Source organism: Anarrhichthys ocellatus, unplaced genomic scaffold (assembly GCF_004355925.1).
Source record: "Anarrhichthys ocellatus isolate YVR2014 unplaced genomic scaffold, GSC_Weel_1.0 scaffold19, whole genome shotgun sequence".
NCBI lineage: Eukaryota > Metazoa > Chordata > Actinopteri > Perciformes > Anarhichadidae > Anarrhichthys > Anarrhichthys ocellatus.
In genome coordinates this window covers 3,597,973-3,669,177 of record NW_022280049.1, presented here as the reverse complement: position 1 = coordinate 3,669,177, position 71,205 = coordinate 3,597,973, and the positions used below count along the sequence as shown (strand labels likewise).

At 42.5% G+C, this 71,205-nt stretch overlaps 6 protein-coding genes across 9 annotated transcripts in view; 2 read left to right on the top strand and 4 right to left on the bottom strand.

Moving 5' to 3' along the window:
- Positions 1-1,055, bottom strand: part of pin4 (protein (peptidylprolyl cis/trans isomerase) NIMA-interacting, 4 (parvulin)) — a 2,361-nt gene extending 1,306 nt beyond the window's left edge. The window contains exons 1-3 of one of the 2 annotated variants that reach the window (XM_031858043.1): positions 923-1,055; positions 642-709; position 1 (exon numbers count right to left, since the gene is read on the bottom strand). The exon at position 1 is cut by the window's left edge and continues 119 nt beyond it. In XM_031858043.1, coding sequence (XP_031713903.1) covers position 1; positions 642-709; positions 923-959 — 106 coding nt within the window. In that variant the 5' untranslated portion in view covers positions 960-1,055. Of the gene's footprint in view, positions 2-641 lie in introns of both variants that reach the window. The other variant, XM_031858042.1, reaches the window with a different exon arrangement.
- Positions 1,056-1,685: 630 nt separating this feature from the next.
- Positions 1,686-3,386, top strand: nek12 (NIMA-related kinase 12). Its single transcript, XM_031858160.1, has 2 exons — positions 1,686-2,905; positions 3,175-3,386. The coding sequence occupies exons 1-2, from the start codon at positions 1,720-1,722 to the stop codon at positions 3,384-3,386; spliced, it is 1,398 nt and encodes a 465-aa protein (XP_031714020.1). The 5' UTR covers positions 1,686-1,719.
- A 9,433-nt stretch (positions 3,387-12,819) lies between these two features.
- On the top strand, positions 12,820-16,174 carry drd1a (dopamine receptor D1a). Its single transcript, XM_031857960.1, has 2 exons — positions 12,820-13,533; positions 13,872-16,174. The coding sequence occupies exon 2, from the start codon at positions 14,225-14,227 to the stop codon at positions 15,335-15,337; it is 1,113 nt and encodes a 370-aa protein (XP_031713820.1). The 5' UTR covers positions 12,820-13,533; positions 13,872-14,224; the 3' UTR covers positions 15,338-16,174.
- An 18,093-nt stretch (positions 16,175-34,267) lies between these two features.
- Positions 34,268-35,769, bottom strand: LOC116389450 (homeobox protein MSX-2-like). The gene is made up of 2 exons (XM_031858134.1): positions 35,419-35,769; positions 34,268-34,716 (listed from the first exon to the last, which is right to left on the bottom strand). The coding sequence occupies exons 1-2, from the start codon at positions 35,705-35,707 to the stop codon at positions 34,268-34,270; spliced, it is 738 nt and encodes a 245-aa protein (XP_031713994.1). The 5' UTR covers positions 35,708-35,769.
- Positions 35,770-47,699: 11,930 nt separating this feature from the next.
- Positions 47,700-58,291, bottom strand: LOC116389394 (cytoplasmic polyadenylation element-binding protein 4-like). 3 transcript variants are annotated; one of them, XM_031858050.1, is made up of 12 exons: positions 58,188-58,291; positions 56,118-57,237; positions 55,899-56,012; positions 55,055-55,148; positions 53,604-53,654; positions 52,395-52,418; positions 51,820-51,996; positions 51,468-51,557; positions 51,240-51,358; positions 50,526-50,640; positions 50,256-50,437; positions 47,700-50,082 (listed from the first exon to the last, which is right to left on the bottom strand). In XM_031858050.1, exons 2-12 carry the CDS (start codon positions 57,180-57,182, stop codon positions 49,855-49,857), a joined length of 2,259 nt encoding a protein of 752 aa, XP_031713910.1. In that variant the 5' UTR covers positions 57,183-57,237; positions 58,188-58,291; the 3' UTR covers positions 47,700-49,854. The 3 variants fall into 3 exon arrangements, with proteins under 3 accessions (XP_031713910.1, XP_031713912.1, XP_031713911.1); XM_031858052.1 differs by having other exon boundaries at positions 55,055-55,145; XM_031858051.1 differs by lacking the exon at positions 58,188-58,291 and adding an exon at positions 57,717-58,173.
- Positions 58,292-62,179: 3,888 nt separating this feature from the next.
- On the bottom strand, positions 62,180-68,917 carry stc2a (stanniocalcin 2a). Its single transcript, XM_031857970.1, has 4 exons — positions 68,524-68,917; positions 66,251-66,393; positions 65,391-65,602; positions 62,180-65,155 (listed from the first exon to the last, which is right to left on the bottom strand). Exons 1-4 carry the CDS (start codon positions 68,660-68,662, stop codon positions 64,792-64,794), a joined length of 858 nt encoding a protein of 285 aa, XP_031713830.1. The 5' UTR covers positions 68,663-68,917; the 3' UTR covers positions 62,180-64,791.
- Between the last annotated feature and the right edge of the window lie 2,288 nt (positions 68,918-71,205).

The following is a 71,205-nucleotide window of genomic DNA, read 5'->3' as shown; positions in this document are numbered from 1 at the left end:
CCTGGGGGAGATGTACAGATCATAAAAACAGAGTTAGAGGTTGGGAGGCAACCCATAACTACTGAACCAGTACTAGATCATGTATACAGGATATGATGTAGATAAAGCTCCCAAATTCCTAAATGTTTTCCGGCCCCAACGCTCCCTCTTCTTTGTGACGCAAAGCTGATGTTTTTGCAGCCATAATGCTTTTGTTTTCCAGTAATAGTTGAGAGATTTTAATTATTTTCAGAGAACAAACTATATCTCTTTAGTGTATTTCATGAAAAATGTACCTATTCCCATCATTGACAATTGAAATGCAATGTGCCAGGACAAGCTCATCAAAAAGAAAAAGGGCAGCGAGGGAAAATCTCTACAGGTTTTATGTCGTCTATTGTAGAACACAGCACTGTGTACATGGTCTTTATTGATTCACTTGTTGTTGTTTTTTTACTTCTCATCAGTGATGCCCATGCAAGTGCATTATCTGGTCCAGGCTCAACCACTCATTCTGACATCATTTCCTTTGAGCCAAAAATGACTTTGAGGTAGGAGGAAGAGACGAGGGCAGTCATGGTTTTATTAAAAGATACCCCTGTTATGTCATATTAAGAGTTCATTGGCAGTGCAGCTTTGGATGAAGGTGTAATTAACGTTACCTTCATAGCAGTGCCTCCCTTTGGTGCTTTCTCTTTCTTGTCAGCGTCTGCACTTGCTGCAGCTGCTCCTACACAACATGACAACACAGCAGCAGTTAAACCAATTAAAAAAAAATAACCACAACATAAAATCATATTGTCGCGAGCAATACTATCATGTTAAATCTAGTGAACTAACGTTAGCTACATCATCACATGGGAGTGTGTAATACAGTCGTTTGCTACCCACGGGCTAGTTAATGTGGATGAAACAGTTCATAACAGCTTAATGGACCACCAACCTTTACCGCCCTTGCCACCTTTTCCCTTTGGTGGCATTTTAGATTAACATGGACTGAAGTTCAAGAGTTAATGCAAAACAAAACACTGTAATAGCATGCGCTCATAACATGCGCAGTAAGCTGCGCACTGAGCTTCGTGTTTCTTCTTCTTTAACATTAATCGGCACACTGCAGCCACTCGAGGTCTATACCGCCACCTAGTGGATTGTACCTCGGGATACAGTCTCAAATGATACAACCGGACAAAAACATAATAAAATAGGGTAGGCCTACGGTATATGTGCAATGCATAAATGTAATTGTGTAACAACATTTAAAAAGAAGGAAAATGGGCACGTATATTATCTTTCATTCATTAGTGTCAAGTTCAGTCCGAGGTCTATCTTGGCCTATAATATTGTTATTGACATAGCCTATACTCTAAACGTTTACTATCTTTTTTCATGTCATTAAAACGTTATAATTCATTGACTTATTTAACAGGAATGTCTTATTCATTTAGCTACGACATGCACATTAAAGGGTTAATTAAAAGGATACGTTTCTGTACTCCCCTGGACAGATGTTATAGTAACCCTAATAAAGAAAGTCAAGACAATAAACAACAAACAGAGAAGTATTGAACTCTTTTATTTACTTCCTGTTCCATTTCACCTCGTCAGGAATAGTTGCCACGGCAACGAGACTGAACACAAACGCTCCGCGACACGTGTTGACAGCTGGTGGAGCGCTTCCCACCGCGACGCTCTTTTTAGTCATTCTCAAGGAGCTTTTATTCGTCGCCTCGGAGACAACACATGGAGAAGTACGAGAAGGTGTTGTGTCTGGGCAGGGGAGGAGCCGCGGACGTGTTCCTGATGAGGCACGTAGAGGGCAAGAGCCTGCACGCGGTGAAGAGGATCAAAGTTGAGGACACGAGGAGAGCAAAAACACACAGGGCAATTCTCCAGGAGGCTGAGATCCTGAGTAGGCTGGAGCACCCTCACGTCGTCAAATGCCACGAAGCCTTCGCGAACACTGACGGATTCATTTACATTGTGATGAACTACTGCGATGGGGGGACATTAGATGACAAAGTGAAAGAGAGGAAACCAACGGAGTTTTTCACAGAGGATACTGTGATGGGATGGTTTGTACAGGTCGCTGTGGCTTTAAATTACATACACGGGGCTAAAATACTACACAGGGACATCAAAACATCAAATGTACTGCTAACAAAGCAAGGTATGGTGAAGTTAGGGGACTTTGGGATATCCAGAGTAATGACCAACACAGCGGACATGTCATCCACATGTGTTGGGACACCCAGCTACCTCAGTCCTGAGCTGTGCCAGGATGTCCCGTACAGTTCCAAGTCTGATATCTGGGCTCTTGGCTGTCTGCTGTATGAGATCTGTGCTCTCAGACCTCCGTTTGCAGCCACAAACCTCCTGAGTCTGTTCTACAAGATCATCAAAGGAGAGTACGATCACGTGCCCAGCAGCTATTCTGACGACGTCTCCTCTTTGATCCAGAGAATGCTCTGCCTCAACCCAGAAAACAGGCCAACTGCCGCCTGGATGCTGAACACTGCCTATGTGCAGAAGCACCTAGAGTCTATCAAACACACAGGGACCAACTGTGTTCATGTGAAAAGCTGTGACATGAATAAAGAAGAAAAAAACTCCACACTACAGCCAGATGTTCTCAGTCCGTCCCACGCGTGGGAAGAAAAAGAGCACACCATGGAGGCCGGTTCCAGTGATGTGGAGGACGAACATGGTGCTTTGTGTGTTGGAGGACACAACCACCGTGACTATCCTGAGGACTTTGATGAAGAGGAGAGTTTGCCCTCTCTTGAGGAGCGCAGTGAGCACCTGGGGTCTCCGATGAGGAGCGATTCTGTTGAGCCTATCGGTAATGTGGAGATGCAAAGTGAAACAACACTCATAGCACCGTGTAAAATACCCAAGTCCTCATTCTGCAGCAGAATGGTCTGGAGTCGTATTTTATTATATAGCCTATTACATTGATGACTATAGTGCATCAATACATAGGCATAATTTCACTGCTGTAGCTTGAGATGGAGCTAGTTTTAACTACTTAGGTCAACACACTGCACAGTATACACCTCTCAATCATTTAGTAGATACAGTATATGACTCATTGTTAACAGGTCAGCATTAATGAAAAACAGCCAGCTGTGATACTCTGAAAAAGGGTGTACAGGATTTTCAAAGCAAAAGCCTGGAACCCTCCTTTCTCTCTTGCAGTATTTTCCGAGGCTTCCGATGTCTCAGGGCAAGCTGAATATCCAGATGACTTTGAGGAAGCCGATGTGGAAGAAGAATATGAGGATGAAGCCGCCTCAGCTCACTCTGCTGCTCCTCAGCAGCCACATGATGATTCAGCGGAGGAGGAGTTTCAGCTCTGCGATGCTGGAGGATTGACCGTCACACTGAAAGCCCTGAAGGAAAAGGGCTAAAAAAAAAAGGACTGCTATAGCGATGGACCGCAAGGTGAAATGAAGGGACCGTAGGAAGTGGAACGGGGAAATATCTGACAAGTGCCTTGTTTGTGAAGTGTTTTATGCAATTGCTGTTAAAAAAAATGCTTGAATAAGATGTGTTACTGCTAGATGATGTTGAAAACACTTGGTGGGGCTAGAGCCAATGAATTCCTGCTCAGTGCGTGCTGTGAGTGGCGTGAATATTTCGGCCTGAGGTTTCTGATTAGCATCAGAAGGAGTGCAATGGTGGTGGTCATGATGAATGAAAGAAATGACTGGATTATCATACAAATTTCTTCAAACTGAAATTTTATATTTATCAAAAGCTTGTACAGTAAATATCCGATCCGTATATTTGAATATTTGATACGTATTTGATTCTTACAGAAACAACAGCACTCGCCAGGGTTTCATAACTTGTAAACTATATAACAGAGCAAATCCTAATGTTCAAAAACATATAAAAGCACCAGCAGGAGGTCCCAGATGTTTGATTCACATCTTTTACATATCCAATGCTTCATATTGTATGTATTATATTCTCTTAACTTTCTCTGTGTTTGATATGTTATTGAACAATATTTGAAATTAACCAATTTCAGTTTATCTTTGCCTCAAAATGAGATAAAATTACAGTTTTGCATGCAACTATGCCTCGAAAGGAAGTATGTGGTATTTGCAGCTTGCCACAAAGATGTTATGATAACCTGAAATATGACTGAAATTAAGTTAAATGATCGAGAAGCATATTTAGAAACTGCAATACAAACACAAACTGGACTCTAATCTAAAAGCACACCGACCTACAGTAACACAGGTTTGTCTGAAATGAACAAAATAGAATGAATATGACTTAACAGTCTTAAGTTACATAAACTGTTTCTAATTCTGATTTCCATGTCTTTTTTGTGGATTTGGTAAATTGTCAGATTGTTCCACTCACACATGCACAATTCTGATGGGCCTGGGATCAAACCAGGTAGCTGATGCTCCTGTCTCTCCCTGTAATTAATTGAATGACTAAGTCCTACTATGTGGAAATACAAACTAGTGACAAATTATAGGGAAAACCAACATAAAGTGTTTTCGTAAGGTTTAATTTGTCACCTGTGCATTTTCACCGGAGCTTCATTCTACAAGCATTTTAGTTTTTCTTTTCTTTTGTCCCACTGTACTGATTAGTGCAATTTGAAGTCCTCATTAAGTAGCTTTAAATCATCCTGACTTTCCCTAATGAAACAACTGAACCAATAAACACGCAAGCTTTAAATGAAGGTGAAATATTTGAAGGAGGCTCAGCGGAGAAAAAGCCACGTGGCTTCCGACCTCCCTTTGCCCATAAAATGACACCTCGTTGTAAATTAGCACTTATGTAATATAAACCCATACGCTCCTTCCCTTCATTATTAAAGCGATACTTTGACATTCTCATCCTCAAAATGAACTTGTAGTGACATTATGGGGAAAATGTTCGGCTTTAAAGCTAATCTGTTTCCGAACAGTACTCTCTGACGTTGTGCACGTGCACACACTCAGATTGTCGGTTGTCATTGTCAGCACGTAAGTTTAATTCCCATACACGTGTAACACCGTTGACAGGTACGGTGTGAAGCAGACTTTTTAAGAATCATATTTTACCAGTCACGCATTTCCACTACAACTCTTTCAAGTACATATCTTTAACATCTTCATTTTAGTTAAGATTTGAATATGCCACGCTCAAGTTTAAATGCCGCCTCAACGGAAATGCACGATTCACATTTTTATCAATACACGATCTCTCATGAGTTGACCAAAGTTTTTCCTGCTCATAGTCAGCAGTCTCAGGTTCACCGACCTACGTCATATTTACTTAGCAACACAAAGCTACACGTTCATCTTTCCATAAGCTAGCACGGCACAGGTCTCTACCACACACTGGGTGAAATGTTTCCCATATGAGCAGAAAGTCCAACTATGTAGCATACATCATCAGTTTGTGAAGGCGAGGTCACTGAACAGTGTTAACAAGAGCTGTGCAAGCATTTGTGCTTGTCCACAGCCATCAACGTGGGTGAATTACTCAACAGGCCCAAGAGGAGGCCTTTGAGGCACCAGCGCCCAGGGGCCTATATCCCATCTGAGCAGGACTAACTACCCTCTAATCAACACTTGTTCACGAAACATCAAAACTACTGCAAACAGCGCTTACATGTACGTATTTGAGTTAGGAAGAAGAAGTTATGGAAATTGGTCTTGGAATTGTGACCGCCGACGGCTGTAGATCTGTTCTGCCATTTTTTTCTTTCACTTCTTTCCCTCGGTGCAAAGATTCCCCTCTTGTGCGCGGAAGAACACTGATGTTCCCCTACACCTGCACACTCATCTGATTCTTCATCCACTGATGGTGTTAAAGACAAGAGCACCACGACTAACTTCCATGATGACAGCTGCACAAACGTATTGACAGCGTTCGCACATTAGACACAGTATGAGTCATGAAGTTGCAGCTTAACAAAGGTCTAAAAAGACACGACAGGTGACCGTAAGTCAAACGAATTAGACATTACAACTACGAATGTTTCATTATTCACTTTTGATTATATCTTGTGTTTTCACTCTATTCGCCCATTCATTTATACATGATAGATAAATAGATAGATAGATACTTTATTCATCCCCAGGGGGAAATTTGTTAATTTCAAATATGATCAAAATAGCCTAAATAATGAACATAATACATAACTGTTATAAAGTCATATTTCTGCCACTTTCCCACAACTGATCAATTGCCAATGGGCACGAACACTGCAATTAGTTTCTAATGATTCATTATATTATCAATTTATTTATATAATTAAGGCTTCTTAAACTATTTGGGTTAATGTTACAGGCTATAGTGTTGAGACTTGATTTACCTTGAACTTTGACTTTATTGCTGGCTATGTTGTCCTCACAAAAGCCAAGCTGCACAATACTCAAGCCACAGCAGCAAATCTTGATTTTTTTTTTTTTTTTGCAGGAAGGCCAGAGGTGGGACACAGTACATGCAATTTGATTGATGATTACCCCCACATGGTTTCCAGGATGTCCATGGTAACGTCTACTGACAAATAACATCAGTTTACGATTTGCCAAAAAGAAAGAATAAAATGATGTATTGGGGTTGTGGATTCAAGCTGACGTTGACTTTCCTGAGCCCGTAACCAAACACAGCACATGTGGTACTTTTTCACAACTTTGCCGCCATAAAGGCATCTGTATGCTTCAACCGCAGCACCTAAAACCCCCACCACCCACCACTCTTTTGTGGCATCAAATTTGTGCGGAGGTGAGAAAGTTGGCATGATTTGAAGTTCTGTCTCCAGCTTTGGTTTTACCCCGCTCCTCCATACCCTGCCCTGGCTCCTGGTGGCTGCACGAATCAGATTCAAGATACTGGTACTTGCCTAATGCAAGTCTGCACAAGACATTTAAAAAAACTTTCAGCATATTTGATAAAGTTGATGTCCTTGCATGATTCTTGATATGTTTGGAGTTATACCAACACAGTTGAATGCACTTATTGTGAGTCTCCTTGGATAAAAGCGTCAACTAAATGTAAAGTAATGTTTTTCTGTGAGTGCACCGTTGGGAGAGCAAGAGGATGTCGGCCCACTGGAGTCAGCCTCCCACTGTGATGGGGCGACTGTTTGGTGTTGATTTAGTTCACTAGACACAACATAAATTCTGTACTACATGTGCTGTGACAGTACATATACTGAATATTACGTATCCCAGTTATATTATTTTCACAGCTAGCGATATCTGATGTTGAGCTGTAATTATGCACAAGATGTGCAAATATATACATGATGTCTACAAACACCAGACGTGTCTACACATTAATCTTAATAAATATTGAATACATTCACTTTAATAATACAAATCAGACAGTGACTATTACATTAAACTTTGTAGGCATTTCCCAGTGAAAATGTAGCAACATTAACAACACCTCACACGCGATCATGTACTGCTCGCATTCTGTTTAGGGGAAGTCCCCACCCCCTCCCTTTCCCACTAACTCTTACAAATGTATTATTAAGATTAAGAACAGAGAAAGCATCGCTGTCAAACTAGCCCCGAGTCGTCAGCGTTATTCATCCACTGGACATGTTGCAAGGCAAACAGAAACTATGAAATCACCTGCAGTTAATAATTACGTGGTAGTGTGAAACAATCATCACCGTTTTTTCTCACCACAGATATTTTATGAGTGGGTGAGAAAAAAAAAAGTAGAAGGGTTGGCCATCACAGTTTATTTTAATTGTCAAGAACATACTTCCTTTTCCTCTAAGAACTTGTTATATTTTGCTCTCGATCGCGCTTCCTCTCGTCAAAGAAGCACCAGTTCACCCGAGCACATTTCTAACAGTAGTAGTAGTGATCACCTCCAGCACCAACTGGTGAATCAGAGAGTATTTTTGGCATATAGCAGCCTCTTGAGAGATCTAAAGTTCCCATGGTCACTAATTAGGTCACTGACCGTCTCGTTATATGACGTCAGCAGAGAGCGCGCGCACACTCTAACCACAATCTTTGTGACGGCAAACGAAGCTGTTAACGAGGGGAATCCAGTTGTGGAAAAAAAAAATCATTGAATATTAATAGATTAAATTACATCACTTCTGGACCACAGAAACTACAGGATTGCTGTGAAGATGATGATGGTTATAGTAACAGTATGAGAAGCTTTACATTAACCACAAAATTACAAAGATTTCTTACAGTATAATACAAACAGAGGGAACCGTGTTATATTGTGTTTTATATATTCACAGGAAATTCACAGTACCATACAATATAACTGTAGGATACTGCTAAACCTAACCTCACAATTGAACATTATAGACTTTAAAATCTGTGGTCATTGTTTTAGATACATTTTAATTTACAGATTTAATATCATACAACAGAATATTGGAGGCTTCTTCTATCTGCATTTGTACACGCAGCTCCTAAATAATATCTAGACAAGCAAATAAGTGTGTAAGGTATACAAAGTTGCATCTAGAGCCCTATCATCTCAACACAATGCAGGGAAACAAGATGTTTGCCACTCAGTCATAACAGAGGTGATGAAACGATTTCTTTTATTCCGGTTGAAGATAGTTTGCAGTTCTTTCTTAATCTTTCGCCGTAAGATTTGAGTTTTTTTTTAGTTGTTTTTTTTAAAGATCTTTAAATAGGCCTAATTGTTACGAACTGTAAAATGGGAAACTTGCACATTACGACATCTTCAAATAAATAATTTGCATCTTCAGGTAGGTGCATACCGCATTCGACTTCCTTTTCCTCTCTGACCTCTGTGTATAAAAAGAATGGGCAGATAGTGATCACTTCAGTACTCACACCTAAAACAACGAAGAGAAGCTGTTAAGGAAGAGAGAGAGAGAGACAGCGCTGCATTATGATGAAGTTCGTGTTCGCCCTTGTTGTCCTGTTGCATCTCTGCTGCGGTTATACATTAAACATGACCTTGAACCTTGAGATTAAGAACAGACTGGATGATCTCAACAGCCTCTACAAACTCAACAACGGCAGTATCACATTGGTAAGTATAGCGCATTGGTACTATCACACATGCTGAGTGGCTTCGCTCTCATGTCTCTCAATGACTGTTGACATCATAATCTGAAACATGAAATATCCAGTGCTTGATAAATTCATTTAATACATTTTCTGTCCTTATAGCCAGAGGTGATGCACGTGCCAATGCTGTATATGAACAAAAATGCAGTAAGTATTGCACCTTTACAAGACTGCACTCTGATCTCCTTGTTACGTTGAGCTCAGTTCACGATGACACATGCCTTGTATGATGGTATGATAACCTAACTAGTATGTTATTTTCAATTGCAGTCTTCCTGTGTGAGTGTCTTTGTCAAGGAGCTGAAGCACATTCTTGACAATGTGATGGTACACACAGCGAGCGAGCATATTCTCCAAGAACTTAAGGCAGGCCTGCAGGCTCTGGACACGAAACCAGAGGTTAGCCAACATGACATCTTGACAGACACTGAGTTCTCACTGTCGACTTTGTGACTGCTGCATCAGTCGTGGTATCCAGGTGCAATATAATCCCCAACCCTCTCCGTTTCTCTTCCAGATTGACCACAAATGCCGAATGAGGCCGAGCACAAGCAAAGGTCAGAAGCCTTTTCAACCGTACATCCATTTCCTCACGAAGCTGAACAACTCAAGGAAAAGATGAAGACTACGATGTTCTGTTACAGGGCTGCTTGGATTGTTTCTGATTAGCTATTTGAAATTAATGTATTAGATTTCAATTTTGATGCAGTTTTCAATTTTTCAAAAATTGCATTCATGTATTTATCAGTATTATTTATGTCTATTTATTTCTAAATATATTAATTTATTTACATAAAACTACAGATTCATTCAGACATTCCTATGATGTAATCAGCCAATTGGATGTGACAAAGTAATATTCACTGTGTGAAAACCTTATTTCAGTTCAGAAATATTGTGCTGCTGTCGTCAAATAAAGAAACTAATTTAATAATTTCTTCACACTGAGTATTTGTAAATCCTTAACTGATATGTTCAAACAAACAACGTTACACTATTTGGATACCAAAAGAAAAGAAAAAAGCGACTAACTCAGTCTGGATCATTTCTTACAGAATAGAAAGAGGTAAAGTGAATGTCTGTCTCTGGTATCTATTCTACCCATCTGGAGAGCAGTACAATGTGACATGTTTGCATGCCAGCACTCAACAACACACATGGACTCAAATGAACCTGCATAGATATGCATGACTGATAAATATGCGAGGCTATGTACTCACACATGAACGCATAAACACGCAGCAGCAGCAGCAGCGGAGGGCTGAGGTTTTCTAACATGGTGGTTCCTAAAACAGCTTGTTTTGCTCTCAGCTGTCTTACTCATAGCTCGTGTGTGTCTTGAGGGTGGCTGGTTACCTGTCATCCCATATCAGACAAAGAGCACTCACGGGTTTCGTCATGACTGGAACAGCTGCACAGGAGATCTTAAAGCTGTATCGGCAGTATCAGTATTATGAGGAAGCGTGTGATGATTGACAGACTTTGTGAAAGGCGTCTGCAGTTGAGGTTTGCTTTGTCTGTTCTCACGCCTCTCATCTCCTTAGTCGAATCCTAGTGTCAGAAGAGAGAAAATTATTAAATAATAGCTTTATTATTGTTATTAGTATTATTATTATGATGATAATAACAACACAAATAATAATAGCAACAATAATAATAATAACAATAATAATTATTAAATTTAGTATAGCACCTTTCAAAGTACACGATTCACAAAGTCCATTTCAAGGATAAAAACATATTTAAAAAATAAACAAATACAACCATAAAACAGTAAAAACAATCACTAAAAACAAATGTTAAGAACACACAAAATCACAAACACCGGGCAGCACAAGGTGAGACAAAGGTCAGTTTAAATCAGTGAGTCTTCTTGTGCATGACACGACTTACAGGAGCAGCAGCTGCACCTTTTAACACGGAGAAGTAGCAGAGCAGAAGGCGGGTGGAGAAAGACGCTCTGAAGTGGGCCCACAATGCACCTCAGCTTGCCTGTCTATCCCTGGTCTCACCTCTGACCTTTGAACTCTCAACACTGTCCGGCTGCTGTGTCTTTGGAGCAAGGCAGCACTTTGAATCCCAGAAAAAGATCTGGGAAAAGGGAAGAACATCTTTTTATAAAAGAATGACAACAAAGAACACACGATCATATTAAACAGAGGGAGAAAAGGACACTGATGTTTTACTTATTCACAGGCTTTTCGGCCAATTTAAGATGGTCCTTGAAGGGGAGGTGGTAGGCAGAGCACAGATATGGATTAACTTGAATTAACATATCAAACATTTGATTAAGTGACGTACGTGTAAGTGTGTTTAAAGTTAAAGGAAGGAACGGACACGTGCTTATTCGCTTTCTTACCCAGAGTTAGATGAGAACGTCGATGCCACTCTCAATTTCTGTCTGTTCAATACAAGGCTACAGCCAGCAGCCTGTTAGCTTAGCATAAAGACTGGAAACAGAGGGAAACAGCTAGCCTGGCTCTGTCCGAATGTGACAAAAATCCACCTTCCAGCACCTCTAACGCTCACTAATCAGGTGATTACAAAAAAAAGACTGCTCATGGCCAATAAATAGTCCAGGATAAGAAATTGCTGTTCTTATACTCTGGGTTTTGTACTGAGTGAACATATAACGTGATCGTTTGTGGGCTATAGACAGCACGGCTAGATGTTTTCCCTCTATTCCCAGTAGTTGTGCTATGCTATGCTAAGCAAAGCTAACTGCAGCCTCATATTGAATGAACAAACAAAGTAGTATAAATCTGCTTCATCTAACTTTTGGCAAGGAAATGTATTTTCCAAAATGTCGAGCTATTCTCATAAAGGCAGACATCTGTCCCCGTCTTCCCTGTTATTGTTTCAAGAAAAAAACATTTAATTGTATTGTCATCGACTTTTATAGATATATCCATTGATAGTTTTTTTCTATAAAATCTGACAATCCAAGTTCAAAGATATTCAATTTACCATCACAGATGACAAAAAACAACAACTGAGAAGCTGAATGCAGAAAACGTTTAGCAATTTAGCAAAAAACATTCCATATTGACGGAATATCAGTGGGTTATCAAAATAGTTAATGATTAATTTTTAATTATTTGACATCGCAATTAATTGACACATTTCATCCTCTGTTTCTTTGGGATCAATCAAAAGCTAGATTTGCATCTAAAATATTACTTCTTTGTCATAAATGAATACAGAAATCCCTATTATCATATTACCATTTATTGTCAGAGTTGTTTATTTTTTGTATAACTTGGATTAAGCATTACAGAACATAGTGAGATATGGTAAGGGCAATAACAAAAGGAAAATTATATTTGGGTAACATACCGTATGTTCTTTCTTATCATTATCATTCCTTGAGTCCCATGGCTTCATTAAATGCCTCATAGTGTGGATGCTTGAGAAGGAAGCTGTTTCTTTTCCTCCTGTCAGAGCTACTTACATCACTGTAAGGTGACAGCTGGCATGTCACGATTGTCTCTGCATCCCACGATGCTCTGCATGCAAGGTACCAGCCTGAACTGAATGAAACTACTATGGGCATGCTGACAGACATTGCCAGGATTTTTACAAGAGGTGCACGATTTATCGGTCAGAGGGAAATGATGCTGACTGCAGCTGAAGGTGACATTGGTCTGCACATGACACTCTGCCACAGATCGATGAAGAATGTGAGTTTCTGATTTAATCTTCTGTTTGAGCATAAATCTGTCTTTTCTTTCATAACATTTTTGTTTTAGTCATCATAAACCTGCAGATAAGTAAAATCCTTCAGGGGGGGGGAGATGTCCGTATGTCCGTGCAGCTTGATTACAGGCGCAACGTTCTCTTTCTCCATTAGGTGGCCTCAGCGCGCCACTGCCCACGCGTGATAGGTCCCTTGTCCTGATTCAGTTTTATAACCTGCATCTTAATTTAATTAAACTACACCACGGCGCAGATTTGACTGGGTCAAATTAAGAGAAAGTGCTGCTGATAACAGGTGGGTTTAATCGGCACTCATGATGTTTTAAACCTCTAAACTCTGCACAAGAGGCCACTCATGACAAGACATGTGTTGCCTGCTGCATCGTGCTGTACATTATGGGCAGTTTAACTGGATTTGGTCGCCGAAGGGGCCACATTCACATGCTCTCATCCGTACTGCACTTTCTCTTGAATGGGGCTACGTCAGAGCGCCGGTGTGAGTCTGAGCCGCAGGAGCGCATGCACAGTCTCCGGGATTTGGCCGCAGACGCGAGCAGAGGCTGCAGGACGACGCAGCGAGAGCGTTGACGGCTGTGTGACATTTGAGTACTGTTGTCTGTGTGTTATTAATTCATTAACAGTCAGCGATGTGGACCCAATCGAGGATATACTGGGGCTCTGGTTTGTTTTGTCGGACATGGAGACTGGGTGCCCTTTGGATTGACTTGACTGCAAAGTTCTCGTGGAAGCGATGGGACGTTTATTTTGAAATATAAAATCAATTGACAGCTGGCCGCGTCCGTGTGAGTAAGAGGTGAGTAGTATCTGATGATGGAGATTAAAATAGATTTTTGCTATGCATGCACGTATACGGAGGTGTGTGACTTTTTTTATCAGACATGCCTTAATAATAACATTACACTCATGGGAACATCCTTATTTTCTTCCCGTTTGAAATCGGAACATCAGCATGCCAATGCACAATATAATCGTCTGTATGGCATACGTGTGCACGTGCAATCAGAGAGTACATTAAAAAGAAACTAAAATAAAAGTATTTTTAACCAGAGTTGCATTTTACAAGACAGGAACAATTATCTAAATTAATACAGATGTATCCAACGTTGTATAATTCATGTCTTTAACCCACAGGACCGCTGATGACGTGAGTGGGCAGTCAGAGAATTCCTAACATTACAGTGTTTGGGAACAAACTGGGCAGACAGAAGAGCTCAGGTAATCACACAGAGGAATTGAGTTACCACTACCTCTGCGGCTCAAATGATGTCGAATCTAACTCACGAAGTCAGGGGGAAAATGTCCTGCCCGGAGGGGGTTTGCCTCAAACACCTCATCCCTCAGCATTCATCAGAAGATACGATGATGGAGATTGTTTGCAAGGCTGAAGCACAGGAGCCCCCTAGATTCTAATCCTGTGGATATGATGTAGCACGACTTTTCAGCATGACGTAACTGAACTCTCCCCGACCCGCACATGTTCAGGGATGGATGACACGAACCTTACAACTGTCATCGACTCTGGCTTTTTGGATGAGGCTCCGTCGAGGCGCGTCTTGACTGGCTGTTTCCTCTCGCTGCTCATCCTCACCACCTTGCTGGGAAACACTCTGGTCTGTGCCGCCGTCACCAAGTTTCGGCATCTGCGCTCCAAAGTGACCAACTTTTTTGTGATCTCGCTGGCCGTGTCGGACCTCTTGGTTGCCATCTTGGTGATGCCGTGGAAGGCGGTGACGGAGATCGCCGGGTTCTGGCCGTTCGGCTCCTTCTGTGACACCTGGGTGGCTTTTGACATCATGTGCTCCACGGCGTCCATTTTGAACCTCTGTGTGATAAGCTTGGACCGGTACTGGGCCATCTCCAGCCCCTTTCGCTATGAGAGGAAGATGACACCCAAAGTGGCCTATGTGATGATCAGTGTGGCCTGGACGCTGTCTGTGCTAATTTCCTTCATCCCCGTGCAGCTCAACTGGCACAAGGCCCAAACTAAATCTTACACGCCTCTCACCGGGTCCTCTTCAGGTTTCAATGCTACATCGTATCGCAGCCCAGAGAACTGTGACTCGAGCCTGAACAGGACCTACGCCATCTCCACCTCTCTCATAAGCTTTTACATCCCTGTGGCCATCATGGTGGCCACCTACACCCAGATATACCGCATTGCCCACAGACAAATCAGGCGGATCTCTGCCCTGGAGCGAGCGGCCGAAAGTGCCAAGAACAGACACGACAGCATTTGCGGCGGCTCCAGCATCGCAGAGTCCGAGAGCTCTTTCAAGATGACGTTCAAGAGGGAGACCAAGGTGCTGAAGACGCTGTCCGTGATCATGGGAGTGTTTGTGTGCTGCTGGCTCCCATTCTTCATCCTCAACTGCATGGTGCCCTTCTGCGAGGAATCGAGCGGAGGGGAGGCCTTCCCCTGCATCAGCCCCACCACGTTTGACGTGTTCGTGTGGTTCGGCTGGGCTAATTCCTCCCTCAACCCCATCATCTATGCCTTCAATGCAGATTTCCGCAAGGCCTTCTCCATCCTGCTGGGCTGCCACAAACTGTATCCTGGAGGCCACAACCTAGAGACGGTCAGTCTAAACAAGAAATGACTAATGACTCTCTCACAGCACTGACTCATCCTCAATACTGAGTCCCAGCGTTCCTGTAGAGGCCAGTCTGATCGACTTCGAACGAGAACGCCGCTCTCTGTGCAGACTCTTAGTGTGGCTGAAGGATACGGTGACCGTACATGTACCCCTGTTTGCATTAGGCGAGTGGCCCGTCCGTGTGCAGACAATGAGAGTACGCTTGCCGTGCACACCGTGGTCGCTGCACTGTCTTCGAGCAGAAGACGCTCCTGAAAGAGGAGAGGGGGATTTAGGGGATTGAGATTAAGACTGTCCGCTGTTATGCCAGGGACCTGGGAGCGCAGCGGTGCTGACACGCCCCTGGGATACATAATCCCATGACTGGGCAGCACACACCCTAATGCTGTCAGACACCGCTCTCTTCAATACCATCACACACACGCACACAAACACAAACGCTGTCACAACACGCTCCTCCGAATTCAGTGTAAATGCAGCACCCAGCATGCACTCTGCGGCAAACCTACATGACAGCGCACAGAAATAGCGTTACTCGTTACGTTTACATGTTGTGCGCTGCAAGGAGTCCAGCGGTCAAATCAAACCATGTTTCATACATGAGCAATGTAGGTGGAGTACATCCAACGTGTGACTTCACGTTAACGCAAGAATGAAAAGCAGATTTGATTTCACATCTGGCTCAACCCATTAATGTTGTGATTTTAAAAGGAACGTTCTGGAAAGTCGACACACGTGAAAACGTGGTCTGAATTTCTTTTGGAAGTGAATGTACACAAGACAGGAAAGATGCAGCTTGTCGAACTGCAGCTCATCGCTGATGCCGGTTCACAATTTACAGTTGTGTGAAAAAGTGTTTGCCCCCTTCCTGATTTCTTATTTTTTTGCATGTTTGTCACACTTAAATGTTTCAGATCATCAAACAAATTTAAATATTAGACAAAGATAACACAAGTAAACACAAAATGCAGTTTTTAAATGAAGGTTTTTATGAGGGAAAAAAAATCCAAACCTACATGGCCCTGTGTGAAAAAGTGATTGCCCCCGCCTGTTAAAACATAAATTAACTTTGGTTTATCACATCTTTGGAAAGCTGAGTTCAATTTCTCTAGCCACACCCAGGCCTGATTACTGCCACACCTGTTCTCAATCAAGAAATCACTTAAATAGGACCTGCCTGACAAAGTGAGGTAGACCAAAAGATCCTCAAAAGCTAGACATCATGCTGCGATCCAAAGAAATTCAGGAACAAATGAGAAACAAAGTAATTGAGATCCATCAGTCTGGAAAAGGTTACAAAGCCATTTCTAAAGCTTTGGGACTCCAGCGAACCACAGTGAGAGCCATTATCCACAAATGGCGAAAACATGGAACAGTGGTGAACCTTCCCAGGAGTGGCCGGCCGACCAAAATTACCCCAAGAGCGCAGCGACGACTCATCCAAGAGGTCACAAAAGACCCCAGAACAACATCCAAAGAACTGCAGGCCTCACTTGCCTCAATTAAGGTCAGTGTTCATGACTCCACCATAAGAAAGATACTGGGCAAAAATGGCCTGCATGGTAGAGTTCCAAGACGAAAACCACTGCTGAGCAAAAAGAACATAAAGGCTCGTCTCAATTTTGCCAGAAAACATCTTGATGATCCCCAAGACTTTTGGGAAAATACTCTGTGGACTGACGAGACAAAAGTTTAACTTTTTGGAAGGTGTATGTCCCATTACATCTGGCGTAAAAGTAACACGGCATTTCAGAAAAGGAACATCATACCAACAGTAAAATATGGTGGTGGTAATGTGAAGGTCTGGGGCTGTTTTGCTGCTTCAGGACCTGGAAGACTTGCTGTGGTAAATGGAACCATGAATTCTGCTGTCTACCAACAAATCCTGAAGGAGAATGTCCGGCCATCTGTTCATGACCTCAAGCTGAAGCGCACTTGGGTTCTGCAGCAGGACAATGATCCAAAACACACCAGCAAGTCCACCTCTGAATGGCTGAAGAAAAACAAAATGAAGACTTTGGAGTGGCCTAGTCAAAGTCCCGACCTGAATCCGATTGAGATGCTGTGGCATGACCTTAAAAAGGCGGTTCATGCTCGAAAACCCTCCAATGTGGCTGAATTACAACAATTCTGCAAAGATAAGTGGGCCAAAATTCCTCTACAGCGCTGTAAAAGACTCATTGCCAGTTATCGCAAATGCTTGATTGCAGTTGTTGCTGCTGAGGGTGGCCCAACCAGTTATTAGGTTATGGGGGCAATCACTTTTTCACACAGGGCCATGTAGGTTTGGATTTTTTTCCCCCTTAATAATAAAAAACCTTCATTTAAAAACTGCATTTTGTGTTTAATTGTGTTATCTTTGTCTAATATTTAAATTTGTTTGATGATCGGAAACATTTAAATGTGACAAACATGCAAAAAAATAAGAAATCAGGAAGGGGGCAAACACTTTTTCACACAACTGTATATCTCATCCAAATGTCAAATCATTATAACTTTAAACCAAATGGACTCAACAGAAACCTCATAAGTTATTTGCTTCACTGCTTGAAAGTGTTTTATCGATGAGTGTCTCGTATTACTTTGCTGATGACCTCTTTGAAGGAGAAGGCAAAGCCCCGAGCAAAGGCTTTGCTTGATTTGTGGTGTCTTTTGACTATTGTGCTTATTTTAGGAGCTGATAAAGAATTGTAACTGACTGAATTATGATAAATCAGTTTTAATTAGCTTGTTGAAGTGAATAATTAAAGGATAATCTCTGTTTTTAACAACATGGGTCTCGTTTTTGTGGGTTTGGCTGTCGTTCCTATCGGCTGTGATAACATTGTATTCCCTAAAGTAATTGCTGACATCTGGGAACACTGATACCATCATGAAACAGGAGCAGCCAGATGATCAGACCAGTTAAAATTCTGCCCACAGTTAAACCAGATTATTAAAGACACAAACAAAACCAAGTTTTCAAGTCATTTTAGGTCAGCATACCTAAAATGTTACTTATAATCCTTGATAGCGCAAGGAAACTGTGTGTCGTGTCATGCACTACAGCTCGTTAAAAAAATAGAAGTTAGAAAGAATAAGGACTAACACATAATTAGTTTTAATTAATTCCAAAATGTATTGTCAATGTATTACTTACATTGTGGTCAGCACGCCCCCAGTTTGGAGAATTAGACAGGATTATGTGTTGCAGCAGCAAAACGTGGTTTAGCCACCTAAAATAAAGACCCACCTAAAATAAAGACCCACCTAAGCGGTGTCGGTGTGAGCTGTGTGCTCAGGACCAGAAACACGCGTCAACTTAAGGTTTACATTCTGCTAAATGTTTGGAAGCTACAAAATAGTTAAGTGCAGCTATCTTTTGATATATTATCCGACATGGAACTGAACTGAGAGTAAAACTTATCTACACCATTTAGGTCAACGGAGTCTTGCGGCTCTGAAGAGAGCAGAGAGAAGTTTCACTTTCAGTTCAGTTCCCTGTCGCTAAAAGGCTGTCTGACGGCAAGGCAAAGCGGTGAAAATATTCTAAATAAAGCCGATACACTGAAGCTGATATTGATTTTTTTTTTTTGGTAGGTTTAAGTGGCTTGAATACGTTTTTCTGGCAGGAACACCTGGAATAAGAAGCTTGCGCACATTGCATCCTGGTACATGTAGGCACCTTCATGGTACTGCAGGAGAACTCAGCATTCTCGGTTAATGTAGCATGCACTGACAGAGGAATTGCTGCAGTTGACTACATTTACCAGCAACATTAATTAGACAGCAACATAAAAGGTGGAATATTTTCCCCTTTAAAGAAATATGTTCTAACCTCACAGTGACGTTGAGACTCGAGGAAGTCATGGCGCCCGGACAAAGAACAATCCCTCACGTAACCCTGCAAAAAAAACAACTTGAATCCGCCAAATAATATATGACAAGTAAAGTAGTTAGAGACTACTTCTTATGTTTGACCTTTGACCAGTGCCAGGCTAGCGGTTTCACTGTTATTCAAGTCTTTATGCTAAGCTCTGCTATGCTTTATGCTAGGCTAACCATCTCCTGGCAGTGGCTTCACAAATACGAGAGTGGCGTTGATCATCTGGAATGAGCAAAGAAGCAAGTTTCACAAAATGTCAAACCGTTCCTTTAACTCAGCGAGTACAATATTATCACGACAGACAGATATTACAGCTAAGACCCGGGAATGATCCTATAAACTGAAGCATTGCGCGTTGGAACAGGATGCATTGCCCTCACCATCAACAGTTACCTCTAATTCGGCGTACTGCATTTATTTTTTTATGTGCTAACTTCATCCGTTAGCTACAGGGACCATTCATGACACAAACTAAAGATGTAGATGTTTGTACTTGGCTAAAACAGTCTTTTTAGAATGTGCAGTTGTCGAACGAATACATGTTGTTTTGTTACATTCATCGCATGGAAACATCTCAAAGCACAGCTTAATAAAAGTCCATGTGTAAAGTTTTGTGAAATAGACCGTGTGGTGTGTGTGTGTGGTTGGCTGTACAGCGTTGACCTCCACAGATCAAACCTCCCGAAGCACATTTCACACCAGAGTCTAAAGGGTAAAACTTAACGGGATCAGCTGTGTCTCACTTCCCAAATTTCACTCTGACATAACTCTGGTGTTCATGGGTCTGTTCCGTCTGGTGATGTACCGCCATCATCAGTAAAGTGAAAGGCCCAATCTGGAGTCGTGAGTAGCCAGGAGCTTTGGCACCTTTTGGCTTTCTTTAATTCATTCATTGCACTAAAGTTGTTTTTTCACCCTCAAACAATTGACTGAACTCTTGCAACAACCAATACCTTACAACTAAACATACATTTTGGGTTACGGCTAAAACACGGAGAGGTGATAGTAAACTTTGACGCACTAATTTATTCAGATTGAATGGGAGTGATGGGAGACGGAGGTAGTTGAAGTGTGAAGGGAGAGCAAAGCAGCAACACAGACGGGATTTTTGCGAGACCCAGTTAAACATTCCCTCCGCGATCTGCCACACATTTCTTAAATGATAAATGAAATCAAAATCTAAGTTGATTAAGTATTACGCTTTTGTTTACTAGACCTGATGAATATCTCTGCAGATGTGCCCCGTCTTCAACAATCATAAAAGTCTTAATCAGATTAATTTCAGTGTAAAACAGTTGCTATAGCTTGTTACAAAAACACTTTAAAGTGATTACAGAGTCGTGAAGCACTCTCATTAAGCAGCAAGTCTCAAAAGATTTAGAGGGCAGATTTGTTTAATCAAATTGAGTTTTTGCTCATTAGAAATCTGATTAAGTGCAAAATACTGTGAGGATAACTCTTTCTCTGTCTCGCACAAATAAACAGAGTTGTCCTATAAAAGCCCACTTTCTCTGGGCCCCGGACTGCCCTTGCCTCTGTGAAACCACCTCAAGCATGCCACGGGAAGGAAGCAGCAATTAATTTGACTGACATCATTCAGAGTGATGGCTGAGGTGGCGACAGGGTGTGTGTGTGCGCGTGTGTGTGTGTGTGTTTATGTGTGTGTGGCGCAGCGCTACTATCACCTGCTCCAGCACCCGGCCCAGAGTCCCTGCAATGTCAACCGCACTCTGTAAAACACACAGTTTGTTTAGCTTTAGCTATCATTTCGCTGCACTGGAGCTTGTGAGACTCTCAAAGCGATACTGTCTTTTCAGATTGGCACGTCGGAGAAGCGATGTCAGACGTGGCAACTTCAGATGATGCTAATGACTGGTCCTGGGGGAATGATTTACTGAGACAGGGAGAGAGAAAGAAAGGGGCAAAGAGACAGACAGAGTCTTATGTAAGTATCAAGCAATGGCTACTGAAGAAGGAGACTCAAAGGATGCTTGGGAAATATCATAACCCCACAAGTACCTTCAAAGTCAAACTGCTGTCGCATCCATAATGAAGTATCCTCTACGGTCACATGCTTATAGGCACACCTGGCCACGTGAAAGTGGATTTTTAATGTTGTTAATGATTTCCTTGCCACCCTCTCTCTTCAGTCGAGATCTCACGGAATTAAAATGCAAATAAACAGTTTGCAATAATCCGTATTACTCTCCATTAAATATGTATTATTCACAACTGGCAGAGCTATCATAATTGCGCTGGAGTCTAATGCATTTTTAATACCGCACACGACACCAAGATAAGCATAATTGAGAGCGAGCGCGTTGGTGACACACCATCCAAAGTGCGTCAACACAGTTACATGCTGACAGACATGAGTGCACTTTGCATGTTCAAAAATACTGCCGCTCTGTTTGTCCGTGTGTGGTCTCCGTGTTGAGGTCAACAGATGCTCCGTATTCATTTTTAACTCGTAGAGAAGAAGGGGGAGATCAACAAGCTCGCATCAGGCCACTACTGCAACAAGCAGTCTCTCATCGAGGGGGAAATTTCTTCAATTTGTTCGTCGTTTGCTCATCCGTGGAATACAAATAAAAAAATGTAACGCATTTCATGCATTGATTCAAAAATAGACACGAGGTCGCCCTGCACAGCTGTTGACCTTTATTGTTCGTCCTTAGCGGCGAGCCCCTCCGTTCCTCTTCCTGGTTTACTCCTGCTCTTCATTTCTCTTTCTTATCACACCCCTCCGCTCTCTTCCTCCACCCTCACTCTGTTTACTGTTTGTGCTGCGGGCCGCTGGCAGTGCCGTGTTGCCATTCGTCACTCCAACTGGCTCCAGTGGAGAGGACAGGCCCTCTGACCCTACCACTGGGAAAGGAGCAAGGGAACGAGGGGAGAGGGAGAGTCACACAGAGAGAAAGAATGATTACAGAGAGAGAGGGCACATCAAACGGGGACTTCCTGACTTTCAGCACTTTTCAAAATATACATTTTAAATATAAAGATACTTTGCAGATTAAATGAAAAACTAACATACCCTGCAAGTGTCTGAAACTATACTGAAGGTTTCATGACGGTGGTGGAGAGAAAATCGCTCCAAAATCTCCCATAGGGGTTATCGTGTTAAGTTCTATCGTGACTGGGATCAGATCACACAATGCACATCATTCTTATCGCATCAAGTCATTCAGCGACCCTTCCTGTTCTGTATGATTGCATCTGCATCCGTTATGTTGCTTCAGCTACTTAATCAAGGTTTTCCTATCATTTGTCAACTATCTGTAAGTGGCAGGAAGTGAGAGTGAGTGAGAGCAAGACACAACGCTGCAACAGGCTTCCTTATGAGAAGAACAAGGCAACTGTTCCGAAAACATCCTCATGAATTCACTCATCTAACTACCTCGTTCATCTGTTTGGTTGTTTTTAGTTTAGTTTTATTTGTGGGGTCTTGATCAACTGAACTAAATATAGATCTATAATAGAATATAATCCCTCATACACTTATTATATATTTTCCATACTGTGTCATGGTGTGACCTCTACTGGAGATGGGCCCGAAAATGGAGATGAGTTGACCTGGGTCTTTGCTAAATTTGGCCCCCGATCAAATCCTCCAGAGAAATAAAGACAGATCTGATGTATTGGCCTCATCTCTGGCCTATAACAGATTGTCAGTGTGGCAGAGTAGACAACATCACCGAAGCAGTAAATCCGTACTAAACCAAGTCAGTGAAAGCAGATCCAATTATACATTGAATAATAAACCGGGTGCAAATTAAGCTGGCTGATGAACAGCATTTTTCAACAGAAGTGATGTCCACTCCAGCCACACTCCGCAGCTTAGAGAGGTGCTGTCTGGCGGAGACGGCTCTGAGTGGAGATCATGCTATTAATGATGCCAATGTTAATGCTCACGCTGGTGGGGTGCCCTATGGGTGAATTGCGACGATGCAAATGCTAATCAGCTAGCTTGTGGGGCAGAGCAGATGTGTCTTATCTCTTTAAGCACAACATCAGCAGCAGGAAGAGACAGAACAACAGAGTGTTTTACTGACAACTATGCGGGGGAACAGTGAGATAGTTGTCTCTTCCACCTGGGCTTAAGAAACAGGAGGGGAAGTCTGATGAGAGGATTAGAGCCGATGCCATACCATGTGTGCCAATGTTAATACAGCCATTATTGAATAAAAATTGCAGACAAAGCAGGTGACATATGATGGTTCTTTGCCAAAGGCTGCTTAGGAAACACTATGAATCATTAGAGACACAACTCGCACTGTAGATAGTAATGGTTATGTGTTACTCTTGCAGTTTCAGTTTTCACTGGAACGCCCACATGAGGTGGTGATTCATGCAAGTTCATAAAAATGTGTCAAAATCTAGCTTACTGCTACTGTAAGGTCACATGGTCACTGTTTAGGTACTTACACGATCTCCCTTACAATGTCTTATTCGTCTGAAGACAGCCCATTGTATCTCTGCCCCTTTGTAACCTACTTATGAATTTCTTCATACTTCAGAGCTCTGGCTCAATTGACCCTTTGCTAAGTCCCGCACAACAAACACCAGAATGGCCAACGTAACATCGGCCAGCTCTGACCAGGGTGATGCTAGTGATACTCGTTACACGGAGAGTTTGGAAGGACATATTTGTTTCTAAAATGTTACGTTTCTACGTAAAAACTTGTGGTGCTGTTGTTGTGTAGCAAATCGGCTACACCTCCATTTCATTTTGCAACTGTGTGTCGCAAATTGAAAACAAATTATCCTTGAATAATTGAAACCTTGATGTGGTGGTTCACATTTACACTGTGATCTGTGGGCTGCAGCTTCTAAATCTTTGTCTTTTTAACCTGCTTTTGCTGCTGAATCAGTTTGACATCCTGGCTATATCCTTAGAAAGGCATTGTGTAGACCCTTCTGTCTGCTTCTATCTGAAATCACATTTTAGATTTTCTAAAAATGTCACAATATTCATGCAAAGAGCGCAGTTAGTGACAGTGTGGGGGAAAAAAAAGAAAAACAGAAGGACAGGACAGGAATCTAGAATCATATGGCTAGCAACTCCCGAGAGAACATTAAAGTCAGGCACATTTGTTTAGGTTCTGCTCTGAAAAGGGGATTAACAGAGCGGGAGGAAGACCACTCGGCGACAGACATCCCACTCGAGTGATGGTGCGGTGACAAGCTGCACAAACATCCCCAACAGAGAGACAGAAAGAGCGGGAGGGAGGAGAGGGGAGGGAGATAAGGACAGCGGGATAGCAAGACCCCTTGAGAGTTGAGGAAGAAACTGGGAGCAGACTGTGACAAGAAAAGACGATAAGAAAACAGCTTTGAAGCAGTTACAGTCCACTCTCTCCTTGAAGGAACTGTGTCTCAGAAAGACACGAAAAACATGTGCTGTTGTTTATTTGTGTTAATGAGAGCCATATGCGGTGTTTGGCTGATCATTGGAGCTTAACATTGTTCGTACCATTAATAGGGGCTCAGAGGCCATGTTGGAAGACTACAACTATATTTCTCATGAACACTGTGAGGTCCTATAACTATGAGAGAAGTACGAGAGGGGAGGGATCGTGTTCAAATTCAACTCTAGTGTCATGATTGATTACAGAGTATTTTTTACCATTTGGTTGGAATTTGTAAATACCAATTTGATTAATTTTCTTTTGGCAAAAACATACATGAATTCAATTGATACATACATGTTCTTTCTTTTAAGAGGGGATAACAAACAGTGCTGCCTTCAAAGCTGGCTGAGGAGATTGACAGAGTATTTCTGGCAGTTTTACAAACTCTACGCAGCAGTTTTATAGAGTTGAAAACTGCTGTGTAGCACAAACGCTGCCATGCTTCATAGGACTTCATAGGTTCAGCGAAGCAACACAGATCCCCAGGTTGCTTTCCTTGTCTGCATTGTGGGGAGTTTTGAAATGAAAGATTTGTACATTTCAGTGCGCTGACCAACTGGGTCATAATGAAGAGCAAAGTATAATCTTCCCTTCAGAGGAGAACAAACTCAGAGTGCTTGGCGATGATGTGAGAACAGAGCTGCATTTCACAAAAATGATGTACGCCAGGGTGAGGTGCTTTAATATTTTAAAAGTCAAGTAATATGAGTCAAAGCCTTTTAAAATGGACTCATTCCTGAAGCCAAAGTGACTCATTTGTCTCTTTTATCAGATTGATGCAGGCAGAATTAATAGCTGATGCACTGAATTGATCCTAATTCACCGGTAATAATGATCAAGAAGAACACATGGCCAAAGAGGGGAGTCAGGACAACACAGCTTCACTCAAATGATCCAGGAATAGAAACACCTCAAACATCCATTAATGCAGCGGGATGGCCCTGTGACTGTGCATTTGTCCGTTTCTTTTTTCTTTCTTTCTTCAATTCCATAGAAGAGAAGCAGACAGCAGACACGATCTGTTCTATTTTAGGAAGGGACTTGTCAAACAGGAACACAGCAGGAGCGTCTTTTACCCTCTGGAAAGTTCAGATGTGACCACACGAGCACGAGCGGATACAATCATGCTCAGAGACACACACACACACACGCACACTCACGCACACACACACACACACACACACACACACACACACACTCAGGGGACCCAGCTGGGAGACTGTGGGATGAATCATTTTGGTTCCTTTTATTTGGCTGCAGCCAGAGAACCACAAATCATTTTACCACCTCTGTTTCTGCCACATAACTGTTTAATTGAGTGTCACACTCCTCAATCATGTGAAAAAAAATTTGGCCTTTTGTCTCACCTCCAATGATAACACTAAGAGATAAACTCAGACACGAAAGGACGTCTGGCAGCTTTTTTGGGGGGCTGTACCTGACAGACTGTTACTTTATTTGATTTTAATTAAAAGCTGTTGAATCACTAACAACAGACCAGGAGATGAGCCCACCACCAGCAACACAGCCATCTGTCCTCACAACTCGCCAGCTGACCAAATGCTGCTGTAACCCGTGCAACCTGCTGTAAGCCACTTTAGGGCTTGCTGTGCATCTAACGATGTGATATGGCTCCCATAGGGAAAAAAATATTTTCCCTGCTGCTCGTCCACGCAGATGTCAAAGGTCGAGGTCGGTTACAGAACAGCCTCCCTGAGGCTGTAGGGGATTCAGTGTGGGCGTCAAGGACACCACAGCGAGGCGGACGCTTTGGGGGATTGAACCCAGGTCTCTGTACTCTTTACACCACCCTGATGCCATATTATACCATGACAGCTCCGGTGCAAGATGGATGGAAAGTTCATTCAGCAGCAGAGCCTGCTTTGTGGTGGACAGATCTCTCTGTAGCTGTCTTACTCATCAGTGTCTGAATGCAGGATAACACTATTAATCCTAAAACCCAGACATGAGTCAGCATGTTTACACTTCCAGTTCCCTCGTCTCAAAGTTAATGGGTTTCCTGAATGGGTTTTTGGTTAGATGCCTGAAATAAGGTCTGTGGTTAATACGAGCTTACGAGATTTTTACGTTTTGATCGCAGACATAACAAACATCAGTAAATATTCACTTATGAATTTTGAAGCTTTTACGTGTCTTAAAAAACGCCATCACGCTACAGTCCGTCTTTAGCTTCATGGACAGGGGAAGTCATGCGACCATGGTGTAGTTTGTTTTTAGCCTAACGTTTAGCTTTTTACTTCTGGCAATTGTACACTTCAAAATCATAAGTGGTGTTCATTTGTGACCATTATCTTGAACAAAACGTGCAAGTATCATAAACTTGCCAGAGCTTATTTTCTGCAGTAATCCAGAATACAATGGAAAAATCCCATTCGCTTTTTGTCAAAGGAACCAGTGTGATGCCAACGGGTTTGTCAAGATTGGTCGTGTTTTCTTATGTCATCATTTGTCTGTTTCCTGTTTTATTTTGTGTTACTTAATAATCCTCTCATTTCAGGTAACTTCACTTCCTGCCTCTGTGCGTTTTCCCGCCACTGTGATTGTCTGCCCCGCCCCTTATTGATCCCACCTGTGTCTAATCAACGCCACCTCCCGAGTGTATTTAAACCCTGTGTAGCCTGTCTCTGTGCCAGTTCATCAGGGACGTCAGGACTTCAATTTCATAGCTATCCTGCCAATTGCTATTGAGAAATTTTACTCAAAACCACAAATGTTAACCTGCTAGTGGCACTAAAGGAAAAGTCAGGGGGTCACCAAAGTCATTACTATCCATCATCTGGGGACAATGAATATTTCTGCAGATTTCATGGCAATCCAATAGTTGTTGAGATATTTCAGTCCGGACCAAAATGGTTGACTGACCAACTGACTATTACCAACAGAGATCAGAGAGCCGCTAGCGTGGCTAACAACAGCGGTAAATACATGAACGACGATCTATTTAAATAAAGGATTTGTATTCAAAGGGTTTACTGTACATCGACATTGGGGAGTGCTGGACAGCAAGAGAGGACGGATGGTTTTTCTGAGGAATAAGTACTCCCCTGCTCAGCCCACCTTCTGTTTATCAATAATTCAATATGTGACCAGATAGGCGGTCAAGCCCGTTTTGCTGAATTCCATGCTTTACAAGACTACCAGGGCACATTTACATGTCTTACATCTTATAAATGTGTACATGTGAATGGAAAATGGAAAAAAAGAACCAAGCGCAAACCTCTCACAGTCCTATCACGATGTTTTACTGTGATCAAATCATGGCACACATATCCTAATTTCTTCTTCAAGCTGAATTCTAAAATCTCTTAATTTCAAATCAAACACCATAGATAAAGCCAGCACACTTATCTTTTCTTATTTTATCCGCCACAGAAACGATAAACATCTTCAATGATTAACTTCCATGACATGGATGGTGAATTATGCAACTTAAGATATCAGATGCAAGTCAGAAACAATGAGACGCCATCAGATATTTTCTCAAACAAAAGTGGAAACCTGGAGACAGCTCAACGGAGCCTCTGCCGAGAGTTACAGCACATTCTCTCTTTCACATATTTACCATAGCTCAGATTTCACCGTCCAGAACATTTGTGGAATTTAATCCCCGTTGCATGTGTCGGTGTGAATCTTTCTCTCAGTGTATCTGGGGGAATATCTCATGTCGGCAAGTGTGTTATTAAGTGACCAGAAAGTGTTGGAGGGCTGGATCTCCTTCAGTACAATAGAGGCCACGGGGGAGATTGATGACTCATGGGATCTCAGGAGACTAAGCCGACGCACAGCTTTGTGAGGAGACCCGGACAATGGTGAAGGCTACAGATGGCGCCGCTCTGAGAAAAAAAAAGGCTCAAACAGGGGATGCAAACCTCCCACGGGGCAAATTATGGATGTCACTGCGAGACGCTAATGACATTGCTGTGTCTTATCTGGAAGAGTCACCTTCGAACCATGAAAAAAATCTTTAAATCTATATGGTACTAAGCTTAGGCTGAGACAAAGCGGGAGAAAAGAGGACAGTAGCCTATGTATGGCATGCACAGTAGTGTAGACAGTGGCTATGTAACTTCACGATGTTCTTTAGACTCAGAGGTCAACAGTCATGTTGAGGACAGATGTGATCAGCTCAGGCCCTGAAAAAAGCATCGGGGCTTAACAGACACAAACACAATCATGTCAGCGCACAAAATACTAGTCTGCTGCTGCCTGTGCTGCTTTGTAGGGGGTGAGAACAGTTTCCCTACGATAACACCCTGGGATATGAGAAAAGAAATCCACAGGGGTTGAGAGTTAGAGGAAGAGACAGATAAACGCACAGGGTGAGAGAGGGGGAAGTAGTAGAGTATTTCAAATGATGAAAAAAAAAGAATAATATCCTGGAGTGTATTATTCTCATTTCTGTGATGACTTCTTCCCCTCGTTCCCCATCGGTGACCCAGATCTTAAAATAAAAAGAATTAAATAAAATAACATAACCCCAGAGAAAGCTTTCTGTCTGATAACCTCAAAGCCAAAGCTTTTAAGGTGTGTCTTTATGTTTAAATAGGTCATGTCGTTCGGCCGACCTGACTGAGGGAAACTTCTCTTGAAAACCAGTTGAAAGAACGAAACAAAAGATAGAAACTGCCAGAGGTGGGATCACTCTCCGAGGACGAGGTCGGTCTCTGTTGTGTTTGTTTGAGCATGTGTGTTTCAGTTGAGATCAAGTTCTCCCAGCGAGGAATCTGCCACCTTGTTACTGTATGTAAGCCTGCCTCCACAGTCTGTGCAGCATGCGCTCTTTTGCCGTTTTATTCAACAGCACACAAATTGACACAACAGCAAAGTCATGAGGGTTGACTGGGTGCATAATTATATTATTGTTTGTTAATGGGTCTTCCTACCTGTTATGCCACATGAAATATAGGGAGACAGTGTTCAGAGATGCAGAAACTGAAAATCCACACACACGCACACACACACACACACACACACACACACACACACAAAAAAAAGATGGAATATAGAACTGGGATTGTTCAGGGAAGCACACCTGCTCCACAGCTTTGAAGACGAGATGAAAGCGCGTCCTCTAATTGCAGCACTTCGAACAACACAAATTTCAATTCTTTACTCCTCTGGGTGTGTGGAGTAAAAAAAACACACACTCACTGTTCCTCACCCCTCTTTTATTTGTCACATCTCACATTACTGCCACCCTTGTGGGAAGCGATCCTCAAATCTGTGTGTATCTCTGCTGTGCGATGAAGCGCGTACTGCATCTCAGTTTTGCTCCTGCGTGCAGCTCGATGGTGAAATGTTCCTCCGAATCTCAGTTTTGCCTAACAGGCTGGGACAGGGGAGGCGAGGGGCAGTGAGAAAACCCCAAATTTGCTCTTCTTCTTCTTCCTTTAACACAATGTCTCTGACTGCTGTGTTTTTTTTTTTTTGCCTTAACACATTTTCAACAGATTGAACGGAGTCATAAATTGTGTGCAGTCATGTTTAACGGGACGCCAGTGTGATAGAAGTAATTAGACGGCTGCATATTAGTGCGAATATCTGCATTTATCACAATAAAACAGAGGTGGAACCAAGCAATCTTTCACTGCACTCATTCTCAATCAGATTTAATTCTATTCTCAATCGGAGCAGAGTTGATGCAGCGCTGCTTTGCAATGATGCATGTATAAAGACCCAAATGCACGACGGAACCCTAGAAATCCCCAATCCCCATACTCCTGCCATTTACCACCGTCACAATGCACAACGCATGAGAGTTTCATCTTTTATTCACCAGGGCACTCATGATGAATTTAACAGACATTATCTAAGAGCCTGTTAAATTGCAGGTTAGATAACATGTATATCTTTATCTAAGATGATATTATCGTTTGCCTCACGTGTTCTGAAGTATCTTTTAAATGGCAAGAATGAGTCTGTTAGCATGAGAGCGGCCAGGACTGTGTGGCCTTTTTGGAAACGGTGCGCAGCAACAGATGGGAGGCTGCTACATCTAGTGGACTTAAGACACAACTGCAAGATCTTCAGGTTAGGATGAGATTTCATAGATAGAGCAGTAACAATTCAGTTGTGGTCAAAAGCAGAGCAAAAAACGGACCTTTTGATATAGGTTCACATTTGCTCTTACCAGTTGCTGCCAGTGTCCCTCCTGTCCGTCCATACCAGGCCTGAGAAGATCGCCCCCTACAGCGATTACAGTGTAAGAAAAAAACGTATTCTACGATTCAGTTCAGTTCTTTTAGCACCCCTTTAAATTCATGGAGCAAGAAAACACTGTCCAGGCAAACACAAACACAAGCTTTGGTATTAAAAGGACTGTACATATGGAGAATACACACTATATTTGTGTTATTCAATGCCTCATATTATCATCAGCATAACTTAAGAAAGGATTTTTGCACAGAACAGAGGATTGTGGATTTTGTCCCCCATCCCCTGAACTGGAATCGAGTTAGGTAGGAATATGTTCACGGCCAGTATGGAGAGGAGGAATTATTACTAGAATCACTTTCAATTTACATATATGCATGGGTATTGTGTTACGATATGTGAACCTATCCTCAAGCCTCTATGAGCTCTTCTGGACCCTTTCCTCACTGAGGATATGAATCTTGCATGACTTGAACCCCCATTGACTATTCTTCCTGCGGTTCAGACTCAGATTTTATGTTGATTTTGATTCCTTTCACGTATTTTTATATTAATGTTTTTACTCATAAGACTCAACCCCTCGTTTTCTTCTTTAGAGGCCAGCTGCTCCACTTTGGATTGTGATCTTTTCCTCCACGAAGGTTTCACATTGGAAACATCTGAAACTTGAGGCTGAGGTTATTGGGCAATCAAAGCCATTAAAGACCTCACTCTCAGCTTAATGCCGGCCCTAATTTCAAAATGGAGGGAAGCAAATGGACTGTGAAATATGTGCTAATGGTAACAAGCTTTTCCCAAGTTTACAGAGGGAGAGAGAAAGCGAGAGAGCGACCATATAATGCCCTGTGCTGTTATCACCAAGTCTCCACATATAATTTAACAGAGCGTTGGAATCAGAATTCAGCGACAAGGACAATTAAACCAGGGACTGCAGGGACAGCCCGGCATAATGTTGTTACACACTTCACAGAGAGAGAGACTAAGTTCATTTAAAGTATACAGTTTGGAAATACAGCTCACATGAAACGAATAGATCTCAACCTCTGTGGTGTCCAAGAGCAACGTGAAAACACATGCTTGCAATTAAGACAATGTGAGGTGTGCCATTTGCAGAAAACAGTCAGATTTGCAGACATAATTTCACATCTTTAGAGGACATTTGGCTGGATAAATATTCATTTGAGAGTGCAACACCTCCCCACCCGGGCCACCCAGTTGAACATCCGCCCACGCGATGCATACAGTGGATCTGAACTTCTCCATATGTATGAGGTAAACTTTAGTAAACTGAACAGCTCGGCCTTTTGACTATTTTTTGTCCGCGTGAAAAACTTCCATACTTCAAACAGTTCCTTGATTACAATTGTAAGGGGCAGGGTGGTGGTGTGGGAAGAGACACACCTGATCCCGATCTCCTCATCAGGGAGATGGACAAAGGGCAAGCAGGGAAACTGAGCAGAGAGAACATGCGGTAAGAGGTTTGGTTTTTAAATTCCTTTTATTGATCCAGGAGACACCAGATCACTGTCACATCAATTAAAACAAACAAAAAAAAAACTCATCCAAACACAGAAAAATATCAATTTATCATACATGAACAATCAACTCTCTTTATTTGGATTTCCAATAAGTGTTCATGGTAGATGCAGTCAATTGAAGCAATAAATTCCTCAGTGCGTGATCTATTGAGTTCTCCCTTCTCCCGTGCCGGCAGGGACATGTACAAGGGCAGGAGCTGCTGATGCCCGGGGGCCCTCGACAGAATTATCCTCTTGCTCGGCTAAAGCAGCCGCGGCCTCGGCCCCTCTCCCCTGCATTTATTCAGTTGTATACTCTGGCTCGAGTAAAACGTTTAGCCGTAAAGTATCCTCGTCCATAACATCTTTTGCACTCATATTTCGGGATGCCATTCTCGCTGTTGGAGACGTAGCCAGTAAAGAGAATAAGTAAGTTTTGATTTTGAGCGGCATCTAGAGCGCGCCCCCGTCCACCCAGATCCAAGCTGAAATAGCCGGTAGTTCTTCTTTGTGTCCATCTACGTCACTGTTACGTGAAATGACGGCGCTGGATGCAGGAAGAACAGATTTTTCAGCTGCGAACTCACCTCTTTGGGTCAATATAGCTTTAAGACTTCTACACTGATGTGAAGCCAAAATGATTTACTGTTATCGAATGGACTAATCACTGTGTAAAGACAAATGGTTTTATAAATTAGTACGACGCAACAGGATCTAAACTTTAAAAAATATAAGTTTTGCATACTTTCTTAAGCAATAAATGCAAACTAAGGTAGGAAAGGCAATGAGCAGGGCAGTTACTTCTGTCCAGGATGAAACTAAATCATTCATGATCACAAGTTAAAAATCCAGCAGGCTAATACATCTTGACATAAAACGGTGGCAAAAGAAAAAGTGTAAATAATAAAATGAACGTCCCACCGTCATGGCTTACTGGGATATTTGAATGCAACGTTGCCATCGTTTGTGTTATAAGTTTCACCTGTTCTTAAGTTAAAATGTCCTCCGTGAAAACCATAAGATTTATAGATGGGAAGTGACGGTTGATGTTGGGAGTAGCTGCACTTATAAAGGTGATCTATAATACTAAATGTCAACAAACAAAAAAAAAAATCAATCTGGTGGAGCTCACAGTGCCCCTACTCTGCTCAAGATGTGATGAGAGTGGCGGTCTTTAATTTGTGGAAGAAACGTAGCTCGCGAGCACCGGAGCATTGTGCTCGATGTGGAGGACACATGAGGAGGCAGCAGGAAGTCAGACTCAACTGGAGAGCTGACACACACATTAAAGGTTGCGTATCGCTACACAACTGTATCTGAGCTAAGCTAGAGCTAGCTCACCAGTTAAGTGTGGAGATCAACAAGAGAACAAAACAGAGGTTTAAATAACAGCTTTAATGTAATGTCAAACAAATAACATATTAATGTAGATATTCATTGTGATGTGAATGAATTTAAGGACTGCAGTGAATAAATATGTCATTGGGAATGCTTTGGCTTTTAAGGAAGAAGGCACTTCTCCAGGCCAAAAGGCCATTCTCTTATTGTTCTAAGATGAGTATGATGTATAATATCCCCGCATATTTAAGGCTAACAAGGGATTTTTTAAATTCCCAATGCTGGAATCATCCAGGAAATACAAGAAGAGTAGGAAAAGCAAATCAAAAAGGCTGCGACAAATGCAATCTGCCATTCAGGACAACAGTCATATATGCGTGGCCTGATATATTCCATTCATTTTCAGTGACCCAAGCTGAATCAGGATAGGCAAACAGAAAAGAAAGGATCTTCAAGATTCTGTATCTTTGCAAAAGGATATCAATAAAGACAAGACCAGAGAAGATCATAAAGCTTCGGCTCCACCTCAGGTCCTTAATGAAGTCTCTCATAAGGTGCATGACTTCACGATACACCCATGTCCTTCTGTTTTTAACACATCCGCATCACTCTGTGCCAGTTCCCCTCAGGAGAGGTGGAACAGGCCGTGGCCGACCTGCGAGGCACACATGGCCAGATGTAGAGCAGGGAGGATGGGGCTGCGGCCGTACGAGCAGCCCAGTCCGTACAGTGCCGCTGATCCAGCATGCAGGTCAACACTGAGGGGGAAACCTAAAGACGGGAAGCCTGGGTGGAATACGGCTTTGGGCCCGATGCCAGCCGCTATTTTGACTTTCTCCACCTCAGCCTCTTGAAGCCTCTTGGCCTTAGCTCGCCGGTTTTGGAACCAGATCTTGACCTGGGTCTCGGACAGCAACAGAGAGGAGGAGAACTCGGCCCGCTCGGCGATGGACAGGTACTGCTTCTGATGGAACTTTCTCTCCAGGGCCAGGAGCTGCATGGTGCTGAAGGGAGTGCGAGGCTTGCGGTTGGTTTTGTGCTTCCTCAAGGAGCAGACCGCTGGACTGAGCTTCCCTAGAGGACATGGGCAAGATGTGAGGCTTACACTTGGAGTCAGATATACGATTTAATTAGTCTAATATCCAAATAACTTAATAAGGGCAGAAACCATTTATCAATTATTCAAGTTTCCGTCTTCTTACTTTGATAACGGAATGATACTTTTTTCACAGAAAAGTGAAAAACCATCCCTGTTTGCTATTTTCCATTTTAAATCAATGTAATAAGATTATCATTATATCCATTTGGACAGTTGATCATCACCTCATTAACCTCTAGCAAATTGTGATGACTATTTGCCATTATTTTTTTGACAATTTGTTTAGACTAAATGATTAATCAATAAAAAATCTGAATTTAAAAACTATTTTTTTAAATGATCATCAGGTGCAGCCATAAACAGACAAAATATTTCTAAATTACAATTATAAATACCAGAATTAAAAATATTAAATTGTTTTTTCCCTTTCAGTTTATTCTTTAACTTAAAACATTACTGAACCTATATATTGATTAATATATTTATTAGACTTGAGCCCATCTCTCCTTATAGCCTGGCAGTTATGAACTTCATTAACTTCTCTAGAGCGCGTTAGATGAGATCCTTCCTCGGGTGATTTAAGGCACCAAAAGACGTTTAACGACGATAATATAATTATTAACAATACATCTGTATTAGTAAATCTTCAAATCCAGACATTAGCCCGGATCACTTACTGGGTGGTGCTGACATCTTAATGGGGCTGGACATCCAGGACGCACATCCCCCTCGTTCCGATGGCTCTGATTTAATAGATACTAATTGCTGGGACAAGTCATCCGGCCTGCGCGCCTCATCGTTCAAAGAGCGACTTCCATCTTTGCTGTCCGTCACAATCTGCGGCTTTTTGTCCGACATGAGCGCCTCCACGCTGAAGGGCAGGCAGGACACCTGCGCCGCGCGGTTCTGCGTCCGCGGAGGTTGTACCTCCTCGTCTGTTGACAACTCGTCTCCGGGCGAAGACATGCTCCGTTTGTAGGGTCGATGTATCTAAGTCCGATCCAGAAAACGCATAACTTTTCCCTCACGGAGTGCAAACATTCAGCGTAAGTCGGAGGAAGTTGTTACGAAGTTGACAAAGTTGTGCTGGAAAAAGAAAAAAAAAAAAAAAAACTTTGGGAGAGGTTCTCTGGAGTTTCAGTGGATGATGCGTCCTGACTTGTGATTGGACGGTGTGCTTGGGGCGCTTTGGAAGGGATCTCTGTGGTGCCACCCCCCCCCAAAAAAAAAGGTCAGCTGCACATCAGCCTCATCTAGCAGTAATTATGCAGGGGAGACGAGTTCACGAGGGATTAATCATAACTGACAGTAACAGACCGTATTTTATTCACTCTGCAAATTGCAAACGCTCTGCGGCCATTGAAAGTACAGTGCTGAATTAATGTGCATGAATATTGGTTGAGGCTGATGCCTGGTATTTTTTGGAGAATAAAAACCTACTAAAATCAAGTAAATCAATCCCCTGTCTACTCCATCCTGCAATTAGGCTGGTGGATTGGCCTGGCTGTCTGTCCGAGCATCGGCAGCACCAGGATGAAAAGCATCAGTGTGACATCTGAAGAGCTGTATTTCTACTTAACAGCTGACGGAGCTCCTGATTCAAGCCCCAACTTGCAGGACCCGACACACCGATTGTGGGGGTAATCACAATGGTAATCAATAAGAATCAGGGTGCTTTTAAAATTTCAAATAGAGAAACCGTACACTTAGATGCGAGAGTCAGTTGGGAAATGGATTATGGTTTTGGGCAGGCTTTAAAATGACTGTCATTATATTGTTATTATTAACACCTTGTAATTAGGTCTGTGGAATCCGGTTCTTTAAAGCGGGATTTAACAGTAATGATGGAAAATTGCTACCTTCCTGAGGTGTGTGGCGCCCGCTGCGATTAGTCCCAGTCTCTGCTCTGTTGGAGGAGACGGAAGCGTCTCGTGCCTGTTTGAAGCTCATACCTGTAGGGCTCCAGAGTATTAGGAAACATCACGAGAAGAAGAGCAGCAGCTCTACGGCCTCTAACCACTCCGTGATGGGATGAGACGAGGCAGCGTTTTAAGAAACAGTCAAAAAGGGGAATGGATGTTAAGATTGTCATGAATAGCAGACGTGTTTAATGTCTTTCTGAGTGAGATTAAATGCACCCAGTATGGGGAAAAAAACCCGACCTAACCTTACCCTAACCCTAAATTTACCCTAACCTAAACCTTCTATATGTATAGGGATTATTTAGTCACGAAGAAGAGCAGAGTAGTGATGAGAGAAGCTCCTTGTAATAATAAAATCCTGAAGATAACTATCCCTACCTGAAGGCCACCGTAGTTCTCCGACATGCGTGGAAGGGTAGGGGTGAGCAGATTGGTATTTAGTTGGCTGCAGTCTGCAACACACCCCTAACACACTGTTCCTTTAAGTGTTCATTCAGCCAAGGAAAACATGATGCAAAATGTTTGCGCTTATTGCATGTTGTGTCCTATAGTCTGCCCCCCACGTTTCTATCTTTACTCTCATGTCTGTCTCCTCGTCTACCATAAGAGTCTGTCTTGTATACAGATGCCCACACATTCAAACGGCCACCTGTGAGGTGACTGGAGTGGAGTGTGCTGTCCACAGCTCTGTGATCAGCCCTCAGAGCGGCTGTGTGCTCTCTGTAATCAGCAGGATTACAGTGGCATCAGGGGCTCGACTCCCCAGCGCCTCCACATCATTATTCTCCACGTGAGGCAAAGTGCTCCCACAGCATGAGCTCGCTCTCCTGCAAACACATGCAAATCAATTAAGTGGCCAACGTGTCACTTCAGTGGGCTTCCAATACGAAAGAAATCATTTAAAATTCGCTAACTGTATGAAACAGTTCTCAATCAGTATTTAGACTAAAAAATACAGACATACAGGGGACGAGTGGAGTACGTATACACACACCTTCACACATACATGTACACACACGTGGCTCAAATGTCTACAGTTTGCAACTGTAAAATCTTTTTTAAGAGGAGCCATGTGCTGAATACAAAATAATTCCTTGTATTTTCACAAATGAAATATGGTAATATAACCTTCCAAACAGTTTTACAATGGGAGGTTGGCCTCTACTTCTATTTTCAAAGCTAAACACATTAACTACTGCTACACACAGACTGAATTAATATTAATATTTCATCTGAAGACAGTCAACATGAACGGCCCATAAAAAAGAAAGGAACAATATCAACTCATGTCTAATGTCTTTATAAGTACAGGGTAGGAATGGTTGCAGCTAAAAGTAACATGAGCTCTGAAGATGTTTATCTGGGGGGTACATTTTGGACCGCATGCCTTCATACGAGTCCTGTGTTACAACGCTGACACCCTCCACTTCCAGAACTGTTTATTTAGTGACGCATGGCGTTGACAATGTACTTTTCTTACACTGCAGTCCTGTTCTACATATTAATGACTGTACCTCCCAAGTTTGCAACGCATTTCCAACACCCTAACAGTCAAAAGGCACAGAGGACATCAGTTGTGCCCCCTTAAGCTAATGTACATTAAGGTTTAATCAACGTTACAATTTGAAGTCTGACATGATCCATGGGGGGGAACATTGTACTACAAAGGAAAAATGAAGCTACAGGGCTTTACAGTAGCACTGTTGCCATTAAACTGAGGTAACAAAAGTACAACATGGCTATTGACTGCAAATATATTTAATGCAGAGGATATCAGGGCTTTAATTTATCTTAATACAACTTGCAAAGGACAAACTAGCTTCAGTCTGAGAGGGTAATTATCTCCCGAGAGGCTGAAAGTGGTAAGATGTGTTTTCTCATTACTGCTTCCTGAGGCCCCTCAGTCAGTGCAATCATTACTTCATGCTTAGTTGATGGATCTTTCAGTTCTTCATTGTGTTTCCACACAGTTGTTTAAAGTCAGTTCATTATGTTAAAAAAGCCAAAACACATTAAACTAATCCTCTGACTGACGAATGCACCGCGGCTACGCTACATCCCCGTCTCACCGCAACAAATTACAGATATGCAAATGTACGTGAGACACTATCCCCAATCTAGTAGCACTTTAACTGTGAATGAAGTCACATCTTCAGATCACATTTGACAGTTGGAAAATATTGAGATTAAGATCACAAGCGACAGAAAAAAGACACGCACACACGACCACAATCAGTAAGTGTGCCGCTGAATGGTTATTAAGCACTGCATGTTATAAGCAAAGAGGAAGTAACAGCTACTTCGTGTCACTGAACTCTTCCTCTTCCACATGCAAATATCTAGCCGTTAGTACTGCAAGAGTCAGTTTAATGGGCGATATATTGCTGAAATGCAATCCCAAAAAAAAAGATGAATGAACATTGTTAGCGATGCAGGGAATAAGTGTGCTACAACACCGTGATACAAAGTAAAGCCCACACAGAATGACAGCACGTGTTCACAATAACACATTCAAATATTGATCCAATGACGACAAATGGGAGTTGGTATTGTGCTTTGATAATTGTGTCTATGATCTATTGGCTGCTAAAACTTTAAAACTGTTTTCATGCTTTACAACCTGATGCCAATAGAGAAAAATGTCTATGTATTAAAATATTATACTTTAAATTGTATTGTAAAGATGAATGTAGAGATTGAAAATAATTGACACAAACATGATTTGAAGTTGTTCTAAATGCATTAATATCTCAGTCTGAGGAGAGTACAGTACAGATGATGTCTGTAAAATAACCTGTTTATAATCTGATTAAAAAACACATTACCTATCAACTACCTAATCAGATACATAAAGAACTCGTGAACCAATTGTTTTTAATTTTGTCGCCCGCCGTTGTGCTGCCGTGTGTGAAACACTGTTTAAATGAAGGTTCGGTGGACAGCCTGGTTGGTTAATGTCTCGTCTGTTTCTCTGCAGATGTCACCAGAACTAAAAGAATCACATTAGTCTTCAAACAGCAGTTTGCTCTTGGCTTGGAAAGGGATGCTGACTGTTGGCTCAACTAAGGCTGATGAAAGTCTTTGACAACACTTGTTTTCCTGCAAATGTCAACACCACCAACTCCGTGTGGAAGCGAGCATAATCAAATGCTCTTAAGGAGTTTGTATCTATATAAAGCATGAGGCACCGTGATCACATTTGTCTTCATAATCCTTTCATTCTTCCAGGGACGAAAGGAAGGGAAGTGCTAACATGCTGTGAAACCGCACACTGAACGAACATGAGGACGTGACGGAGTAAAAAAAAGATGTGTATGCCAGAATCTGAAGTGTACCAATGCAGCTCTCAAATCTCCTGACGTTACTAGAACCTGTCTCTCACGTTGAGATGATTCGGTCAGGCTGTGGTGCAGTAGGTGTTAAAACATAATGATTCTCAGAAGCATCACCATACGGATACTGTATCTAGAGCCCCTTTCAGACTGGACAAAAAAGCTAAACACACGAACACCCCATTAACATCTGGCTTTTACCTTCAGTGGGAAATGCAACAATCGGCATTAATTCTCGGGACAAATGACTCTGCAGTATTCACGGGTATTCATCTGCTCCAGCTCTGATTAAGGCCGCAACTAACAATTATTTCCATTGTTCGCTAATCAGTTGATGAGTTTCTTGATTAGTGTGTGGGCGGGCTGGCCCTCTCCGGGGCATTTCCTCCGCAGCGGTTCCCAGCGACCAGCTCTAGTTCGGATCAAAGTTACAGCAACACCTCGCCCGGACCTCTCCGCTTCTCAGGGCTGTGAACTTAGTGCTCGCTGTGCCCTCACTTCCTGCAGAGAGTGACGAAGCCCCCTGTTGCTACCGCAGAGGATGTGAAGAGCCTGTAATTATTCATATTTAAGAAGCTGTAATCAATTATTAATAAGACATTGAACGTGACACACTGGGGGGAAAAAAACAGAAAAGCCACTGAACGGCACACTCTCAATGGGAAAGACGTCTATCTCATATACGTTCTAATGTTGGTGAAGAAAGCGTTTAGGATGCTAGTATTTGAATAGACCCAACGCACACTCCAACCTCAGAAAGCTGCTTACAAGACAAAAAGAGACTTTGAAAGCAACAGAGGGAGACTTAATGTTTAAATGAATTCATAGCTAGGCCCAAACAATACTTACAACACAACATACTTTATTGCTTGAATAAAACAATTACAATTAAGTGTATTTTACAGGTCTCCTCTCCACCACTGTTTCTGCTGACTGTATTATTTTCTGAACAGGTCCTGTACAACAAAACCAGCTTGTTTCAAACTGCACCACATCACGGGGCCTCTGTCCACACAAACAATGCAGAGAGCAGGTCTGGAGGTACAGCTGCCACAGTGTGCCGGTCTCCGTGCAGACCACAGCTCCGATAAAGAAAGTCTGTATAACTGATAATCAAAACCCCAACAGCCATTTATCCTTAATGCTGTAAAAACATACGATAAAGCGTCTGTTTACCGATTTAAAACCCACCAGCTCTTCTGGCTGCAGAGTACACCGGCCTGTGATCTTCAGGACACGTTCATGAAACTGTGTGTTCACACCTAGCTCGTTTGGACTACCTGTTTATTAAAAAACCCTGGATGTGTTGCAAAACAAGTGGACCTAGAGAGGGGGGTCTCGGCTCACCTCCACTCGAACTCTGGAGGGGTTTGTTCCCAGTGAGAACGCAGGCTTATCTAATAAACTGTATTCTATAATAACTGATTCAGTGTCTGAAGAACAATTGTCTCCGACCGGCCGGTGCCACGTCTTCTGTTAAGGTTCTAACACGACATTGTTTTCTAGTCGCAGTCTAGTTGCTGGCTGAGGCTGGATATTTTGTTCATTTAATGAACACTGGTATATTAACGACATGAAAGCAATGAAAACAGTTATCAGTACATGCTGCTGGTGCTCTATGACGAAGAAGGAATAAAAAGAAAGAGGAGGCGTTTTGAGGCAAAACTTTCTGACCAATGAGAGAACAGCTTGCTCATGAATCGCTTTGTTTAAACATAATGCAAATTGTTGCAAATGCAACAACTGACCTTAAGCTAAGCCCCTCCCTAGAACAGCCACTATCCAATCCTTCATTAGCAACCCTAACTAGGTGCAGGAGGCCTTTCAAGCTCTCAGCGGGGTGTATGGAGCCTGCAAGGCTGAAGCAGATAACCTCATAATTAAGAGTGTTGTATTTTTCACCTTCCCGAAGCCAAAAACCCAAAAGAAGAGATGTCCGACTTTAAACAGTGAAGAAGACTTCATTCAAAGCTGAATCCATCAAAGATTGTCAAAAACAACTTTGTTTGCTCCAATGTAAGATGCTTATAACATCAGCTAGCTTAACACGTTATCAAAGAAATACATTTGAATATTAACAATTATTCATCTATGATGTCAATTATCATGTGATGCCACGATGGCGTGCTTTAAACTAATCGAAAAACCGAGATAAGCTAGTTTTATATTCGATGATGAAAGGGAGTCATAACTTACGTTAACGTGTGTTACAGCCCGGCTCAAAGGCTGCAACATGAATGGGAGACCAGACGAGTGAAAAGTAATAAATAAACCACATTTATTTAAACATCGAGAGTCAGTATTCAGTAATGTCGGCATGTGTGGAGCGAACTAAACTAAACAGCAGCCGTGAAGAAGAGAGGTCTTTCATGTTGAGACTGTATAGCTGGAACCACAGCGGGCTCAGCGGTGGCTCATCAGCTGACCATCAGCATCCTGAGAGACAAAGAAGAGCCAGCCCACAGGACAAGAAACCCCCAGTGGAGGGGAGGGGTCATCACAGTTGGCTTTAAAAAAAACAAACCCAATATATTGACCTACCCTGCTGTGCAGGCACATTATTGTTCCTGTATAGGTTTGTCCTGCACATGAGATTTCAAGACGTGGGGCGTCTGACACTTTGAATTGGGGCCGGTGGGCTTTTCCCTCAACTTAGCAGAGTCAATTTGATCAATTTAGTCCCTGAACAAAGACAACAAACTGCCTGTCTGAAAGCAACCAGAATGAAAGCGTCTTTCATTTTCTGAAGCTACCTAACCTTCTCTGCATTTGAGTGAGAACTCTGGTGAATGTGTCATGTTGTGTTTAGAGCAGAAAAGGGTAAAACAACGGGCCTCCAAACACAGAGGCAATGAGGCTAATCAATCAAAACATTAACAAACCTGCAGAACAATTTTAAGTAAATTGCCCGTGGTTTAACAGCAATTATACCACTGTTAAAATAATCACAGCCACATGCTGCTCTCAAGCTGATTCAGTAATATATACATTCTGATAAAAACCTCTAGTGACACATTCATCACTGAAACCTTTGATGAACAATGAGAATAAAAAATTATAAAAATCTACACTCAAAATATTCTTCAACTCATAGAGGCACAACACAGGCCACTGTTTGAAACGTAACAAATGTTTATTTTTACATTTTTATCGTGAAAATTATAATCATTAATACAGCGAGGAAGTTGCACCATCAACAGGTACAGAAATGTATTAGTTTCCTGATGTTACTTTAAAATTGACTGGTGAAATGTTTGCGAGCGAGGCGTCAAAAGGAGAGTTCACAGTATGAGAGTATACAGGGTTGTGTGAGCAATAGCTGAAAACTACCACTCAGGTATTTATAGTAGAGGAGCTGGTGCCCTCTGGTGGAGACTTAAGAGGGTTTTATCTGAAATAATATAACGATAATTCCTGCAACATGGTGTACTATGAGTTGTTAAACTCAATATCATTAACAGCAATTCAATCTCATACAACTCAACTTACTGATATTTTACAAAACAGTCGTTTGTAGTACACTGTCAATGTGTACATAATATTCTCTCCATACATTACATAGTACACATTACAGTATGTAGTATACTGCTCTGAAACAGCCTCAGTCGCGTGTGCTGCAGTCACTATACTGTACTCCATTTATGTGTATTTTAACTCACGTAACTGAAAACCTTAATTTGACTTCATCATGAAACTGAGGATGAAACCAGACTGATTTGAATATGGACTCTTTTAATAAAACAACACTGTTAATTGAACATTGTGTAAATGACTGTTCTTTGGCAAATGCATTATATAATATAATATACATATATATACATATACACACACACACGTATAAATGTAGATGAACCACTATTTAATGCCTTGTTGTAACGATGGTTTTAAACATCCCATGCTTAAGGAACTCAATGAATCAACTAGTAGGAACTTTGATGTGAAACTCTGATGAGATCTCTGAGTGAAAGAAGCTCAGTGACCTGCAATGGTTTCAGTCAGTCAGTGGAGCCTCGGCTGACAGTGGCCAGTCTCTGTCGGATAAGCTGGTTCTCCTTCAGCATCTTGGAGATGGTCCTAAGAACTGCAAGCTTGGCCTACCGAGATAGGGGACATATTCCCAGTAAAAGGAGGAGGAAGTAATAAACGATATAGTAGGAAAAGCGCAGGGATTTACTGATAACATTACCAGTCACTCTGTGTGTCCCACAAAGCCTTTGCAGTGTACTATAATCAAAGGCAGCCATCGTTCATTTTCTTTTTTACGCCTGTGCTTTTCCTACTGAGACGTGTCGTATGTCCTCTGTAATAAAGGACTATGGATTTAATAGAAACACAAGATTACTTTGACTTGTATTGGCGAGTATTAAAGTCCAAGTTGAATCATAGTAACATAGTAGTGTGTTATCTAAACAAACATGCTGAATAGGTAAATATCAGATAAAGTACGTAGGCCTCAAAGCCGATGAAAGATAGATCGTTTTGGATTATGACTGGTGGTTGAACTCAAGGTGATTGCGACACACGTGATTAATGTTAACCTCCAAAGACGCTGCAACATACAGTAGTGCTGAAGATAAACAGTGAGCGCGCGTATTAATGCTAATGTTTATCTTTATGAGAGGGTCACACAGCCCAACTTTTTGTCATCTATACACTCATAACGTCCAGTGCCATAGCTCAACGGGGAACTGGTCATATTCAAATTAAGTTACAAAGTGGGCCTAATAAAATGTCACCACATTTCATATGTTTGGTTTGTCATTAAGTTGAAAGGAAAAACAATACACGCAAACATTTTGTAGTTCCATCATGTTGAATTCTTTTGAGTGTATCGTTTTTTCCCATGATGCATTGCACATGTACAGTTTGCATTGGTCCTACCTTCTCCTTCTCGTTTTTTGCTGTGCTGGTGGGTCTTTGGGAGAAGAAGAAAACATCTCTGACAACAGAGTCCGAATCAGTGGCAGCACCTGACATAAAACAAATAAATGAAGAGGTTTCTGACAGTTCAGGCTACAATATGCAATACTAGTTCATAGCTTATTTTTGACTTAGTTCAGCCAACGTGAATAACGCAGGTCTCTGTTTGATATCTAATCGTCTAGCTAGCTACACTATGTATCCAGATATTTTAAGTCAAAGTGATCGGGTTTTTAGATTTTGACCCTTGGAAGGTGATCTAAAATGTTTTCGTGATAATAAGACGGACATGTGTGAAGTAAACTTGAGGTGAAACTGATTTTGGGATGTGGACGCAAAAACAGTTTCATGAAAACAATTTAACGCAATCCTATGCACAGCACACCAAACAAAAAAACATCTTCTTCTTCTTACAAAATCTAATCTAAAAACTTAATTATAGTCATATAGTGTTTCGCAAAGGAAATGTTTCTACAGGGATACTGTACTGGAATGGAGTATTTCTTTTCATATTAATCTTGAGACCGAATACAATGAAGAAATATCTACTTGACCCCAAATCACAGGTCATGGCCTTAGTGTAAACATTACTTCTGAATAATTTAATAAAGTGTGATGTTTCATCCGAGTTTGTTTTATGTGGCTAATTTTAACTATTTCAAAATATATTTTGATGTAAATAAATGAATAATAAGTTTGTTTTTATATATATTTTTACAGGGGCCATCTTTAGTGTATTGTGCTTCTCTTATGTCCACTCAAGACACGCTCGTGCTTATTTTGATGGTTTACTCTGGTCCACAGCAAGCATTACGGAGAGTTAGCTCAGTTAGCTCATTTAAGCTAACCTATTTAAGCTATCATTAACAGCAACATTAGCGTTAATGTTAGAGTTACCTTGTCGGCTCACAGTAGTCTTGGTGTTATTTGCAGCGGGCTCTCCCGTCCATCTTCCCGGTGTGTTGTCCACCTTCTTGTTCAAAGTGCTGTTGACTTTTTGTAGCTTGACTTTTAAAAGGAACCGTTTTTTTCCACCTCTAACGTCACCCATCTTGTTCCCGCGCTTGCCACTCTGGTGCCGAGAGGGGGACTTGGTCTGGGGGGTCCGGTCTACTGTTTGGTCTGGTTGTGGTTCTTCTCTTTGACTGGAGCCCAGCAGTGAGTCAAACCAGGGAACTTGCACCTTTTTAGACATCTTTTCTACCTCACCGTAGCCAACCGTCGGGGAGTCGTTTCTGTCCTGCAGTCCTACTTTGTGCTCGTTGTTCCGCTGTCAGCCAGCAGGGGGCAGTAATCCGGTTAATGTGACCCAGGTGCGATTACACCCTAAAACCTAAACTACAGCAGCTTTCCCACGAAGCAGTGACGTTAATGGAGGAAGTATTACAAAATTTTATAAGTGTAAGTGCAGAAAAATGCCCCATATTAGTGTTACTAATTGTGGTACCATTATAATTGCTGATGCATTAAACTGAAAGTATCATTAAAATATAGCAGTAGCTCAAGGTGTTGCCTTTTTTTAACAAATGTTTATACTGTTACATTAGCTTAATCTATTCACAATGCATCACATTTCATAGCCCTTTAGAAAAATTGTGACGATAAACAGTGGCGTAAAGAGTAAAAATGTTCCCTCATAATTGTAGCAGTATTTTTATGTCATTTAGTTTTATTTTCTATATACTCTATACTAAACATGTCTAGTTGTATTCTGAGTTGAGGTTTGGATGGAGGACTAAACCACTGTTTTTTAGGACCTTCCTGTTGTAATAAGCATTTCAGTACTCTAAATTCAGCCATTGTTAAATGGAATTATGTTTAAGTGTATTGTAGTTGACATTTTGTGGCCTATGTGCATACTTTTAATTAAAAAAAATATACGGATTTTCTTTAGACTAGAGCAGGTTTGTTGGGACAAACGGCAGGCGGTTTAGGTGAGCTCAATAGCACTCACCAAGGCCTGAAATAAGCCTAAGGCTGCCTATAAATACCTATGACCTGATTCAACATAACCCACCAGATGTGCCCAAAAATGCTGTCGCACAACAATAGCATCAGGCGTGAGATTCCCAATTACTATGAAAACCTTCAGGGGGCAAGTTAATAATCACCACTCAGAAAATGAAAAGGGGAAACCATTAATCCTCGTGAATCAACGTTAGGCATAGAATTCTTCCTCACAGCTGTTTTATTCGTTCAACAACTCACATTACAAATACTTCAAATGTATGCATACAGTTACAAACAGTTGGCAGCAAATGAATATATGACATTAGATCTTTGTTTTACTTCAATACTACAAACCAACTATAAAAACTGACGTCTGTATTGTCGCGTAAATTAATCAGGAAGAAAATATAAAAGTTGGAACTTACGTATAAATGTGAAATGACTTAATAAAAATGATATCCAGTAAAAAGAAAAAAAAAAAAGTTAATAAATATAACCGTCCCAGCATACAATTAAAAACTATTGAAATTTTGCAATCAAGTAATACTAACAGACATAATCAATATTTTTTTCATCTGAAAATGTGGAGCACAATACAGCAATTAGAAAAACTAGACACATCAACGAGTTTAACACATCACCCAAAAAAATATAACAAAAATCTGATCAAAATGATAGTTATACATTTCAATTGAAAATATAGCAAATGCTAAATACATTATCGACCTAGTATATACACAATGTTTTCAATCACAGTAGCATGGTAGTAGCAAAATAAGTAAATAAGCACAAAACTAATGTTTAAAAATAAATTCAGGTATAAATTATTATTTTTTTTTTCTTGCAGACATCAGCATGAACAATAGGAAACAAACAATGTAAATGACTGCATGGTTTTTATGAATTAAATGACTTACACTGCGGAGACTTGTTTCTGGAAAGAATAAGTATTGCACATAATGGCTCAAAGTTAACTTGCAACATTAAATCACATTCAGGTTATGTCCCAAAGCATGCCACATCACAAAGGGGGTCAAGTGATCAAGTCTCCTCACCTATGTCCTACTGAGTGTCCTCTACGTTACAAAACGCATCCAAAGTGTTGTCACTGTGTAGATTGCATAAACATCATGTCTGTGTAAGGAAGGCAGACTCCATCATGTAAAGAGAGGCTACAAGAGAGGTGATCTCAAAGAGACAAGGAAAGGAAAGTTAAAAAGGAAAAAGGAGATCTAGTGCATTACATTAGGTCCTGCATTAACACTAGCCATGTTATTTCTGTATTACATTACGCATGCCAAGAATAAGTAGAACTTACAGGCAGTCCCAGAAAGAGGATCTAAATATTCAAACAGCTGATACCCACTCCGGTGATAGAAGGGAAGATTTCACATTGACCAAAGCCAAAACATTTACCCTATTGATAATCTTATTGACCACACCTAGGAGCGAAATATCAGAATATACTTTCAAGACTATCAAAATCAGTTTAGAAAGGTCTTGTCATGCCTTAGGATCCTGTAATTATGTGTATTAGGACAGAGGAGAATCCATATATGACTGGCTAATGATAGCCTCGGTTTTTTTGTAATATATCTACAGAATCACACCAATGCACCAGACAATTTTCAGATTTACCAGCACTTAAATATATAAAAGCTAATTGAAAATTATATTAATATCATTCATTTTCTTTTTTAAATTAAGTTTACCATAAATGCAGATCTCTTAGTAACAAAGGTACAAAATTATTTTTCACCAAGTGAAAAAAATGAGGTATTGCAAAAGGAGTTCTCCCATCTGTGAAAAATGTGCCTAAAATGACTATTGAAAAAAATATTTAGAAAAGTAGTGCATAATAAATGTATATATGTTCATGACAAAATAATCAGCTATAAAACACTGTACAAAAATCAGCAGGCCATGTATAAAATAATATCTTTATCTCTGTGACAGCAAATTCTAGCTACTACCATATCCAACCACAACACTTGTGATAGAAGCTCCAGTCATGGTAGAGCGTGCAGTGGTACACCATGAGGACAGCTCAGGGAGACTGGACTGTGCGTTCCCATTAGTTTGTACTACATTAGCATGTTAGCTTCCAGTGCTAATATCCCTGACAATATAAAGTGAGCAAATACTACTGCCAATACCTGAGCCCTGAGGGCCGTGTCTTTATTAGCCGACACCCACAAACCGAAACTCCAGACAACTCCAGCCTCGTCCTCCGCCGAATGACGAGAGGACGGAACATTATCCTGAAAACCCTCAGATCAACATCTGCTTTTTGATGATGCGTTTTCGGCCAATCTTTGGTTTGCCCTTTCTGGTTACAAAGTGTCGACTTTTAAACCAAAAACCTAAAAACTCATGCCAGCAATCGAAACGCATGTGCCAGACTGAGGGGAGATTTTGTTTTGTGACGTGGCCAGATGCTATACACTGAGCTTCTTGAGAAACTCAGCCGTCCCACCGTCTGAAACGGTGTCCCTCCTCTGTTCAACCCAACCATTTGCACTCAACCTTTGGTAAATGGTACAGCTGTTCTCTAATCCTGCAAGCAAAAAAGTAAGAAAATGCACCCTTCTTAAACTCAAATTCCATAGTTAGTATACTGATTTAGGTATGATGAACCTCACTTAAATTTTTATGTTACTCTTGACAACAAATGTAAGCAGCTTTGCCAGCTAACACGAAAAGAAAGTACAGTCAAGTCAGAAAACATCTAAATCCAAATCTAATGCATCCATATGCTTCATGCACACTTAAAGTCAAAACATAAATGGGATTTCACTCTCTTAGCATTTACTTCTTTTAGAAGGCCCAATTAAAATAAAATAAAAAAATAAATTAAGTTTCTTTGTTTTTTAATTAAAAGAAAAGTGCATTTATTTTTCATATCGTAGCCCGTACCCCTTCCCTTATTACCCCCTTCCTTTCGATCCCTCCCCCATCCTGCATCGTCTCCCTCCCTCGCCCTCTCGCCTCAGTTCCAGCGGAAGGAGATGTGTCGAGGTCGGTCCCCGCCCTCTTTCACCAGCGGCTTGTGGAACTCGCGTCCGGCCCGGGAGTGGATGGCTGCCCAGCAGTACTCGCAGTAGTACTGCAGACAGGTTACGTTGGCGCAGAAGAAAGGGGCAAACTTCCCGCCACAGCGGGTGCCCTGGCACTCATCACACAGCTGGTCGTCCAGGACATATGGCTTCACTTCCACCTGAGAAAGAAGAGACGAAATGGACGACGGCAAAACTGTTAAAATGGAAGTCGAGGAAAACTTTGAACGCACGCACGGCAGCATGTCGGATAGGTTTAAATGAATATTTTATGAACATCCACTCTGCATTTTTAAAGATAGTATAGGACGCTGCAAACATCAGAGGGACTCACCCGTTTATCAATCTCCCCGTGCTGCAGTTGAACAAATCGGGCACTGATGGCTGCAATGTAGCTTTGCTGATTAGAGAAGGCTACTCGCCCCGCCCCTTTAGGATACTTTAGTTCAGGGTCTGTGTCGATCCCAGCGTAACACACTCCCCCATACAGACGGTCCATGATCATGGCGAGTTCCACTGGGAGAGCAATGCACAATGCCATTAATGGGATCAAAACAACACCTTAGAATGAAACGCATTTTAGTGGGTCAGCGCACACGCTTACCTGCACGCAGGGGACGAGGGACACCTCCTACAAAGATAGTTTTCCTGGGGTCCAATGGCTGAGAGCCGTCCATCACAAAGTCACTGTCGTTTAGGTTCCAGGGCCGGATCTGGACCTGCAAAAACAAATTTCCTCTCAGTTAGGCCTTACTCATACATTGGATTGTGAAAATAAAAGCAGCTTGTTGCTCATGTAATATGGATTAACACATTTCTTTGGTTCCTTTTGACTGCTATTGCAGGATGTTGTTGTTGTTGGCGGTGGCGGCGGCAGCGGCTGGGGATTTATACATAAAGCCTCTGCAATGATGGTGAAATACTGAAGATGTTGAGGTAAGGGAAAGTATACTGCAACAGCTACATAAAAGTACATAATAACTGAAGAAATAAACTGAAATGAGCCTTCAGTTACTCAAGATTAGTACTTTACATGGTTACCAGTGTGGTTTTCAATAACGTTTGGAAGAGAAAATAAGCAGTGCACTAAACCTACAGGATACATCTGATGGATTACCTCACCAACGCCATCCTTTGGGCAAACAAAACAAACGGAGCTGAACTTCCCTTTCTAGTTTTCTAAGACACAATAACCAGACACACTGAAACAAAGAAGGCCCGTGTGAGTCTACGATTTTAACAGTCGTGTTAAAGTTCTGTACATGCCGGGCACGACAGATAGCGAGCATGTAGCAGCTAAACGGAACAACACACTCACGGGCTTGTCTTTGATGGTGGGGCTGGAGACACACAGGTACAGCTTGCCGTCCTCCTGAATGCAGGCATCAATCAGGGCCTGAACAGAGCTCTCGTCTTGAAACAGCAGGAATGCATATCCTGGAAAGGTTGGACGACAGAACAATGAGTGTGCACAAATACGCATCATCACCGCGCTGTAGAGTCAACACGCTGGCGGAAAACATAACGTTCGACTGGTTTGACTCACCTTTCGGTGGGAAATAGGACTTGCTCTCTGCCTTGTGAGGCCAGTCAACAAACAAGTGACCGAATCGGCGGAAACTGGCAGTAATTTCATCTGAAATAATGAACCCAAAACCATCAGTAACGGCATTTTGTGTTGCCCTAAAATCAAATTACATTTAGAGTTGTATATACAGTTTAGCTGAATGGACGCACTAAAAGGTGGAACATTACAAAATGTGTGACATTTACATCACTTTCCAATCAGTTGTCACAAGTGACAGTAAAAATGTATATATACATTTTTTTTTTACATATATTTTGCTCTACAACAACGTAGATTAAAAGCATCCTCTGCAGCCATAACGTGTCTTTACCTTCATCTATGTCTGGGGGCAGCCCGCCAACAAACACTTTGCGTGAATAGCGCTCTACGCGTTCACCGTTGAGGTGGGGGAAACAGTGGGCTGACCCGAGGCCAGTGAGCCCCTGGTCGCCGGACTCGTCCTCTCCAAAGGAGCGCTCATCCTCCATTGGGAACAGAGACGAATGGCCTGGTGGAGGAAACTATCTGGATTACACATATTGGTTCACCACCAGGGAGGTTGAACCACAATATTGCAGTATTAATGAGCAGGGAATTTAATTAGACGTAAATAAATTAATACATACACACACACACACACACACACACACACACACACACACACACACACACACACACACACACACACACACACACTTCACCGTGTGTGTGTAACACTACTACAACTCTGGAAGGCTACAGAAGAAGGAGCTTAAACCCTGAATTATTCAAAAGCAGGATAATCAGTGACACTGAACAACGGAGCAGACAAACACAGAGGCAACACCACAGAGTTAACATTTCAGGGGTCACCACTGCGTTCTAGAAATCACATTGAAGAAATCAAGACGTATTCACAAGCTTTACCTCGTCTTCTGCCATAACTTCTTGCTGCATGTAAAACACAAAACACGTTGATATGGCTTTTTGAAAAAACGCACAAAATAAGAACAGCAAGTAAAACACCGTCAGGGCTTGAAATTAAATCCGTTAGATCAGCTAACAAAATGGCGACTACTTTAAAGTAATAACTAGAATTTCCACCAGCCAAAGTACTTTATCAAATGTATCCATTTAAACCTTTAGGGGGAAAAATAGACATGAATCCATTTAAACCATTTCCTCCAGTATCCATAAAATACACTTGATACCAGATTGGTATCAGTACATCTATACATTGTATGAACTAGAGACGGGAGCATCATGGCACATGATTATACCCCACAGTTACTCCACATATGTATGAAGAAACACTGAATCACGGTCTTTGAAAATAAAATGCTCATTATTATGTATAAAAGAATTTTTCAACATCACTACAAAAATAAATATAACTTACAAATGTACATTATCTGCCTCTGACAACATACTTGCGGTATCATGCGTTTACTCTCTGCTGTATCTGAACCTCTGACAACAATATTTATTTCTTACTTGAAGAAGCCGGTCTGGTCATATTTCAGTCAGACATTTTGGTCGTGTGTCACAGCGACTACCACAGCACTTTAGACGGGTAAAAACACGCAACATGACTTAAGGCAGAATGAGTAGGATTTTCCTAAAGAACAATGTCTAGACTCATACAAAAATAATCCCTCTCAGTCATCACTTATGCCCTCTGCCTGTACGTTCTTATTGTGCTGTATTCAGGACATTCCTGGGCACTGACCTCTGAGAAAAAAAAACTAAAAAAAAAAACGTATTGACCAGGTGCCATTTTGTAAGCACGCACCCAAGAGGAATCTACAAAGATGGTGGACACGGCCGTGGAAAAACCCCAACTATCACCCTAAAAACAGTCAGGCGGCGTGCTCCTCTGGTGCCGCTGCGCTAGGAGGAAGGCCCAACTTTAAATGTTGCCTTTACAAACATCAAATCCAACTTATTCTGCCTTTAAGTGAGTTTTTGTTTGAGCTCTGTGTGATTATGTGAAATCCAGAGGTTTCCCTTCTTATTTTATGTGAGCTCATCGAATTCCTATCAATGAAGAACCGAATTTTGTACCCCGACTTGCGTTATAAATCATTAATTTCAAGCCCTGACTGCTGCATATTAGTATGCACGTCATTTACATACCGTTCATAGGCAGAGGCCCGTCTCCACCCTGGTGAGAGAAGCTGTAGCGTCCTACATGACAAAAAACAGGAGGCCTCAGAACAACATGTCATGACATTTAACTCCTTTCCCTTACGTTTAGATTTCTCCCCAACCCATTGAAGGTACGTTGTTTTCTAGATTGTTTCTGTGCCCATAAGAAAAGGACCCTGACAGCAGCCACATTTGGGTAAATAATGAACTCTGCAGACAAACCAAATAGTGCTTCAAATGTAGCTCAGCTTATTCTTACATGTGCCTGTTAGTGCGATATCATGCTAGAAAAATACTGAAGTTCTTGTAAGAGTGGCCAACATGTTTTTGATCTCATCTAACTCTCAATAATAAGAGTCTACACAGCAGAAATGCAGCAGGCGATTGTTATCATGAGTTACGGAGAAAGAGACAGTAATGTACTGTAATGCAAGACTGCACTGTCACTAATCTGAGAGGGTCTCATTCATAATATGTTCACCTGATTTAAGTACAACATACGTGTACCGACACGAAAACAATACTTTTTGAGAGGTACAACCATCTTCCTCTACAAGACCCTCGTCACTGGACAAGAGAAGCCATATTCATCCAAGATGAATAGTTTAAACTTAAGCAGCCGTCAAAGCACAAATTTGCCTGCATGATCTAAAACGGGAAGAATTTTGATTTACATTAGGAACTATATGATCAAAGAATCTACCCAGACATGCAATGCCAGCTTTTGGTACTTTTTAACTGCTGTGTACACATTGTGGTCGACACTTAAGACGTATTGATGGTTGACATCCATGTGTGCTGACGCTGCATTTAAATCACAGTCTAATGAAGTTAAGAGGAAAACATATACACAGGGACATATACTGGTGGTGTCCAATATTAAAATATATATTTTATATTATACATTTTCCGTGGCCACAGTGTGAGAGAGACTATCATAAATATTTAAAAGTAACATTGTATACCTGGTGCTGGGAATCTAACCTCAGCAGTGTAGCATCCTTTCATCCTTATCAAAGCCGAGGTATCATATTGGCACAAATATATTGAAAGAGTTTGAATGATACCCAGCCCGACATAAACTACTATTACACTGCACAAAATGTAAATTTGATGAAGCTCTTAAATATTTGTTTTTTGGTGGTGCCATTAGTAAGTTAGTTATGGGCTGTTGCAAGAAAAACAAAAGTCTCAAAATCATATCACATGCAACTGTATTAAAGTAGAAGTGTAATCACAAGTGCACACAGTCGTTGGGACCCTAATAGCAGCATGCATTGTTCAAACTGAAGTCCTGCTGTCAAGACAGTCAGTTGGCAGCATTGTGAAAAAACACTTTCTTCTTGCTGGGAAATACGCGCAACAAACTGCTGTATTTATCGACAGCCAGCGGTGAGGAAGCGTATCCTTTCCTCACTTTCGCTAGTGTGGGAACTAACCTTTCAAAGAATCCTGCTCAGCCCTCATAATGTCAATCAGGGAGTTCTCCAGAGAGTGCATACTAAAACCATCAAAGGAGCGTGTTCTCTCCTGCTGAAAGAGAGGAAGACAACAATTAGCCTCCTCGTTTCCCACATCGCCATCTAAAGCTGCAGGAGCCCCGACAGTTTGCCATGATGCTAATAAAAACTGCAGAGAATATCCCCCGCAGAGAGGTTCAGCGGAAGGCACTGTAAACAGAAAATGGAGCCCAGAGTATGTTAAACAAAATCTGCATATCTCTGCAATCACATCACATTTTCCGCTCTGTCCGATAGCATTATAAAAAGAAGATATGCTACTCATGGTGCTAAAACATGCATCCTTCCACTTCCACCGATTTTCAGATCAATACAAATTCTAATTGAATATTCTGAGGTAAAAAGAAATACAAGCATTTAAAACATTTTACACAAAACACCCCAAAAAAAAAAAAAAACCTATGATGAGTAATACATAACACAAGAGAGTGCTTCACTGGGAATCTAAATGGGTTGCGAGCATGCAAAGCTGCAGAGGAGCACAAGACTTCTCAAATCAGGACAAGAGGAAGGCCATGTGATCAGAGCAGACGATAACATGCAATGATCTAGATAAGAACCGAGCACACACAATAAGTTTCAATTCATCCGTTTAGTTGGCTTCATTGTCACGCGTCCGGTTTTGCTCGGTGGTATATTTATTGCATTTGATACAGCCGAGTCAATATCATTTACCCCTGGAGGACACACTGAAACTGAACTAGTCTTAGGCTGGTGTTTGAGGGATTTGCTAGGTCTGATGCCTCGTAGAACTGAGTATTACCTGTGATATGCTCGCCTGGAAAGGGTAGACACTGTCACTGCGGCTCATGCTGTCCTCCACCCAGCCCTTGTGATTGAAACCAGAGCTATTTCTGGGGAACTTCTGAGATGGAACCTGTAGGACAGTCGGATGAGTTTCATACACGCATTCATGTCAGTTATTGCAAAAATCTGGTAAGATAAATTAGTGCATGAGATGAGTCATGACAATTATATCTACCTGATTGTTGGGGAACGACTTCTTCAGCGGGGAGATGGAGCTAAGACCCGTCATCCCTCCACCGACCACACGCCTGTACTCCCGGACACCCTGCGTGCCCCCCCAGCCACCGTACCCACCAGGGCTCCAGGAGGTGGATGTGGGAGTGGAGGGACTCTGGTAGCTTCCCCATGGTGAAGGGGGTTTGCTCTGGGCAGGAGTGAGGTGGGGCAGCTGGGTAAACGGCCCAGTGCGATGGGGATGCGGAGGGAAAGAGGGCTGGGTTGGATGAGGGCTAGCTGGGGAGCGTCTGTGCTGCTGTGGGACCCCCTGACCGTGGGGGTGGTAGTGCTGGGGGTGAGGTGTGGGTGGGTGGTGCTGCGAGACTGGGCCGATCTGCGGGGAGAAACTACCTCCGCCTCCAAAGCCAGGCGCGGCGTGGTGGGAGAAGTTCTGGAACAGCATGGCAGGTCCGTTGGCGTTGGAGCTAGTTGGGCCGAAGAACCCTCCGACGTCTTCCCCGACCACTGGAGACTGGTTGGACGGGACAGCAGGGGACCAGTTGTTAAAACTGGTCAGCGAAGATGAGGAGGCGGTGGACTGTGCACAGCTTGTACCCATTCCCAGGCTGTCCTGGTAGTCGAACCCGCTTAGCACAGGGGACTCCATCCTCAGCTTCTCCTTTCCACCGCTGCTCTCCAAGGAACCCTTCTCCAATTGGCCATCTTCAGGAAGAGCTCCCTCGAGCTCTCCTAGGCCTCCCACAGCCTCCTGCTGGCCCGGGGACAGGGCCTGAGGCTGGGTCTGGACCTGAGACTTCTCCTGCATGTCCTGGAGGTCCAAGGCCTTGGACTTATCTGACTCGAGAATGTCATCTTGCATGTTACTGTGTTGGGCTACGGCAGGGAACAGCCAAGCACTGCCCCCATTGGTGGAGCAGGTGTTGTTTACGAAGGAAGGGGGGCTGGGGGGGTTGGAGGGGTGGTGAGGGTGCTGTGGTTGGAGGTGAGGAGGGATCCTTACAGGGAAAGCAGATTTATTACCGCTGCTGTTCTTCACCAGAACTCCAAACCCGTAGTCTCCCATTTAGGACACCCAGTAGATCTTCAATTCACTTTTGGCTGTCACCGTCTTCTTTATCCTAAAATGTGGGTTGAGGAGGGGCAGGGAATGGGTAACAAAAAGCATAGGGCTGTTACAGCTCAAGTTGATCTGGCCTACAAAAAAAAAAAAAAAAAACAAGCCTCGCCATACCCTGTGAATGTGCTTAGGCTGCACCCTGTCTGGTCTTGTGATGTAATCAATGAGATTAAATCATTGACTCGCTGGGCCATGGGAGGCCTGGACGAAATATTACACTCGAATAGCTGGCAGCCAACCACGGAAAACACCCACCCGAACCAGCGCAGGCAGCTAACAGCCGGGGCCGGTGGAGCTGACGTCTCTAAAGGTCGTTACGCAGCTAGCAGCGAGCTAACAGCTGCTCCGCCACCTTCCATGTGTCCTATTAAAATCATGCAGATCCCAGCAGTCCATTTTTTAAATGTACTGCTCTATGCGCTACAGTGCACCCGTGAAAAGCACCAAGCGCTGTGTTGGCTCGCAAGCACGGACACTTACCGAATAATCCTCCTTTTTCAGCGATGACCTCCTCATACGCGACCATTTAAACACAGGGAAATGTTGATGACGTCTCGTGTCTGCTCTGAACCGGAGGGTATACTTCCCTTCACCGAGCCGCTACGCTAGGATAATAGCCGACACCGCAGAGACGCTGTAGCATATTTGCAAACCAGCTGGGAGGCAATAAATTAATTCACTGGCTACAACGTCATCGACATTTCATAAGTACACGACAGCGCTGCCAACGACACGACGGTGGAAATTTCCAGGACTTGTGTGGTTAGAAACGGTGCAGCGTTGTGGCTCTTTAGACGACCTCGTCTGTTTCGTGTCCTGTATGTTCAATGTCACACAGCCTACCAAACCCTGTCATCATTTATACGTCTGGAAATAACGCAACGCAACCTCGACGGCTGTTCTAATGCATCGAGGAACATGTGTAATCGGTAACATGTCGGGTATAGCTACCTTCAGTTCGGCGTCATGATCTTATCGTTTAGATGTTGCCATATTTTAGCGTTTTCCCTTTTTCTGCATTTCTTAGGCAGCCGGTGTAAATGGTCTCTTCTCTCTTCTAGATGACAGCTGGACCAGTCGGGAGACACTTCCGTCTACAAGCCCCGCCCTCTCCATCAGCCACCAGCCACTGTGTGTCAGGATTTCCCTCAAAAGCCCCGCCCACTTTACTAAAGTCTGACATGTGATTGGGTGTTTGCCGTGAGGTCACGCCCATAGCACTCCGTCTCAATGAATGGCACATGCACTCCAAACCTTCTCCTCCCAAATAAGGATGCCTTGAAATCAATGGGAGGAGTTGATGTAACGTAAGGAAAACACATAAAGGATCCAGGGAAATGTTTATCTAAACCCTCAACCAAGACTTTAAAAAAAGCCATTTTAATACAAGAGTACCGTAGGCCAATGGAATGCAAAGGGTTAAAACCCAAGCGTTAGTAGTGGTATTTGCATTTAAACCAAATGCAGATAAGTTAATTTGACTAAGCAATTGTTTTTTCCCCTCCACCTCAGCCTACAGCATTTGTCTAGTTGTGCCATGTTGTGTATCAAACAGGCCCTGCAAAAGAAATGCATTAGATTGATATTGATGGAAGACAGATTGACAAATAGATCCTCATGTTTGATTTGGTTGAACTGTTATAACCCGAGTCCATAGCAAAGTACTGCACAGCAATCTCATTAAAATAAGCTGCTGCTATTTTCAGTATACATAATCAAGTTTAAGAGCTCTATTAATTTTCCTTTGGTCAGATCTGTGCAGCGCTCTGATCATACCATCATATCATACCATCACATGGTGTAATACAGATAGTATCTTTAGGACATACAATATGATCTTCCTCATCTGATGTCTACTAGCAAGCCAGAACCTCAAATAGATGTGCTCTCTCTTTTGTTGAAGCCAATTCATTAACAGCTTAATGATCCTTCACCAAGAGAGGAAAGAGTATCCTTTTCAATAGAAGTACTACTGCTAGACCTACAGTATACATTACGCAGGTGGGAGTACAATTACTTGTGTTAAAGCTACCCAAGAAAAAGGGACTCATTTAGACAGTCCTAGTAAACACTGCTGGGTCCTGTGTCATATTAACATGAACTTGAGCAACAAATTCCTGTGCAGGTCAGTAATGTTGTTTTGAATGTCGACCATTTTGTCTGTGAGAGCATGAGCAAAGGTTGCCTTATTTAGACAAGGAGTTTCAAAGCCAGTTCAAATAGAATACCTTCATGATTTTGCCACATCACCACAAGGATAGGCCGTCTGATAGATGTAGGCCGTCAGGTGACTTTTTTCTCTTAACGCAATTTGACTGCAATCCCTCATCAAAATGAAAAAAGCTTGACATACTGGTTTTACCATGTACTAAAAAGTATCTGAAAGAGATAGTCAGTTCCTGTCACTTTCCAGAGGCTTGCTTGTTGAGTCAGTCTTGTTAACATAGTCTCCCTGTCCCCCAAGGCAGACCCACCCTTCATTTGTATACTGTAGTAGCACACCCCACCCCTCTCCTATGTGCAGCAGGGCCTGTCGGGGTGGTTTAACGACACACACAGCAGAGTATCTTGAGCTTCTTTAAAAATAACAGACTGCTGGTTCACGTATTACTGGTTTGATGATATTGTCAGGCCAATATCTACCAACTCAGCAAACCAGTGGTAGCTATGGCACTCTGTTGACTTTAATACCAGTTAGTACACTGTATGTTGTAGGTTGCGAGTCTGAATGTGTGTCGGGCTCCACCATCTTATGTGTGCTGCTGCCTGCTGTAGTTCTTTTGAGGCGGACAGTAATTTGAGCACAGTGAGTTGCGTCAGCGTTTTCTTCCCTGAGAGCAACTCGCTCTGTATTCCCCAGTGAAACTGAGCTTTGCTGATTAGGTTCCACTTATTTTATGCAGTTTGTTGTTCCAACTTCAGGTAAATATAGGACATTGATCTTTCTGATGCTCAACAGGAGACAGAAGCGGGGTGCACCCGTTCACCCTGTGTGGTTCTTTAATGATTCATCCATGGAACTTAGGCACCCAGTCATTAATTCATTAGTTCAGACTGGAGCACGGGGCAGATGTTCACAAAGCACCCCGGGCCGGCTATCTCGGGTTTCTCTTCTCAGAAGCGCCGTCTCTCTCTGCTGCTCAGCCTCCTCTCATTTGTGACTTATTCTGCCTCCGTATTGATAGAGCGACGTTGCCATACCAACCATGCAAACCGGGAGATTTCTGGTCCAGCCGGCAGCCCATTGTTTGGCCGGGAGGTCATCCATCTCAGACTCAACGCATTGTTACAACAAGCTGAGTGTGACACAGCATACGTTCTCCCACACACTGTAATCGCAGCCTTTCTTATCAGCTCCCTGACTATAATGTGTGACACCAACAGTGTACAGGCCATGACGTCAGCAAGCAGCTCACATTGCCCTTTTCATATGGGGGCAGGGGGAATAATATATATATATTTCACTTTCTGTTGACACTGGGACGGTTGATTTATTGCAGTTATTATAATTTGTGTGTGATAAGCGTGGGAACATATTGAGAAATTAGACCCTATTTTACAAATGGCGTAAAATAGGGTCATCCCAGCAATGTGCTTTCTGCCTGAACGAGCAAAACAGATTTGTTTTTGCTATGTATCAAGTGTGTAATAGGGAGACAGGCTAAAGGGGTACCATAAAGAAGGGGGACTCACAAGAGACAGATTTTTAAAAGAAGGGTCAAACCTGAAGCCGCAGAGAACCAGATATCCTGACTTTTAGATCCTAATCTGGGTCAGTCTGCAATAATGCTCGATTTTCAATAATGCAACTTGATCGTGTTTTCCCCCCAAACTGAGATAATAAATGAGATCATCTATTTCAAACGTTCTAAAGCTCCGCTAGAGCCACAGAAGACATGAAGGCAAGGTAGTACTCTTTGTGATGACTAAACTCAGTCCCCCTTTAATATGAAACATGATTGAAGTGCATCTGTTTTTCCTTATTAGACTGTTTGGAGATGTGCTGTTCATGTGTGCTTCCTTATCCAAGAGAAATGAATACAACAGGAAGTGAAGACACTTTAGATTCAAATTTCAAATCAAAAACCGAGACATCAAATACCTAAATCAACTATTCATTTCAGTTTCAAAAGCATGTGTAGCTTCAATCAAGTAACTCACTCACTCCTATTACAAATCAATCACTTGCACCTGCTCCCACCAGCTGCCTTCATGTCAATAAAAAGAGAGATGTCCCCACCCAGTGGTCATCTCGCATCACTACACACTCAGAGATGACTTGTTAAGAGCTGGTGTCGCTGTGACGGAATGTGCAGGGCAGATTCCCACTGAACGGCAGAGGGGCTGTTATCACAGAAGCTTTATGATGTGTTTTGTGTCATGTAGCCCTGCCACTCATACATTCTTTAAAAAAAAATGAGGGCAGGATTTGTGTGTCTAATTCCCATATATGGCCAGTAGAAATGCACCTCAGTACACTTAACTTGACCCTTGAATGACTCAAAGCTACAAATCAACAGTTGGAAGTCTACCTTTAAAATCAGAGGACTGTCTAAATGTTTAGTGAGGCAATGTACACTGTTGGGACAATTCATAAAAGCTGACACCCTGAACCCATCCCAAGCATTGCATACAATCCAGAGCAGCTGACGTAAATGTTTAGGCCTTTTCGATGGGGAGGATATTTCCAGCCCTTGAAACTCTAAACAAAGCCCGTCAGAGGCGACAAGTCAAACAAGGCAAACTAACTTGTGTGTATACCTGAGACGACAGAGGGCTTCTCTGCTAACCTGCTCAGAGATCGTTGATTTACCACTGAATGTCACGTCCTCTTGTATGAACTCTTCATCTGACGCACAATGTCATGGTGTTTATGCCACGATTTTATACTACTTCAATGTTTAAAAAAAACAACTATATTGATGCACACAAATACAGACAAAAATATTTTAATGGTAACAAGATACATTTGACTCCATGAGTCCAAAGATATTGATAGGATCATATGCCCAATGTCTTACAGGTGAGTTACAAACTTCTAGACCATGTCCTGTATTTTCAAAGGTAAGAGCAGAGTCCTTGTGCTTAACGGAGGAAAAGACGTAACATGGTGATGGAACACTAACAATAACTGAAACGTGGTTAGTTTTATTTTCCTCTGAACACATAAAGAAAAGCCATTCAAGCCACTACATTATTACAAAAAAAGGCCATATCAAACCTAATGACAGAGAGCTGAACAGATTGTCACTTCACACACATACAGTACATTCTCAATAGGATTAGCTTATGTCTTGTGCTGGGATGTCACAGGAATCCCAACTTCCACAACAGAATATAAAGAAAAAACGAAAGAAAAGCCTGAAAAGCCTCACAGATGATTCAAAGCCTCTGTGCTTATAATAGTCTCTAAATGATTGGGAGGAAAAGCATTACCTTACTGTAAGTACATCAAATAGAAACATGAAAGAAACCCTTAACTGAGCAACACAATCTAAGCAGGTTTTATTTATTTTTTTTGCACCAATCGCACCCCAGCATGTGGTGTAATGTGTTCACAAACTGCACTTCCACAGCTAAAAGCACGTGACCGGCCTGAAATGGTGAAAGCCTGCCTGTGACCTAAAGGAGGGAGAGAAGAAGAGTACTAGGAGAAGTAAAAGATGGAGTGAATCATCACATTTTAAAAAATTGTCTCTCTCCTTCTCGCTGCACTCCCCTCTGCCTCTGTGTTGCTGGCTCTTGGCTGTGTCCCAGAGGAATTCTCTGGTGGCCTCAGTAAATATAACATTTAGAATAACAGCACCAGAGCCCCCGTGTGTGGACTTAACCCAGTTCCTGGTTCCTCGCTGCGTTGCCTGCGGCTCTAACGAGTAGAATAACAGGCCTTCATGTCTCTCCTGACCTAGGTAAAGGACCAGAGTGGAATAAGGGCTAATTTAGAGGGGCCAGAGATCTGGAGGGTTTCTGTCAAGCCTCTGTCCTGCCCACTGGGACACCACAAAAAGGCAACATTGATCTTCTGAGGAAGGGGCTCAATCTGGTCCGAAGGAGCACGTGGGGATACAAAACTTGCTGCCGTTTTTGATAAGGGAAACCAGGGTTGCTCAAATGAAACATCCTATACAGTAAGGTCTGGTTTACAGGGTGACTGCTCTGGTAACTTGGTCTTCTCTCCTAACCTGCAGCAGCCCAACACACAACTGACAATCATCCAAAGTGCAAAATCGAAGACTTCTGTGGCTCAACATCGTCGTAAAATAGCTCAACATTAAATCTCCCCACGACACAGTATCATCCATTCACTTAAAATCACAGAGAAGCGGTCACTGTGGACAATAACAAGTTTAGGCACCTTGATGTGTGTGACTTGATTGAACATCCTCTCTTTGCTGTTGTTCACCGATAGCTGACAGTAAGACGGGAAAACCAATTCAAAGAGAGATAATGCATAACATTGGACAGTTCAATTATCATTCGTGAACAAGAACAATGACGTCTCCTGAAGCTATAAACGTGACGTTAATCTGGATTGTCACCGAGACATCGTTCTAAGGTACGATTAACAATGAATGAGAGCGACGTGATACTTTTTGCGTCGTGTCAGAGTTGCACTAATACGTATGAAACAAGAGAGTGCGTGTTTGTCTCCCAGTCATTTCTGCCCAGACAGCAGTGCTTGTTGACGTCAGAGATCAGCCCCGGCTCACTTGTTTCTAGCTTTGTGAAAGACTTATCAATACATACATGTGTGAAATAACCGTCCATATTCATAGTATTACTTTTGCATCCTCTTTAGAGTGGATTTTCACTTTAAGAATGCACAAGTTTGTTGGCTTCGTGGCCCATCATGCACTACAATTCATATGTGCCAGAACTGGACTTGAAACCTGTACAATATGTATTTAATCATGAAGTATCTGTAATTATAATACACATTCCCACTTTGAAACAACAAATGGTGTATGTTACATATCTACAGACCGATGTGTGATGGGTGCAATACTGTGAGGAGAACAACAGACCGCACACCATCTACTATGTCATCTATAGTATATCAGTATTGCATATTGTAACTATATTTATACATGTTTATATAAATATAGATAAGTATATTTCTATGTACATTTTGATACTTCAACATTGCATACAGGATAAAATAAATAATACAAATACAATCAAATCTTACAGTAAGTATGATTTGAGAAATGCTATATTAGAGCCAAAAATAATCCTAACAGTTGAAATAATTATGATAATAACAATCGAGGCCTACGGTCTGGCATGACAGTACACGCTACACCACAATTACCCTGCAAGTTTACTATGTGGGATTGTTGGAATGACTGGAGAGGGCGGAATAAGGACAGGAAAGGGCGGGGCTTGTTTCCTTTTGCTCAGTCTGTCTGGGATTGTGTTGTGTGTGTGTGTGTGTGTGTGTGTGTGTGTGTGTGTGTGTGTATGCATGTGGTTTTGTGTGAAAGTGTGCATAAGTCTGCAAGTGTGGTTTTTATACGTTGTAGGGAGTCAAAGGTCGGTACCGTCTCCTGCGCTTTCACCTCCGGATGTCGGTGGCCCTGGGGTCTTCCTGCTCAGTCACAACTCCGGCCTCTGGACTCTGGCGGCGGGGTCCCTGACTGCGATTGCGTGGGTGAGCGTTGAAGCCGGCCTTAGCGGGTTTTTCCTTGTCACCTTGCCGCGGGGGGCGAGTGTGCTCCGGCTCAGGATGGGAGGGCAAGGGGCGGCGGTGGTGTTCGATGGCAGAGCCGGCGGGAGACGGAGCGAGGGAGGAGCAGAGGCTCAGGCTGTCGCACAGAGCCCCCCAGTTCTGCTCGCACTGTAGCCGGACACTCCGTGTCAGTGCCTCCTTCACCTCCTCGCCACAGCTCAGGAGAATATTCACCAGCTCCACATATGGGCTGGGCAGAGAGAGGCAGATAACCCACATGAAGCTTATTCATGTTTGGAAGCACAATAGATCTAGGTCTAGGAAATGACAGGAGTAAATGGCATGACGCTATTACTATACATGGAAGAAGAGAACAGGCTTAAAGTGGCAGAAGAGTCCAGGGAAGGTAAACACTCAGAGATAAAAAGAGAAGGGACATGCTCGTGAAAATGTATCCAAACATGCTGTCCAGAGCAGCCACTCACCCTTTAGGGAAGAGATCTTGGAAATGGATCATCTCCACCATGACGGCCACATTGTCCTTAGCGGCAGAGCACAGGTTGTGTTTGATATAACACTCTCTCTGGAGCTGGAACACCATCTCTTTAATGGACACACACTTCCTGCTGATACAGCTGAACTTGTGCCGTAGCCCATGAGCCATACATTTCAGAGCATCCTTGATGAAGGACTTCCCCTATGTACATAAAGAGACACAACTGTTGAGTGAAATCAAGACAACGTTCCTTGACGTTGTTAAAACCTGAGAGCACACACATCCACAAAAGAAAACCCTCTGGCTGGTTATTTTAACTCATATGCGTCGGTTTCAGTAGTGTCTGAGAGTATGTGTGGATGCATTGGAGGAAACTTTGTATGCATGTGTAGCTATACACTTCTAATACAGAATGGGGTGATGGAATTCTGCATGAATAGCAATGAATTGTGTTACTCTGCTGCTGAAATCTTCTGGATTTGTCAGCCAAAGGTTCCTAGAAGCTGACCCTATAGAAATGTGAAGACCCCACTCAGACCCGGCTTGGCAGGGCTTCAGCCTTTGCTATGTATGAAAAGGGAGCAAACTAGGCGTCTGGCCAACTGGCTCATGACCCTTAGTGCAAACTGTATACCAAGTGAATTTCCCAAGAGAGGAAAACAGATGAGGAGGAGAAGTGTATGTAAGATCTCACTTCTAGAAAAAGTTCTAAGTTTCGTAGAAGAAAAAAAAAAAGCAAAAGTAAAGAAATCAGTCCATAGATGAGTGTGGAGCAGCAAAAACAAGAAAAGGAATGTTGCCTCTGGTTATACCATTTTTGCAAAACACACAGACGGACCAGTTTAGTACCTGAGAGTCAAATTTGCCAGCATTGTGCAGGAACGTCATGCAGATTTCCTGTAGCCCTCGTATCTCGCAGGAGTTATTCTCAAAGCACTCAAACACACCACAGCCGACATCCCCTGCACTCACCAGGCAGTGCTGGATCTCAGCTGGAAAGAGAGAACAGGTTAGGGGGGAGGGACCTTATCATCTGTTCACAGCAGAGACAGCGGCAGACTGTTGCAGGCGTGTCGGCAATGAAGTCCACACAGCTTCAAGGCACAACTCCACTTTTGGCACTTCAGATTGGTGCACGAATCACAAAGCTGATGTGGCCTATAACTATTACCACAGACACAGGCGGTCGCTCGCCTGTTCATGACCTAGAGACTGAGAGAGAAAAGGGATGCAGGGTGGGTGGGGGGGTCGGAGTGTGTGTGTGTGTGTGTGTGGGGGGTGGGGGGAGGGGGGGGGGGCGGTCTAATTTCCCAAGCTGAGGGGTTCCTGCAGAGGAACACTTTTCGACAGATATTACGGCGTCATTCTGCACCACAATCCATCTGCACTGCCTATAGCATTGAGATGGGATGGTGCATTGCAGATACAGCCATGACTACTTGTGGAGGAGACAAATGCGGTCATCTCTATTGTCCGTCAACTGAATGTGCAACAGCAAGTCCCGCATGATTGCATTCAAATACAACCTGAGATTGCATAATGAAATGACAAGATCGAGAGAGAAAAAAAGGTCCCCTCATTAAGCGACAGCAGCAATGCAGGCACTTGGGGGAACATGCAAGTATATGTCATGTGAATACATAATATCAGCTCCTGCACATCACTGGCTGGCTCTCCAGTGCCCTTTTCTCTTTACTGATGTTTCTCTTTACTGTGGCTGTGAAAGACAGGAATAAAACGGACGTTGGAGGACAGAAATTACCATGTGAAAGTGAAGGTCTCTCTTTTAGCCCCAAATTGCTGTCCTAGAGCTTGTACTATGAGACATCTGACAAGCAGCAGGGAACCTGTCACAGAAACGGCTGCTTAGCATATGTGACAGCGTTGGGAGTGCTTTACTCTTAAGATAATATGGCAAATTGCAGGTTAGCTCGGCAGCCAACGGGTCGTAGCCTACACAGATCGTAACTGTTGACTTAAGTAAAAACATAATTACACGCGTGATTTGCCTTGAAGCTCATAACTTACGGGCGTAAGAACATTTCCCCCCTCAGTCGGAAGTGCGCGCCGTTGCGTAAAGAAGAGAGAAAAGAATGATCGAATGTGACTTTTGAGAAATCACGCTTGTCAACAAAGAGCCTCTGTTTTGAGGGGATAGTAGAAGGGGGGGGGGGGGGGGGGGGGGGGGGGGGGGGGTAGGGGAGATCTGCTGCGGGGTTTGTAGGCACCGAGTTTAACTTTAGTGCGCAGGAAAAGTGAGCCGCTGTCAGCAATGCTGGTTTTGGCATCACGGGAATGTGCTTGGATCGTACGAGCTTGGCCGCAACGTGCGTTGAATTACACAGTGGTGGTGCTACCGGGGTCTCTGTTGTGAAACCTGCGTTAGAGTTTGTCCCCTTTTTTTTTTCATTGTGGAGGCAAGAAAACAATTATGCTGTAATATTTTACCACGTGTCCACATGATGAGTCGTAAGTAATGCTGAGTACGAGAGAGGGAGGGGAGGTTCAGCCAATATAGGCAAAAAGACTTTCGGAGATAGCAGTCCAATGTGCTTTGTGGTTATTAGGCAAGATGCGCTTTTGTCTTTACGGTATTTCCCCCAGATGATTGGTTCAAGAAATAAAAGTCCTGCTCGCCTTCAGCGCTGAACCACGCTACTACAATCATTACTGCCCCGCTAAGCTGCGTGGACACATCACTCAACAATCACTTGAAGAGACAGCTTGGAAAAAACCCGCGAAAACCCAGATTTCGTCCAGAAAACCTCTGAAAATGTTACCTAGAACGCGCTGACACACGCACACCAGCGCACCCGCACGCACACCTAGATGCGCTCCCGTATACATTACCTATTACCTTGTGCCATTCTATTAATAGTTTACGAACATATTGGATTTCTGTCTGTGAGTATTTACAAGATATCGTCTTTCTGATTGATCGAAACGGGTATACGTGAGAACCGTGGCGCCGGGATTTAAGTTATCGCCCGGACGAGTCCCCGGCATGGTTTTAATTTGCAGCCAATGAAACACGTGTATGGACAAAACCCACGGAGACGTGCGAGCAGTTGCGCCAACGGAGAATCTCCACATTCTTAACTCTGTTGACACTTAGTTCATACCTGTATTCTGCAGGGACAGGCGTCCTTTTTGGATCACGGGCTTCTCCGGGAGGCTGTCATGGATATCGATATTATCCGATCCCGCCACTTGCTCCAGCACTGACAAAACCAGCAGCGCCACGGCCAGTTTGACCATCATTGCGTCCCCGGTAGTGTGCTCCGATTTCCAGCAAAGATCCGGCAGTGTGTGTGCGTATACGTGTGTGTGTGTGTGTGTGTGTGTGTGTCTCTGTGTATGTGTGTGTGTGTGTGTGTGTGTGTGAGTGAGGGTTCACCTTGGATCAGTGATCAGCGCAGCTGCGGCTTGGTGTCTAGTGGGGCAGCTGTGGGACTGAATGCATGAGCTGGAAGGGATGCTGCCTATATTTCTCAGAGCCCCGGGTGTCAATTTGGATGAAGGAGTTAAGCAGGTGTTGTCGGTTGGGGCTTCACAACCAATCAGAGACGCAGATATCCACGTCCAAGGTTTTAGGGGAGTGTCCAGTGAAAGTCCCCGTTTTGCAATAAAAGTGGCGCTATAAAGCAATATTCATGAGCAAACTGAGCGTGGCGGCTTTGGGGTGATCAAGCAGTGTTTCAATAGACCAATCGGCGAAGGTCAATCATATAATGTCCAATATAATGCTTCCTAATTAATTTGCATATATTGTAAGATAACAGTTCCTGCTTGTTGTTGCAGCAGCAGTGCAAAGTCAACAGAAAAGTCTGTTTTTTCCATAAATGTGGAGCACTTATTTAGGCTAAGTATGAGAGCGGTGGGAGGATCAAGAAATACCAAGCTTGCCAACAAACTGGAGAAAATGGAAGCATATGATGTTCAAGCAGTCCACATAAAATAGGCTTAACTTGTGGGTTTTTCAACCTACTAAGTCATTAATGCAAGGTAGTAATTAAATTCAGCACAGCTTCAAAGCTGTCTGTGGACTTTATTTTCACAGAGAGAAGGTCTGCAAAGTCTGCAGAAACACTCAATGAAAATGAATTATCTTAATCTTGCCATCGATATTCTTATAATTATCATACACTGACAACAGGATGTGAACTATGGCAATAGTCTATATTGATTTTGAGATGACGCTATAATTAATGGATACTTACAAGTGAAAGCTCCTAAAAATAGAATGCCTTTATTAACATTTATTAACTTCTAACCGCTACTACAGGGACAGATCTAAGAATAGAGGACAAACGTTGGCATTGAGCATTTGGAGACTTTAGAGGAATCTTTTTCAAGAGCAACCCTTGAGGATGCCATGTGGAATAACTGCAAGAAGACTGAGCTTGCAGTAACAACATAAAGTCTCTGTCTTCGAAATATTTCCAGTGACCTAATGGTGTTAATAATTTCAGGTCAAGGCGTCTACAGTGGTATGATGCCGGCCGCCATGTCGCTGGTTTGGAACCAATGGCAGGACATCAGGGTGCAGGATGGGTAACTGCACTTGGGTTCCAAGCCTCTAGGGGGGCCAGTGATGCAAATTGTTCCTTCCTTTTTCTTAATTATAACATCGCACTAGAGCAACTTCACCATAATGGGCTTCCAGGCAAATCACAGGCCTAACACATACAGATAAATACAGGAAATTCAGATTTTTTTCTTTTCACCTGACTGGCATGTCTTTGGTTTGTGGGAGGAAACTGGAGCACCTGGAGGAAACCTAGGGAGACATAGAGATGACAGCCAGTGGCTGTCTCATCTCTGTTAAAACGCTGTTAAAATGCTTGTTCGAAACACAATTCAACTTCCCTCATAGTGTGGCAGCAATAATGAAGAGCGGTGATGTGGTTTAGTGTCTGCGTGTGATTGGCTGGGCTTGGGGACCAGACTAAAACTCAGACCCCGAATGAAAAACGGTACAGCACTGCTCAGGCACCCCATAGACGAACATGGGGAAACGATTGGCTGCGGTGTGTGTGGAAGACAGACAGGGAAAGAGACAGACAAACAGGCATCTGATTGTGGCCGGAGGAATTTCATAGATCAGTGACTGTGAAATGTGTTTATCATAACATTTCATTTATTTTTATTAACTCCTTTTCTCGGAAGCGCTGGTTCTGTCTGCTGGAAAAAACTTTTAACTATATTTAGACCATCAATGAAATTAGCCTAGAGCAGGAATTGGACTCCCGCTCTAATCTAACCAAAATGACGATCAATTATAGCTCTAAATATAGATAATTATTATCATCAGACTTCAGTATCTATCGGTTTAATTGAGGTTTTAGTCAGTGGAATGAATTTTGGAGAAGTCACCACAGCTGAGAAATGGGAGGTATTTTGGCCAGGAGATGGTGCAGCACAGAAAACCTCAACATTTTAATATTCTCATTATATTCTTTGGTGGATGTGGTAGACTTTGTCTGCATGCATTTACGATGGTCTTGTCTTACGTTTGTCTCCTCATAATATTACTCAAATACAAAAATAGTATGGCCACATCTTAATGTAACATAGCATCATTAAAACTTTGTACTCAATAAAAACAAGTTGTTCCAGTCTGTGTGCCACAAAATGGATTAATCTTGTCGAGCACAGAGCGGAAATTGCAATGCAGCAGTATTTTCAAAGTCCACTAGATTTCCAGCACGCTCACACAGGAGGGTGTGTATGTGGCGCGCGTCTGGAGATGGCTTGGATCGCTTCCAGTTGTGCCTATACCACAAACTGGAATCTCCTGCTCA

Excerpts from the sequence above, each read along its gene's own strand:
- drd1a (XM_031857960.1), top strand. The coding sequence starts at position 14,225 with ATGGATGACACGAACCTTACAACTGTCATCGACTCTGGCTTTTTGGAT.
- nek12 (XM_031858160.1), top strand. The coding sequence starts at position 1,720 with ATGGAGAAGTACGAGAAGGTGTTGTGTCTGGGCAGGGGAGGAGCCGCG. Across the intron at positions 2,906-3,174 it reads CAGCAGAATGGTCTGGAGTC|TATTTTCCGAGGCTTCCGAT; the intron begins GTATTTTATTAT and ends TCTCTCTTGCAG.
- stc2a (XM_031857970.1), bottom strand. The coding sequence starts at position 68,662 with ATGATGGTCAAACTGGCCGTGGCGCTGCTGGTTTTGTCAGTGCTGGAG. Across the intron at positions 66,394-68,523 it reads CCTGTCCCTGCAGAATACAG|CTGAGATCCAGCACTGCCTG; the intron begins GTATGAACTAAG and ends CTCTCTTTCCAG. Across the intron at positions 65,156-65,390 it reads CAAGATCTCTTCCCTAAAGG|CCCATATGTGGAGCTGGTGA; the intron begins GTGAGTGGCTGC and ends CTCTCTGCCCAG.
- LOC116389450 (XM_031858134.1), bottom strand. The coding sequence starts at position 35,707 with ATGTCTTCGCCCGGAGACGAGTTGTCAACAGACGAGGAGGTACAACCT. Across the intron at positions 34,717-35,418 it reads TAAGATGTCAGCACCACCCA|GGAAGCTCAGTCCAGCGGTC; the intron begins GTAAGTGATCCG and ends CATGTCCTCTAG.
- LOC116389394 (XM_031858050.1), bottom strand. The coding sequence starts at position 57,182 with ATGGGAGACTACGGGTTTGGAGTTCTGGTGAAGAACAGCAGCGGTAAT. Across the intron at positions 50,438-50,525 it reads CCCTCGTCCCCTGCGTGCAG|TGGAACTCGCCATGATCATG; the intron begins GTAAGCGTGTGC and ends TTGCTCTCCCAG. Across the intron at positions 50,083-50,255 it reads ACGGGGAGATTGATAAACGG|GTGGAAGTGAAGCCATATGT; the intron begins GTGAGTCCCTCT and ends CTTCTTTCTCAG.